Raw genomic sequence first — 72,089 nt, 5'->3', positions numbered from 1 at the left:
GACATTTACTCCTGATGGACAGTATTCATGTCCACCATATGTAACAGAAGTTTTCAGAGGGAAATTTTAGCTGATTATCTCTGTTGTACAATATGGAGGCTAAAATGCTTGTATGGAATAGTATGAGAGAATAAAAAATGACCCCTACACTTCACTAGCTCCTTGCTCCAATAAAGGTTGTCTGATACACCACAGCAAACTTCATGTGCAGCATTATGAAATGCAGTACTGCCACCTCTAAGCACTTTGTGTTAGTTACCATAGTACACAGGACCTGTGCTGAGCTAATGCTTTTGGGATTGCCATGTGAAATGTTCATGAAATCTGTCTGCTATCAGATTCTTCACGGGACAGCAACTTTTTTGTACATCCCCATAATCTCAGAAACAATGAGCTTTGCTTTTTGTCTAAAAATCATCAATACAAAGAGTGTAATCTTATGGTTTTAAATCAGAAGCATCACATGTGACTGGGAAAATGTCATATTAACAAGGTACAAAGTAACTGCAAAAGGTATTTTGTCAGTGGAAAATTTTTCTTTGCTATTTACACATCAAAAAAATGATGTTTCAAGCTTCAGCATAAATATATGGAAATCTAAAAAGAACAAAATATCAGCCAACATCGAGAAAACACAGATTATAATAAAAGTAATACAGATGAGGAGATGAGTGGTAGGACTGGAGACACTAATGCAAAACTTTGCCAAAACAAATGTTAGTTATATGAGGATATGGCATTTCAGACTAAGAAAAGCCAAAGTTAAAATGTATTATGCAAACATGTTTCTGAACTTTGTGGGGATGTTGTTGAAAGACATACATCTGTTTTCCTCATAGGAAAGAGAAACAATGTACAGCTATTCTTCAAATCCTTATAGATCTCTGTGATGGCTGCTATTGTGAACAGCATGCCTCTTTTCCTCCCTGGCAGCTTTTAATCCAGCAATTCTACGTCCCAGGCAGACTCTGAGTCTCTAGGGATACCTCTGAAACAGGAATGGCAGACTTTTGTAAGTTTGCAAATTCTCTGCCTTCAGCTCACTGATCTTCCAAATAGCAGTTTGGGATATCTCTTTCTTTTACAGTTGTCACACAAGGCCTTGGCTCACACAATGCACCTATCCACAATCCTCTCTTTCAAAAACAAACTTTTAAGAACATATCTAACTTGCAAACTTCTTGCATCGTCATGAGGAACTGGACATGCAGAAGAAGTTTTTGGATAGCATTTTCTTTTAAAAGTTTCTGTAAAACTCTGTGCAACACATAAGGGAATCTAGCATATATTTTTAAATAAATTAAAAAGATAAAAGAACTGCTACCTAAGTGAAATGTATGGGGCATTTATTTCATTTTGTATAGCAGACAGAATCCTGCAAATCAGTCAAAAAATATTTCTATTACACATGCCTCTAAATTTCCTTCAGGATTAAAAAACCACACTTTCATTTTCTTTTTAATTTTACCTTGTCAATAGTCATAGAGTTCCATTAGTACTATCTCTACACAACAGATTTAAATAGATTTACATAGGCTGAATGATAAAAAAGTCCAGAAGTATATTAAAATTATATTTGTATGTAACAAGGTAAAAAACATGAGTAAATATCTTTAAATCATCCCAATATTCATCATCTCAGCCATTTTCTTTGGAAGCCTCAAAGTAGAATACTGAGAGGCATGATGCTACTGTTACTCACTTGAAGTATGGTCATTTAATTATTTTAAAGGATACATACACTATACAGTCCGACAGAACACAAGGGACTTTTCACATGATTGAAGGTTAGTACATGTTTACACATTTTGCTAAACCAAGATTACAGTCAGCCAATCTTGGTATCTAAACCACTGGTGAATTTTCTCCATGAACTCTGGTACATTATTCTAACCAGTAATATAATATATAATTTACACAATGCTTCCTGTTTAGTTCTACCTTCTAGGTGGAACATTAAACTTGAGTAATTATAAGGCTTCCATGTTTTATTGACCTGCAGAACATGTATTACTGATATTGTTCCATTCTTATATAATGGGAACAAATCTCCTAGTATGATGAACGTTTAACAGTAAATGTCAATATAATACAAAGGCAAAAAGTAAGTGCTTGTACATGAAAATGTAATAGTTGAGTCTGTGTCTTTTTCCATGTGGTGGTCACCTTTGCCCTACTTCAGTTATCAGGCAAAAGGACAATCCAGATAACTGGAAATCCAGTACCAACCAAACAACCCTAAAAAGGAAAGTTTGTGCTTTTGAAATATATTCCTGCAACAAAGGATTTGAGAGAGGAGTTATCAGTAAAAATAGGTATGTAGATGGAGGATAACCATAACCTGGAAGGGAGTGAAGGCACAGGGAGTGTGAGAAAGCTGGGGGGATAGGGATGAGGAAAATCTCTGAAACCTTCCATGCAAAAGCAGTATAAAGGGTTCTATCTCAAGTGTCTGAACACAAATACTTGTAACTTGGGAATCAACCAGCAGCACCAAAGTCCATGCACAGGTACAGAGCTGTGATTTCACTGTGACTCCAGAGATGCAAAGGGTAGCATACACAACTGAAGGGGTACAATAAAAGGTTCCAGAACATTTAGGAACAACTGCACAAAAAGGTGAGGATGGGCTGTACTCTATGCAAAGTATTGCTTGAATGAATGGAGCTTTGCATTGGAATAGGTGACAAGTCAATCAAGAGCTTATTTGTAATGATTATAAGCTAGACCTATGAGTATTACATTGTGGTAGGTATCTGCTGCAGACTGCTTGATCTGCTCAGTCAAGAAGAGATGGTGGGTGAAACCTTTGGGCAGCTGAAGGAAGCCTTACTCTTGCCTATCTTGGTTACTCATGAGAGACTTTAGTCACTTATATCTGCTGCCAGAAAATATGGCTGGGCATGAACAATCCCGGAGACTTCTAGAGAATGTTGAAGACAATTTCTTGATCCAGCTGACTGACAAGTGGTCTCGGGAATGTGTTCTTCAACATGTCAAGGAATGTGAACTTGAGTGAATGTGAACTTGAATGAACTTGAGTGGCTTTGGTTACTGCAGCCATGAAAATGAGAAGTTCAAAATCCATACAGAAGAAAATTGGACAAACGGTAGAAGAAAAAACCCTGAACTTGCTAGCAGATTTTGACTAGTTAAGAGATCTGTTTAATAGGATCTCGTGGTAGGCAGCCCTGGAGGGCAAAGGGGCCCAGGAAAAGTGGTTAATCTTCAAGGACAAGCTACTCAATTACTTTTTTCCATCAGTTTTTACAGCTGAGGCTTGTCTAAAGGCTTCTCAGGTGCCTGGCTGGAGCCTGTGAGCAGAGTCTGTGAGAGTGAAGCAATACCCCCATCGCAGAAGAAGTTAATGTCAGGGAGCACCTGAGGAAATGGGATGAGACAGGGTGCATCCAAGAAGAAGAAAGCTGTCTCTTGTCATTGAGAGGCTTCACTCATTTTTGAAAGGTCATGACGGTCAGAGGAGATTTCTAATGACTGGAAGATGGGAAATACCACATCCATTTTCAGGAAATGGAAGAAGATCTGAGAAACTACAGGCCAGTCAGCTTCATCTGAGTCCCTGGGAAGGTTATGTAGCAAATCCTCTGTGAAGCCCTGTCCAAGCACACAAAGGATGAAAAAGTGACAGCAAACAGCCAGCATGAGCCTATCAAGGGCAAAGCATTCCTCACTAATTTGATAGTTTGCTATGATAAAATTACTAGATCTATTGATAAAGGGAAAAAACCAGCCCTTGCACCACTGGTTTGGCTATCCCAAATCATTTTTGTTTGAAGTTCTTAAGCTGCATTTTACCTATGGTAATTTTTAAAAGCTTGTGTGTAAATATTGGTGTGTTTCTGGGCTAGAACATCGGATTAACACTTCACTACAAAGTGACTACAAATGACACCAAATTTTTTTTTTATATGCTTAACATTAGAAATAGCCCATAAATGGATGAATCTATTAAGAAACATAATTTCTGAACAAAATATTAATGTTATTCTTTGATTTATTGTAAGAAAAATTTGCATATAACATTGCCTTTTCTAAGAAATTATTAATTAAAGCAAATTCAAACACTGTTTTTCCATCAAGGAAGAGCGATGAAAAAGCATTAATTAATGGAAGCGAGATAAAACTAAAAATGTTAAACTGAGAAAAAAATGGACAAATATATAATGGTGACTGCATTCTTAGACACCTTTCAAATTAAAGCTCTTAAAAACACCAAGAAATTTAGTGAGACACTTTTAGAGCCCAAGTGGGCTACTGAAGGAATAAATGAAGTTGTAAACAATACAGGATTAAAATGTATTGTTGTTGACAACTCCAAGCTCACAATAACAACAAAACCCTCCTCCCAGACTGGTGAAGTTTTGAAGCCTGTTTATCAAATTTAATTGAGACTGAATATATCATTTTGCTCTGGTACTGGAGAAAACCAATGACAACTTCATGGTTCCTTCATTGAATCCTACTAAACTCCATTTTCAAAGTACTTAAGAACACAAGTCTCTACTTTTTTATCAGAAAGATTTGCTGCCCAAATAACCACAGAATTTGAAAAAATTTTTGTTCCTGGTATAAATTAGAATTAATACAAAAAGTTTGTAGTTCATATATTTAATCCCTGGCATTCACAGATAAAATTAAGTCTTGCAAGTTTTTTAATTCACCTAAAAAAAACCAAAACCAAACAACAAACTCCACACCCAAAACAAAACGAAATACCCCAACCAAATTCAAAAACCTATCACATTAAAGGTGAACAGTTGAAATTCTCAGTGTATGACATAAATGTAAGAATTCCTCATACAGGTTCAGTCCGTCTGGGCCAATATCCTGAACCCATGGTCACAGCAGATTACTGAGATGAAAGCACAAAATCCCAAAAACTGGGGTGAACAGTCCTGAGAAAATGACTTGAAAACAAGCCCACCCTTGAGGGCAAATTAAAACTGGGAGTTTGATGGACACTGGATGGCTTTCCCCAGTCTGACTGTGTATGTGTTCCTGTTGTTCAGCACTCAAGAAGTAGGAAAAGACCAGCTTCAAACTCCTCATCTGAGCTCAGCTTCCAAGATTAACTTAAATACTAAAAGGTCCAGCCTGATGCTGTTTTCCTGAACACATGAGAATCTCCTAACAAATATTAGTGAGAAATTGTCCATATAGTTTCCCATGTTTAATCAAAACAAAAAACAGTAGACCAGAGTCAATAAAAACTAACAAACAAACAAATAAAAAGAGATAGGACCTTAAATCTTCAAAGTATTTGTGAAGTTCCAAGTAGTGTGATGACTGAGTACTTGACTGCATATTATATACAAGCCTCCATGAAAATTCCCATTTCATCTGTTCTAATCTTTTACTTTTCTTCCAACACAGGGATCCCACACACTGCAGCTGTGCCTCCTCAGACCTGTACAACACTGATTTTGACTATCGAAAAATTTCAACTGTTCCAGCTGTCACAGAAAATAACTGGGGCCAGCTGAATGTCAGGATGCAAGTAGTTACTATTATATTACTACTTCTTCTTTGTAATACATCTGACTGTAGGAGGACAAGGAATAGGAGTTTGAGAAACAATGAAAGGGAAAACATCTTAAGGAGAGCATCTAGCACTGTTAAGCGCAATGCCCGAGGCCTAACATGTGATATTTACACTTACCTTCATGAGAAATACCTAGATTGTCAGGAAAGAAAATTGGTTTTTGTGGCACCTGATTGGCCAGAGGATACAAAACATATGCTGCTAGCAAGAAACAGGATACGTAAGTTGAAGAATAATATGTTCTCCAAGTACAAAGTATTGAAAACGCTGGATTTACAACAGAATGACATATCAAAAATTGAGAGCGAGGCTTTTTATGGTTTGGATAAACTTACCACACTCTTACTTCAGCATAACCAAATTAAGATTTTATCTGAGGAGATTTTTATTTATACGCCCAGTTTAAACTACCTACGTCTTTATGATAATCCCTGGCATTGCAGCTGTGAACTAGAAACCCTTGTTACAATGCTACAGGTTCCAACAAACAGGAATTTGGGAAATTATGCCAAATGTGTGCACCCAATAGAACTGAAAAATCAAAAGCTAAAGCAGATAAAAGCTGATCAGCTATGCAGTGAAGAGGACAGGCAGGACCCCAAAAACATAAAACGGGAGAAGCCTGAACCTGTCAAACCAGAATTTGATTCCTCTTTGTGCCACATGTATGTGTTTCCCATGCCAACTCTGAACTGCAAAAGAAAAGGTTTGTATCTGTCATTATAACTGAATTAATGATTTTAATATTCTATTTATTTAATCCTTACTACATTTATTCACACATTATTTACTGCAAATGAATGTAGTACTAGTACTTGCTTTACTTAAACTGATACTGTTAATTGGTTTTCTCTTGTAACTACCAGCAATAAGTAGGAATACTTTCTGCATTTTATCTCTGCTCTGCAGCCCAAATTCCACAGATAATCCTTAGTGCTCTAATGTAAGTATCTAACAGAAATCAACAGGAATAAAAACTAAGCATATTACTTAAGTTACTAGTCTGATTGTACAACTGTAAACATATGAATCAGTCAAATTACAGCTGTGCTGAAACTGTTGAACTGATAAAGAAAAGCACAGAGTGTCTTTTCTTTCTTCCATTGTACAAACACAAAGATAGCAATAACTTTGTCAGAAGCGAGTTGTGAAGCAGAACTGGAGCAGCCAGCTCTGTTTTCAATGCCCAAAGGAACCCGACTGCAAAGGAAAGCCTCTGCATTTTCACATTTGCTGTGCAAGATTTCTTCTAATAAGGAAAGAAATTGTATGTTTGTGTTCATGAAGAAATACCTCCTCTGTGTTCTTCCTCCCAGCACCCAGCAAACAATTCAAAGTTGAAGGGACTTCAAGAAATGTTTTTCAGACACTTGGATCCATTCCATCCCTAAATCTTTCTCAGGCCCCTAAGAGCCACAGTTAAGCCTTAAGGGTAAACCAGATGGGGCATATATCAACACAAAAGTGCACATTTATTTGTGCTTTATATTTCCCATATTTTATCCCACGATGAAACAAAGCAAACAACAAAACAATTCAGAAGAGAATCATTCTTTAACATAACAATTCTGAAACAAGAAGCATTGCTTGAAGCAGCCAACATTTTGAGACCTTTTCCCAATTTTAGTGGAGTTTAGCCTGCAATACCAGATCACAGCAGTATGTTTTTTCAGCTGAACTTTTATTTGATTTAAGAGTAACTTGATTTTGAATAAAAACCTCACTATGCCCCTACTCTTGCACTTTTATGCCAGAGACAAGCTCAAAATTCAGTATAAGGAGATAATATCTAAATATCAAGGATTCATTATTTCAGTATTTGATTACATAGTTTATCTATGTATGTCATAAAAATGGTCTATGTTCTTTACTTTTAAAGTTAAATTCCTTTCCTGTCCCTCTGGCTCAATTTTCTCTTTCTTTTACCATGCAACTACTACATCTTTTTTATTAATTATTTATGCTGCTTTACCTGCTAACATTTACTATTTTTTAAATATTGACCTATCTTACCTTTCCTTGTACATAGGATCTTAATTATTAGATTATATGTTATGATCTTAATTATCCTTCATCGGGTCTTAATTATATCACTATTACTTTATGTCTCCAGTAAACTGTTATTGAACAAAACCCAGCCATAAATTATAATCCTTATATAAGCAAAGACTGACTTTACAGCTCTCCCCACTCAGTGGTATCAAATAGATGAGCTGAATACAGAAACACACTCATATATTTTTCTGGCAAGAAAAATGTTACTTTTTTCTCTAAGTTCATAGAAACATTCAGTGTCGTCTGATCTTCATGGGAGTTTCAAAGGAGTTTATGGTATTTAAAAATATGGTTTATTGTCTTTAATACTAATAATGGAGGAATAAAGTTATTTCAATCTCTACACGAGCACACTAGAGAGTACAGGGACTCCCTCCTTCAGGTCAAGAACTAAGTATTATCAAACCAGAACTTCCTGCATGCCTAGCATGGACACTTGAGTACGCTTCAATACTTTTTTGGAAGTACCAGATCTACTGTGCATATGCTTGACAGCTGGATGCAGCTATCCCATTGATATTTGGTATTTCTGAACATATGGTAATCTTTGATGAAAGCATCGTACTTACTGTCTTTGTATATGAATATTGTACAGCGGATGCACAATTTCACTGGAATTTTCATCAGAAATAGGAATGTAATGCACACAAAATCCAGGGAAAACACAAACATTGCTCTAAATCTGTGTGGACAAGAAATCAGAGTAGAAAAAAAAGTGCATCAGTTGCTAAACCAGTAAGATGACATGAAAAGCTGCAATCCATTATTCCTTTACAATGGAGGGAACAGAATGACAAGCACTCTACCACTACTAAGTATGTCTAAAGAGGTATGACAACAGGTCAGGAGCCTTCAGTTTATGTCAGAAAGGTCAGGAAAGAAACATCTTAAAAATACATTTATCCATGTGTATGTTCTCTTTTTTTTTAATAATTTACTTACTTCTCATCAGACCAGCCAGACCTTGTAGTACTCCAGAATGAAATACTCTATGCCCTTGATTCTGTTTTACAAAAAAAAAAGGCAAAAAAAAAATGGAAACAAAAGGAGTTTGTTTGCTTTTCTGCAAAGAACTTGTATTTTCAAGGACAGTTGAAAAAAAATCTGCTTTCTAGTACTGCCAAACATCTCTAAATTCAAGCATTATTTGCATTCATTTGGTAATAAATAGGCCCTGAAACTTTGACATCTGCAGAAGCAGGAAGCAATCCAACCACAGCAGGCTGGAGTAGTTACAATATTGATGTTTTTGTAATATCAAAGCTGTGCTCATAATCAGATATAAGGCAGGAAGACTCTTATATGTTGCTCTAGTCTCAAAAATCCCTGATTCACTAGACATCTTCAGAACTTCAGAAGTACAATGACCACAGAGATTCCAGCTCAGATCCAGAAACTACTTGCTTTCATTCAAAGACAGTCAAACAAGAGATACTGCTCATTTTCTTGGAATGACAGTGCAGGATTAGAACACTCATTCTACAAATATAATAACCCTGGAGATTAGGTTTATTAACATTACTCTGACTGGGTTCAAACCACAGTCTGCACTTCTCAAGCATGGGCCCTTGCTACTGTTCTTTCTGAAGCTCTTTTGCAGGGAACACTGTAAGGATACGAACACTGATGACTGAGAGGTCCTTGGCTACTTTGGAAATCCCAGTGATACATGTAGGAGAGAGAAGCAGACAGAATGCCACTCTGCTGCCTGGATGGTTTTTTATATAGTTACTCTGGTTTCTTTTCTTTACACAGTCAGGCCCTTCACACACATTCTTTATTAGTATAGTATCTTCACTACTTACCCTATCCCTGTGAGAACAAATGGTCTAGTTCTACTAAAATAAAAACATAAAACACTGAAAGAAGCTTTACTATAAGCACTAATGAAGAGAAAATTTCCACATGAACTGTAAAGGTACAAGTAAAGAAACAATGAAATTCAGAAATTAAAAAAACATGGTGGCACTAGTAGAAGGGATAAAAGGGAAAGAAAACAAGAAACATTGTTAGACTGACAATACTCTGTCTGGCATGTAACTGTGATACCTAAACAGTAAGAATAATCTAAAGCTGATACAAGTTATGTCTTTTTCATTTTCTAAGATTTAAAGAAGGTTCCAGGTAACATACCTCCAGATATAGCTAAACTTGATTTGTCCAACAACAAAATTAGACAGCTACGAGCCAAGGAGTTTGAAGATGTCAGTGAACTGAAGATATTAAATCTAAACAGTAATGGAATAGCATACATTGATCCTGGTAAGATTAATTTTAAATATCCATTAAAAATTCTCTTTTATTAATTATAAACTTTGATACTGTCTCTATCAGATATAAATGGGGGGGGGGGGGGGGCACGATTTAAAAATCTAGAAGTTGGTCCAAATTTTACCTTTCATGCCATACAATTAATTCATAGAAGTTTGCACTGAAATATATTCATCATGAAAATCAGTAGAGAAAGACACATTTCAGCTGCCCTTTCTTAACACTAAACTAACCAAGTACAAAAGCTAATTCTGGAACCTGAAGGCTAACAGTTTTCCAAAATGCTAAGTAGTTAAATGATTTTTTAAGTATCTTTGATACATCTAAGAAAATATGTCACATGATGAGGCTACTTTTCAATTGTATTGGACAATAAAATAACAGACAAACCAAAAGGATTTAAACTCTTTTTGGTTAAAAATCACTACATATAATTGCTTTGAAGTTATATTTTATTAGAACTCAAGTATCCTTATTGGCAATTTGCTTATAGCCTATATGTATTTGGGTTTTAATTATAAAAGCAGACATAAGCTGGGGGAAGAGAGAGAGAGGGAAAGTGTATCAAGCATAAGAAGCCTTATCTAGTACCGTCTTGGCAATTAAACAGCATCAGAAAGTGGTAATATTAGTAAAATGGTACTTAAGAGGTTTAACATTACAGAGTTGAATTATTTAAATTAAGACTTCTGCCATTAAATGAAATAGTATCCTTGCAAAAAGTAGGAACTGCCCTCTGAAATGAAACTCACAAGCATTATTATGCATCTCCATGTGTACTGTGTTCCAAATCTTAAAATATTAATTTAAATTTAAAGGTTCTATACATGCACATAAACACATATATGCATAAAAAAACAACTGGCCCTGCACATTGTCTAATATTAAGTTTCCATATTCCTACTTCTGTACCATGACAATAACAGTAGGATTCAATAAGCAAATCAGGCATTCATCCATCTCCATTGTCTCTGTTCTACACTCAGGCAGACCCATGAAGTGTTTTACAGCTTTACCAGCACTACCACTCCCCTAATATTTCTCACTTCTGAAGGAACATGCCATATTTCAAAGTTCGGTGTTTGAGAAGTCCTTCTGTAGCCTTTAGACAAAAAAAAAAAAAAAAAAAAAAGCAGCAATAGCTGTATAATTATAAAGATGTTTTTCCTGTTGTAGATATGCATATTTTTCCTGTCACAGATATGAATGTTTTTTTTCCAAGTTATCTTTATAAGGTACCAGTAACTATTTTTCTATTGACCAGCTGCTTTTTCAGGCCTCAATAACTTAGAGGAGCTGGATCTATCAAACAACAGCTTGCAGAATTTTGAATATGGAGTACTGGAAGATCTTTACTTTCTGAAAATACTGTGGCTGAGAGAGAATCCTTGGAGATGTGATTACAACATTCATTATCTTTTCTACTGGCTGAAGCATCACTACAACGTTCACTACAATGGCCTAGAATGCAAAATGCCTGAGGAATACAAAGGATGGTCTGTTGGAAAATATGTTCGAAGCTATTATGAGGAATGCCCAAAAGACAAGCTTCCCATTTATCCAGAAACTTTTGATCTGGACAAAGATGATGAGGAATGGGAAAGACACAAAGAGCAAACGGTTCAAACAGTAAAGAAGCATGGTGTAATTGTCACTGTGATAGGCTAATAAGGGAACTCTTTTCCTTAGTACATTTAAATATTTGATACTTTGAAAAAGAAAAACATGCTGTTTACATTTTTTCTAATTATACTGTTGGTTTGTAGGACTATCTGCCTACAAAGATGTCTGTTTATTGCAGATAATAACTACAGAATGACATTAGTTCTACAGCATCCTTCATCAAGCAATTGTTTTTGACAATTTGTTCTGGACGCTCTTGTGAAATATTTTGGCAAATATTTGAAACTATACAGTAGAAATCGATAGACACAAATGTACATAATATGGTGGGGAGGAGCCGTCTTATGTATGAACACAGTTTATGTGTTCACACAGAAATAGCTGCAGGATTGTGACCAAGACACATTTTTCTTGAATGTATTGACAGTTCTTTGTATCTATCAGTTTCTTGAAATATTCCCAGAAAACATTTCTAAGATTTTTGTATTGACTTCCTGTTGTTTTATTGTAGACCAAAAAAAAACCACCTTAAGACTAACCTTAAATACAATTCTAGAAAAAGAGGAATGGCAGTTGTTATACTAACTAGGATTCAAACACAGAAGGTGGGTTCTACTTGTTGATTTACCAGTGTTCCTGCTATGTCTTGAATGAATAACTCAGCCTCTGCCTCTTCCTTACCTGATCTGCCTTAAAATGATAAGTAGCCAAGACATGGTTGGTTCCAGATCCAGCTCCACATGTTTATAATTGCCTTGTTTGGTTTCTGAGGCAGGCAGAGCTGAAATCTTTCTAGGAAGAATTTTATGTTGTTGTATCAGTTTGACACAGATTACATGCCATCACTTCTAGATGACAAGGATCATGTGAAGGATGCTGTAGTCTGCATCCAGCACATCAGTGCCCACCCAAACTGAAGTAAGTATGCTTCTGAGAGCTCAGAAGCACGGGACATTCTCTAAGTTCACTCTTCTCTCAGCTCGTTTGTGAAATGCACGTTACAGCACCTCCTTATCAAACAACTATGTGTTTGATATGTGAATATGCATTGATTAAAACCTGTGATCGTACTAATATTACAGAAACAGAGCAATACAAATGCCTCAGCTAAGTACATGATATCTCTAAAGATAAAATTCCTTGCTACATAATATACTTAGATCACTATGAAATCCCTAAGTGTGGGGTAGAAATTCAGGGCCAAATCTTTAAATTTCTCTTGGCTATCATGGAATAAGTTCTGGAAAACTCCAGGGAGAAAGTTTGATCCTTTAAAGATCTGGAGACAATTATGGTGTTTGTGCATTCCTCTGGTGCTTTAACCACCCGTCCCAAAGATCATGCTTTTTGTTTTACAAGACAAAGCACTCAGTGCTTTAGTGCTAACATGAAATAAAAGAACAACATAAAGGAAAAAATCAGGAGATATTAAGGGTGGTAGGAATGCCAAAGAATCTCAAAGCAAACACATCCTTTTATTAATTGCCTTCCTTCATGTCCTCCATTATTCATGTGCTTTCCTAACAAACTGGATAATTTAGCCATTTCTTCCACAATATCCTTCAAAAACTTTATAGCAAAAATATAATGGTATCTGACTCATCCCTGTTCCTGGAAGTATCTTAAGCACTATCTTAACTATTAAAGGTTAATCCTGATAAGATGGAACAGAGAGGAAAATCCCATTTGCCAGTAGCATTCACTAAATAGGGCACATCTGGAAACTTAAAAGTGCTGAAAGTAAAAAAAAAAAAGCCTGTCACAAATAGTAGCCAGTATAAAGTGAAGTTGTCCTCCTTCTCTCAAATTGTGGAGGATTATTTCAACACAGAACCACTGGGTATGATTGAAAAGGACAGACAACAAAACCGCAGCAGAACATCTGTTATTGGCAGCACAGACAATGGTGAAAATCTGAGTAAGAAAAAATGCATTTATAAACCATGTTATAATAATTTCTGCAAAGAGTCAGTGTTAGGAAAAAAAATGCTATCTTGAGTCAGGCTAAATCTGGGTGGAAAAGATAATCCAGAAGAATATAAGACAAAATCTGTGTGAGAGGTCTCTGATCTCTCTGGTCAGCAAAAAGTACCAGCTGGAAAAGCAGTGGGATAAGATTGAGGACCACAAGCAGTGGCTTAATTGCTCTCATTCAAAGGCCCCGGGGATTCCCAAACAGATCATGAACATACTTCTTAGGACCAAGGCTAAAACCTGTGGTACACAGTGATAAATAGGATGATTGTTCAGCAGCAGCAAGAGTTAAGGGAGGGGTGCGATCATTCAGGGTTTCAAACAGTGGCACCAGAACGTGCTGCACCTGCTGAAGGTCCAAGAGGGATAATGAGCTAAATATCCTACCTTGTGTTTAACAGCATGAGATGTTTGGCCACAGTTATTAAGTGAAATCTGTATGTGAGGGAGGGACATATTAACAAGAAACATGGTTTAACAACTGTCCTCCAAATAAAGGCTTCTGTGAGACCCTGTAAAATCAGTGTCAGCACAGAAGCTCCATGAAAGAAACACTTGTGCAATAAAATAAAATTAAATTCAGTACTTAAGAGCAGGACTGATTAGACACCTGGAATCAACAAATGAAAAGACTTCTAGCAATGAAGAATGGTCTGAAGTTTTGAATGCTGGAATTGTCCTTGATACTATTTTCCTTGGATGGCCTTTGGAGCTTTCAGAGAGTAGCTGGAAATTCTATTATTTTAACTACAATGCACTATAATTTTATTCCTTGCTGCTTAAAGTTATCACACATTTCATTTTTTATAATAATACTAGAGAATTGTGTCAAAATAGACACAAATATTCAAGTGGTGGTTTAGTTTTCTATAATTAAAATAAAAGTGGATCTGTGCCTGGGGGAAACTCTCATTGAAAATGTAGCTGAAATACATTAGGGTTTTCTGTATGTTGGCATTTGCAGACACCCCCCCACTGAGGATGTGGTAGAATGGACAGTAATTGCAACTACAAATAATGTAAGAACACAACACTAGAAATAGGAGGTTGGTGCAAGGATAATACAGGTTAGCATGATCTGACAGTGATTAGTAGCAAATGTATTGAGAAAAGACTGCATGAACAGAAAAAGCATACAGGAGTTATGAAGGTAGTGCACAAGGAGGCAGCACAAGGAAAAAGACAATACTATATCTGAAAAACATACATATGGGGGAAATTACTAACAATTGATAAAAACTTCAGCATTACAGGGTTAATTGCTATTTCTCTGAGCTTCTCAAAAATGTACTGTAAAGTACACCCTCCATCAAACACCACAGCCACAAAACACAATTTAATGTTTACATCTCTATGTTTCTGTACTATTTAATCAAAAAGGCCCCAGAAGAACTTCCATGTCTAAAAGACAATCATAAGCCTTCCTCTTCCTTTATAAGCTCTTTAAGTCTCTTTTTTTCACTAACTTCTCCCTTGATTCCCCTTCTTTCTCTGTCCAGAGCCAGGAAATAATTAAGTGTTACAATTGCATGAAGACAATTGCCCTGCCTTCCTGACATGCAGCGCATGTCCTAGGAGTGCTGCCTTAAGGAATGAACTACAGTGCTCTACAGAGGCAGTGCCCCTCTCTCTACAGAGCCACATGAAACACAGAAAAGATTATTTTGTGCCATGTTTTCCATGACAGAATACAGGAAAAATGGATATGTCTGTCAATACTATGACCACTACTGGAAATAAAACACTTCAAAAGCTTCTAGGGAAATTCTAGCTCCTGCACTATGAATATGAATCGCAGCATTTAAAGGCAGTTCCCAGTCACACATGGAAGACAAATGATTCTCCAAGATCACTGAGTAGGTGGAGGAATACCACAAACAGCTGAGCTATAACCCATGCATCTCATACACTCATTTTCTCCAGCACAATAACACACTGATTTGCCAAAGACAGTCTGAGCTGGAATCATATTAATATTCACATGCAGATATTAGTCAAAGACTACTATTTAATGAATGCACCACAGTCCAAAGTTAGAGTACACAAACGCAATTTTTTTAAAATTGCAGATAATTAATTCATCAAAAAAACCCGGCAAACATTTAGCCAGCTGAACAGACCTAACCCACAGTTAACATAATTGCTGTTTTAACACTAACAATAAAAGCATGTTGCCAAAATCTATGTAATCTTGGATTTACTTGGAAAGATGAGGTCAGAATTGTAGCTCGGGTAAGTTCGAATGGAAAGGTTCATCACATCTGTAGCCTATAATTGAACAGACAGTTCAACTCAGTTTGCCAGCTGAAAAAATGTCAAAGGAAAAGAATCTCAGAATTATTTTCAATCTCTAAAAGAAGATAGAAAAATAGTTTTGCAGCAACATTAAACCATCCACAAGAGCTTCAAAAGAATGGCACAAGTAGGCTATATGATACATATCAACATAAAAACGCATGTAGCTAATCTAAATATCAATAGCACACTGATTTAAATGTTTCATGCTTAAAAAGAACTACTGTGTATCTTCAGAGCTAGAAGAAACAGCTTAATAAATCAATGTTTTCTAAAAGCCCTTGTAGACTGTCATACATGATTCATCACAACTAGTTTAAAATAGCACTGAGTAGATGTAATTAGACATAATGTTTGATTTCGAGCCTACAGAAAACATTAATCATCAACAAAAATGGAAAATAAAAAGTTTATAGAGACACAAATTGTATTTAGTGTCTTTGATATGTAAGATAAAGGCAAATGGATGGCAATCAACATACTGATATCCCAGCCGATATAATCAACACTAGATAGGAATCAGTTAAATAACATGACAGGAAAGGCAGTTTGTATACAAGACGTAATTCTATCACAACTGTTCTTTACATATTTTTAGCTCCAAACACAAGAAACATTATGATGATTTTAGTTTTATACTCAAATACATAAGGAAAACAAAATCATAGAAGGATTTAACATATCTAAGTACAACACCCATAAAGGAGGTGACGTGACTGTGTATGATTTATTTTGGCTTTCTTTCTTTATTAGCTGCCAAAGTTCATTATGATACTGGACTAAATTCTGTCACTAAACAATTTGCATGCTGGTATCATTGAGAATGTTATTTTATCCTGTGATATAAAAGCCAAAACCATGACCAGAATACTTTTTATTCTTGGCCAGTTGTTCTTTTCCATCACCAATCTAGAAAGTAAATTGTTCTCACTCATAATTACACAGTCATTTTCTAAACCAAAAGAAATCACTCTGAAATTGTTATAGGCTGCATCAACAATTTCAATCATGTATTATCCTATTAAATAATAAATGCATTGTAGTCTCAAAACATCAAAATACAACTTTTTTTTTGAAAATAAAAACATTTTCCTTTTCTTATTATGCATTTGAATTCGATTAAAGTGTAGGCTAGAAAAGAGTCAATCAGTAACATTCTCCTGCTTCAGAAATACTGTGCCAGGAATCAAAAACATTTCTTGGGATCTTGCCTAGTTGTAGCAGAGGAGTTTTTTTCTCATGAGAACACTTCCGAGCTGTTTTCAGACTCTTCATGACAAAACAGACGAGTAATAGTTGGGATGCAGGTGATTCCTAATGAATCAAGTACACTTTCACACTAGCACTAAACCTCTCACATGGATCATAAAGGCTTTTAGTTTTCCTGCCCCACTTCTCTGCTTAGAGGAGCATAGAGTCATATTGAGAAATGTATTACTGACCTGAAACTATTGCAAAATGCTGCCACAAAGGGAATTAACCTCCAAACGCTCAGTCACATGTACTTCCATGCGTAGAATCGGGAAGAACTAAGATGCTTTTTTTACATCCAGAAGGACTCTGATTTGGCAGTAGAATCAAGTACCAATTACTTGTGAACACCACATTAGTATCTTGGACCACACTTAGTTTTTGGGGGCTTTTTGATTGGTTTGTTGCTGTTGTTTGGTTTTGTTGGTTGTTTTTTTTTTTTTGTCAGTGAGCCTCTTGTTGGAGGCCAGTAACTAGCAGTTTAGTCTAGGGGTCAGTACTGGGTCGAGTCATGTTTAACATCTTCACTAATGACCTGGACAATGAGACAGAGTGTACTCTCAGCAAGTGTGCAGATGACACTGAACTGGGAGCACAGTGTCTGATACACCAGAGGGTCATGCTGCCATCCAGAGGGACCTTGACAGGCTGGAGAAAGGGGGTCCATGAATTTCAACAAGCAAAATCCTACATCTGGGGAGGAACAACTCAAGGCACCAGTACATGTTGGGGGCACCCATCTTGAAAACAGGCTGTCAGAAAATGACCTGGAGGTCCTGGTAAACACCAGGTTGAACCTGAGCCTGTGATGTGCGCTTGTCACAAAGAAGACGGATGGTATCCTGGGCTGCATTAGGAGGAGTGTTGCCAAGAGATCCAGAGAGGTGATCTTTCCCCTCAGCACTAGTGAAGCCACACCTGGAGGACTGTGTCCAGTTCTGGGCTTCCCAGTACATGAGAGACATGGACATATTGGAGAGAATCCAACAATGAGCAAAAAGATGGCTAAAGATTGGAGCGTATTCCTTATAAGTGAAGGCTGAGAGCTGTGACTGTTCATTTGGAGAAGGCTCAGGGGGCTCCTAGCAAGGTATACAAATACATGATGGGTGCAGGGGCAAAGACGGAGCCGAGTTCTTTCAGTGGTGCCCAGTGACAGAGAAGACAAAAGGCAACACCCTGAAACACAGGAGGTGCCATCTGAACACCAGAGAACCCTTTTATACCATGGGGGTGACTGAGCACAGGTGGCCCAGGGAGATTGTGGAGTCTCTGTCCTTGGGAGATATTTATTCAAAAGCCATCTGGCCACTGTTCTGGGCAAACAGCTCTAAGTGGCCCTACTTGAGCTGGAGGTCAGACCAGGTAACTCCAGGGATCCCTGCCAATCTCAACCAGCCTGTGACTCTGTGATAATTATCTCAGTGGAGTTGGATTCTGTCATTCTATATATCTAACCTCATTTGAATTCCAAACTCATTGGCTATATTATGGCATTTCACACACAATATAAACCATTCTATGGCATTATAGCAATGCTCAGTCATATGGGTATCGCTGGGCCTGGAGAGCGGAATGAAGGAAGGAAGGCTGCATTTGCAGTAATTTCACAGATCTCATATTCACATTTCTTCATTATAGCTGAACATACAGAGGAGAACATAGGTGACAAAATGGGACAACAGCAAAGCATAGAATGAAGATCAGTTTGAAGAGAGAATTACAATTAAGAAAAAGAAGTAGTACTTACTGATACTTTAACGCTAGGCCAGTGAAAAGAACAGCAGCCTCAAAGATTCGAACATAACACACATGGATGTCACTTCTGCATAATAGTTACCACATGCTTACATTCTAAACTGTCCCATATCCATAACCATTTTCAGTACTGGATTACTACATCATATGCTGAAATATCTGATAAGCAACACTTAAAATGTGCAATTCTAAGTATGAAGAAGAAACCAGAAAGGAACACAGTTAATAACATCCCTCGTCACTTTTCCTAAAGCAAATTTTATATAAGAAAACATTCATGCTTGTAATGTAATTTCTGTTATAACTGCACAGTAATACACTAAAGCAATAGTTTAAACTTGATACGGTAATTGGCTGATAGCAAAAATACAAAACCACTTTCTAATTTTATCCCGTGTCCTGTCACTGAAGAGAATTTTTTCTTACACATTTGCAAAGAACTTTGCACTTAAGATATGTACGTTAATAGTAAGATGTCAGCATGAAAACACAGCAAAGATGCCACTGGGGTTTACAGAAGAGTATGTCCCCATTAGCTACACAACTTTCCATACGCTGTAATTTCATTAGCTACAGAGGGAAAAATCAGTTAGGAAAATTGCTAATAATGTGTCTGCTGAGATGCTGTGCCAGCTAGCACGCTGTCCCGAGCACCAGGCAATCTTCTGCCTGCTCCGAATGGGGGTGGATGGAGCCAACCCCAGTGCAGGAGGGCAGGCGAAGCTTCGGGTCAGGTTCACCTTGCCCAACGATGGCAAGGGTGCGAGAAGGAGGTAGGAAAGAAGAGCAGGAACTTCTTTGTGAGGGGCAAGGATTCACCGGAAAGCAAAACCCACAGAGAAAAGCCGAAGAAACATGGCTTGCAGGGAGTTTTGTACTCTCACGATCAGGGCGTGGAAAACACACAGTAACCAATGGAACATCAGCCAGAGGGTGTTACCGAGGTGGGGAGAAGGAATTACAGCACATGGGAGAAGGGGTAGGCAGGGAGGAAACAAGGACCAATTAACAACCAAAGAACATAGAACTCTCTGGAAATACAACCAAAAATGAGAAATAAGGGGAGGGGAGGGCTGTGGCCAATGGTAAGGCACGGATTTATGTATTTTTCACAGCCTTTTGAATGCTCAGGGCTTTTGGGCTGGGGCAGCATCAAACCAACGGACCTTTGGGTCCACTTGATCCAGCTGTTCCTGGCTTTGGCCATCGTTCACCGCAACATGTGTCTCTTCCCACTGGCGTTATTTGCATAGGTAATACCTTCAGGGAATTTTCCTGCTCCTCAAAGTATGCTGCTGTTCAACAAGCTATCTCTGTTCACTGCATGTAAACTTCTTAAAACAGCTTTAAAAAGTCAGGTTTTCTGGCTTTATGTTCTTACCATAGAATTTTTGAAACTTGCTACAGCCATGATAATTTTAAAGATATTTAGGTGTTTCAGAATGCAATTGGAGTTTACAAAGATTTTTTAAGGTACAGAAATGTGTAGGCCCTTTTCAATACCAAGTTCTTCTTGTACATCTCTTCAAAGACCTGCATCCATGACAAATATAGTTGGCTCCACCATGGGCTTCTCTAACCAAAAATCTGTTTAATTTGGACATGTGGATCATTTCCTTAACTTCAAACTCCACCTAATTTAAAACTCTGTGTCAAGACCACAGCAGCCACCTTTAAAACACAGCAATCATTTTCTGTCGATAACTCAACATCAGGGTACTGTGGTACCACTGACCTTTTTTAGGAAACTGTAATTTACAAAGCAAATGGTTTCCATCTGGCCCTGAGGACAGATCTTGTCCAGCCATAAGTATAAGCTGACTTTTTTTTTTGCACAGGAGCAGAACAGAAAGATGCAATAAATGATAGTGTGCTAATAATGATATTTACTAAATACCCAGTAATTTTGAAATGATCCACCAGCAAACATCATCTACAGTGCCAGAGACAATCAAGTTTGCTAACCATAAGTTCTAGAACTTGGAAAAGTCCAGGCATGCTTTATTTTCCAAGTCTGTGAATGCTCAGAGCAAACACAGATTTGGCCTGGAGGAGACAACAGCCAGTAACAACCCCCTGTTGAAGGAGACGGTATCTACATACTGGATCCACCAAAAAGAGAACATGAGGATTCAGAGGGAGAGAAAGGAAAAGAGAAAAGAGCTCTGCCTTTCTGCAGCAAATGGTTAGGCACTCAGCTAGAAAAAACCTCTGCTCTGTCTTCTAAACAGAAGAGCTCGTTCTGCATTTCCCATACTGAATAAAACAGTGACAGCTCAAGAAAAAAATCAGGTGACAGCCACACTGTCTTGGGGTGACTTTATGATACGTATCCCATATCGCTGCCCTATGCCCAGAAATTAATTTTTGTGCCTTTCTATGCCTTTAAACTGGGCCTGAGAGGGGGAAGGAAAAACTGAGCAAAACCTTTTCAAAGCAGTTTGCAGCTTGTTCAAGGTCACACAGAGATAGTGACTTTTTTTTTCCCAGCTGCAGCAGGGGAGCGAGGAAGCGCCCGGCTTGCGGCTGCCCGGTCAGCTTTTGGCCAGTTGTTCAGCTTCTTTTTCTCCAGAGAGAGACTGAGAGTTCAACTTTTTTCCTTCCCTGGAATTTCAGATTTTCTCCCTTTTCTACTGGACCGCTCCAATATCAGAGCACATCGGGAGGACTTTCCACAGGGCACAGAGGGCCTGGCCCTGGGCCAAGCCCCAGCTCCGAGGAGACCAAAGGGAGGACTCTAACGCTTTCCCAGGATTTTTCTCCACAGTGAGATTTTATTATTTAGCATTATTATAATATATATAATATATAATATATATAATATATATATATTATATTATATTATATATATATATATAAAGTAGATATATATAAAATATAATATATATAATATATATCCTTTTCCTGTGTGTTTGTTAAATAAATAGTTTTTATCTCTTTCACTTTCCTTTGAGGAAAATTTATTTTCCCCGAACCTGGTGGGGGAGGGGTGGTGGTGACCTGCCTTCTCTCAGACGATATATTCCTACATTTGGCCAAACCAGAACACACACAGATTTGCAATTCTCTCTGGATCAAGGGAGATGCAATTTTTAAAATACAAAATGGATGCATTTCAGCAGGCTTCCTGCTTTTCTGTAATAATTTTTGTTCCCTCTGCACTTTACACATAAATAAAGCCATTATTTTGAAGCTTGTCCCAAAGTTCCACAGTCCTAGCTGCCAGCACACATCCCAGGGCATGGCAAATTACACCAGAAATGTATGTTTAGGTGACTTATTTGTGCCCAAAATGTCTACAAAAGTATATACAATTTAAAAGTACAATTTAAAAATGACTCAGTTATATGCATTCTAATCAAATTATGGAAGTCAAACCAATCAGTGCAACTGCTATTAAGAATGTACAGAATTTGAGACTGTGAGACTATTATTCCCTGAGAATGCCCTGGTAAGTTCCAGAAGCAAGACATCTTTAGCCAGCCCAGTCTAGTCAGACTAAAATTTTAAGTATTTTAAGATACCAGTTTTTCTTCTTTCTTAGTTTGATTTTCACTCTATCCTCACCTCTCATCATGCATTCCATCTAATTGAAGCCAACAAGTCTGTGATCCCTCCTGTTTTATCCCTATCACTGCACTCTTCACCTCCCAGAAAAGCATCCCAACTCTTTCCACCCCGTTCTTCTGACATACACTCCATTGCCCTAACACCTCCCAACCAGCATCACTGTTCAGTGTTGAGAGAAGAGTACCAGCACCATCTGTCCTAGCAAAGAATACAGGGACCTGTCTCTCCGGGCACTCATGGCATCAAGCTGTCACAGCTCAACCAGTGGATGGAATCCTGCAAAAAGACAGCTGGATAAATGGTTGGACCAAGAACATTTAATTTATACAGCATAGCTTTCTATTATATACTGTGCATTTTTTGTCTCATACAGAGCAGCTACCTAGACTTACATGGTTTTTTTCCTTGTCAGTCTACACCCCCATGTTCCACTTCTGTATTGTAGGAACCCAGAGTGCCGAGAATATTTATCTGCCTGTTTTAAAGGGTTCTTGGCCCCCTGAACAGCACTGTTTTAGCCTCCAACCTTGGAAAAAATTACCAGTGATCAAACAAGAACTAGAAAATACAGTGGTGTGAATTAGGTGATAGACTACTATGTAAGATTGTCACAGGGTGAAAAATTTAGAGGTTTTGGGCTTCTCTTTGTAGTAAATAGATAAGAGTAAAAAATATCAAAATGGAGGATTGTTGTTGTTCTGTAAACCTTCTTCTCCCTCTTCTACTACTCCATGCAGTAAAAGTAGTTTGGAATGATTGGATAGAGAATTCTGCAGTTCCTGCCCATGTTACTGAATAATTGGTAGGAAAGTGAAAATAATATACGTTTTTAGTAACTATTGGTTAAATTATCTTTAAAAGGCTGTGTAAATCTTGATAATTAGAGACTTCTCTCCTGCTTTCTGTGCTCCATGCTGTATCTGGGTCATGCTAGTGGCTCTGTTCCTCTGATAAGACTTAATAAACAACTATCCGGCAGCATTGAAACTCAAGGAAAAGTCTTGGTTTATCTTTGAAAACTCCTTGCAAGGACTTGTAGAAAATTCTCTCCCATCAGGAGGGATTTGATTTATGGCATGGGTCAGTGTCATGTATAATAACTCTTAATATTTGGACATTTAATGGACTTATCCTATAGCCATTTTCTGTTACAGTGGGGATTCTGTAACACACGTGTACCAAACCAGGAGTCCTGTGGAAAGGAAATATATATGGACAGTTTCTTGGTAGATGTTTCAGAGATGTTTATTTCTCCAGCCGCATGGCCGGGGCTCTGCCGAGGAACTGAGGCAATCATGGGACCCGAGGGTCCTTGCCCACACAGGGGAACACAAAACAACCCATGGGGAATGAGGCTGAGCAGGGGCAGGGAAAACCCCGTGTCTCCCCCCCAGGGCCCCTCTCCCAGGGCTACATGGCGGGGGGAGGAGACCCCGACAATCTTCCACTGGCTTTTTTCTCATCCCTTTTCAGCAAATTATATTTTATCCATCCTCTGACTTGTAAAATAGAATGAGTACTTTAATACAGTTTCTGACCTGAAGTAAAATCCACAAAATTCTGCAATTTGCTGTAACACACAAAGCAGTCAAGCTCAACAATATAAACTTCTGAATACAACTGATGTTTATTATGTATAATTTAAATAAAGTACACATTGATAATATTTTTCAGTAGCAATTCATTCACACATTTTAATAAAATTTCTACCTGGTTGTAATTTTCTGAAGTATCAAGCAATAAAAATTTTCTTGCTTCCACCGCCATAGAGTCCTGCTGATGTCATCTGTACTTTATTACAGTACAGACCTGCACTTACAGGAGGACGTTTGAGTGTTTGTAGAAAATAATTTAAAAGTGCCAGATACATTCATATACTTAAGTGGTATTCATATTTCCTTGGCAATACAAAACCCCCCAATGTAACAGAATGCAAATTCAATTTGTATCTTACCAATTTTAACCTTTGGTAAAAGTCCCATTTTCCTTCCAGGCTAAGCAATAAGAAATAATTAGATTCAGAACAAAAATGTATTTCAAATGAGTCATATATTGCTGATATATTAAAATACACTGTCTCTCTGTATCTGACTTGCTGAATGAATTAGACTTTCCATGGCTACTTTCATTTGCCAAAATCTCCCGTGTTTCATATAAAAAAAAATCATATACTCAGGAGAAATTATAAATGGAACATGCCATTGTTTCAGTCCAACTTCTGTGATAATTAAACAAAACTCTTAGCTGAGACAATCTTAGAAAGGCTGCACTGAAGTAAAAATGAATAATCTTCCATGTCCCTGTTGTATAAGACAATAAGATTAAAAAAAGGTGGTGGGTTTGCATTTTTTTTGCAGGAGGGGCTACTGTATTAGGAAAGTATTTGTCGTAGAAAGGATTAAGAAGTACTGGAATAAACTGCCTGCTGAGATTCATGTGTGTCCAGCACCTGTGATTTTTAAAATGACTAAAAACACCCTGGACAAATGTGCACCAAGGTTAACCACAGCACAGCTTGAAAATATTCAGCTCCTTTCCAGTTCTGTGATTCATAGTAAGGATTTACACCAGTGTTCCTAACAGAGTTGTACCTCCTATGTAATAAGCACGGTATGCTTTTCAAAACAAAATAGCCCAGCTTACCTAATTCTAAATGGACGGTCATCAAATTTTATACACATCACAAAGAAATCAGTGGACGTGTTTATTTATTGTGATTATCCTATTTTAAAACATATTTATGTAAAATACCCATTTTTCAAAGGAAAATTTGGATTACATAAAGTATGATCTTCCTAATTCCAAGCACAGAAGAACAAAGAAAGAGCATAAGAGAACACAGATTGTTTACTTTCAGACCTAAATGAAAATTGTCCTTTTATTTCTGGGTATACCACCATATTCCTCACAAACAGAGCTGATTAAAGTACAGAAATGACAGGTCTGGAACAGGCAGAAACTCAGAACTGACTGGTTTTAGTATATAATAACATTAGAGAAAATTAATACCAAATCTAAGTTTCTCTCTTTATGTTGTTGTGTTAAAAACAACCTTTTCCTCCCACAAAGAACAATAAATATTGCTTTGGTAAAAGATTTTTCCTGAGGTATGTGAAAAATACATATCATTACCCCAAATAAGGCTTAATTAAGTTTCTGCTGTAAAAGTCCCATTCTTTGGCACATAATTCTTTAGTCATCTAAAAAGATAATTTATGGCAGTACACAAAGTAGTGCTGTTTTATAAATGTTTTTAGTCACACAAAAAAATTAAATCTTGTCCTTTCCATGTTGACTATTGCCAATTAGAGGATCTAATTTAAAGTGATGAACATTCAAGCATAACTTTGTTTGTATAGTTAGAAGTACTTCACTACCAAATGGCACTTCTGTTTTTACACAGAGAAGTTAAAGCAAAAGTTAAATTAGCATACAAACCAGAACTAGTTTGTGTGCTTGAAGGAAAGCTCAAAACTGAAATTCAAGCTTTCATCCCTCATATCCATTCTTTTATTGATCAGCTGTATTCAGCTATTTAACATAAATACTTTAGTTACTCTTTGCAAAAATTGTTTCAAGACTCATTGTTATGTCAGCCATTTACCATATGATTCTAACTGGTATTTTAATAAACCTGTCTGAACTTCTACAGAACCAAAACTTTGTAACACTATGGGCTAAGAATATCACTGTGAAAGAAAATATGATCCTTTGAAAGCACAAATAGCAATTGGCCTCAGAAAATACTGGGGATTATCTCACATATTGCTCTCATATTTCCTGAGAAAATCTATGAGAGGATTTGACTGCAACAAGTTTGTATATGTATACATGTACTGTGTAAATCAACCATTCCACTCTTGCACTGATCTGAATACTAATTGAATAGTTTGCAAAAGAGGAAACAGCTGAAATGCAACTGCTGTGAACTCAGGACAGCTGTACTAGCAGAAGATAAAATTGAGTACAGTTACAAAGAGGTAATTAAGAGAAAAATCCAGTCACTTTGCATGCCAACTTACTGACTCAATTGTTTAGTGAGTGGATCCAAAGATTAAGGATTTATTATTCACATCCTATTGAAAATTTCAACCACAAAATTGCACAGAATATTAAAGCAAGAAATACTACATTATTTTCTAAAATTCCAGTGTAAACAAAACTAAATCCTTGGTTTTTTTTAAATCTCATGTTATGCTCTCTTCATTTACAAGGGTGAAAGAACACACAGAGAACAGAAAGCATGAGAAATATCTCACTTAATGATGCAGTGCTTGAGGGCCATATCCCTGGTTCATATAGGTAAATATACTGTGGACAACAATGAAGTTAAAACAATTAACATCACCTCAGTTTTGATTACCGCAAAAGTAAGCATTTAATATATCAACTAAACAAAAAGGAGCACTAAGTGGAGGTTATATTCATTAAATATTCTGTAGATAGAAAAACCCACAAACAAACAAACAAAAACCCAACCCCCTCCAAACCCAAAGATATAAAAATAAAATACTTTCTATGTTTTTAGAGCTACTGTCTTACACTATTTGCAATATCATATGCCATTAATATTTGCAAAAAAAACAGTATCATCATTTAAGTTGCAGTGTACATAGTAGATGCTGTACCATTAGCATGTTTTAAAAGTCCAAGTGCAATACTATAAACCACATAGCACACACACTGGGAATAATTTAGTATGTATCATAAGGAAGCATCTAATCCCTTTGCCATTATTTCTCTGAGCTTTTCCTCTAAAAATGTGAGTGGATCTTCTGGATGAGCAATAAATACGCCACAAAGCAGCACCCGCGAAAAGAAACTGCAAATTAACTCCTTGTATTAACAGCAAAGTAGCACCTAGTTATGAAGCTGCTTAAATAAACAACAGTTTACCAGAATCTTTTAAAGTACTGAAAAACAGAGGCATTTCTTTTTATCATTTCCCTTTCATTCAATTTTTAAAGGTAATATTGCATGTCTCAGCATGTTTCCATTGCTAGACTTCTAATTACTGGGTATAGCATAGTAAAATATGTGGCATTTCCTTAGCAATTCCTACTAAGAATGGCATTGCTTTTAGTGTGCATTTAAAAAAGAATATATATAAGATTGGATAATTTTATTTACTTAATGAGAAACAGAATTTAAAACAAGTTTAATATTGTGAGGTAAAGAGTATGTTGAATGGTACGTTGGGCAAAAATTGATCTTGTAACCAATACTGAAAACAAAATGCAGCTTAAAAAATATTTGCTTTTCAAGATTGTTTTATCATACAATTTTACATTATCTTTTAGTAACAATGCACAATAACCAATGAACCATTTTTCTCATTTGTCCTTTAGCTATCGTCAGCCAAAGGATGCGGATCATTTACTTTTGGAGTTTGAGCTCGCATACAGCAAGAACATTCCAAGTATATTAAAGTATATGGGCAAATTGCAGTTATTTAAGTGAATATTTAATGGAAACTATAAACAAAAAGTTCTTGTGCCTGGTAAAAATGTCAAAATGTGGCGTGCAATACTACTTTCCTTTCAAGACATGGCCTCTTGCTGTTATTAAATAATTGTGGAGCTTGTGCTTGAATCCTTTTCAGGAAGTATGGTGGAATGACAAAGTAAAAGAGGAAGGCTTTAAATCAAACCCATGTTGTGGGTAAAGAGCAAAATTCACGCACAACATAGGGGCAAGAAAAGGCACCCTGTCAAGTGGGCCCTTGCCCCGCAGAGGCAGGGAGCAGGGCAGATAGGTAGAGGGAACAGCTCTAGAGGCCCTCCACACTTTAATCAGAATACTGTGTAGAAAGAGAATCAGACAATAATGAAAATGGGAGGGATCTCCGAAGGGTGTTGAACAGAAGTTGCTGGGATGCCCCATTACTGGAAGTGTTCAGAGTCAGGCTAGACAGGATTTTGAGCAGGCTGATCCAAGTGAAAGAAAGGTGTCCCTGCCCATGGCAGGGTGGTTACACTAAATGTTCTTTGAAGGTTCCTTCCAACCCAAACTGTTCTGTATTTCCATGAATCTAAGTCAAGACCAATATGAAAAGGTGAAGACAAAATAAAAGTCCATTGTCTTCACTTTAGACATCAGAATATTTACAACACTAAAATCAACACACCAATTCCAACCTTAGCATATTTTTATTCTTCTTAACAGAAATGTAATTTGCAAGGTGTGGCTGACGGTTGACTATGTTAAAAAAATATAAATGCATCACTTATCATTGTAATTCATGACATGCAATATTTTAAATAATAAACAGCTACATTGTTTTCATCACAAATTTTCCTATGAGCAGATTCCCAAAGCCATTCCCAACGTTGGCCAGCTACTCCCTCTGCTGGATTAACCCAGTACATGACTGCCATATTTTATTTCCAGTATTGTTTGCCTTTCTCCCCTGCTTTTTCAAACAAACAGGGAACTTCTTCTGCTTTGGGTGTTATAAAAGTTCTCCAACACAAGAAATCCAGAATATCCAGTGATATACTGGAACGCAATGCCTCGGTTTAACATTTGAGAATGTTACTTACTTAAATAAGGAAGGAATTGTAACACCCGGTCTTGCAATCCTCATTCAAGTACTCTTCAGTGATGCTTGGACTAGGTGTAAAACTGGAAACAATCATGTCAACTATGCCAAGCAATTAGATCTGTACAAGTCTGGATATTTCTATTAGACTTCTACAAGTCTCTCAGCAATCTGTAAACATCCATCAACAATGTTGTCACCCATTCCTCTTAAAACCACTTTAGCCATTTACCCTTCATGGCAAAATTAATTTGGGTCACAGGGCAGAAAAAGGCCAACTCTTCATCCATATTTAATTCTAACATTGTAAGAATACACCTACTAACTACAGTGAAGTTGTCACACATGAGTGTTTGCAGGATTACAGTTTACCTGACTTTTGATGAATATTGTTTAAAAGTAAATCTGGATCAGAACAGATAGAAATTAGACAGGAAGGAAATTCTCAGATGCAGCAGGAAATCTGAAATTATTTGGACAAGATTCCTTGGACTCCAACTGGTTTGGACCATGTCCATAAAAAGACTTAAGCAAATGGCCATTTTAGAACTCTATATCCTTAATTTTGAGACTATGTGTTTAAGTGTTCAAAGGTCTCATGTTAGCTTTGATGTTCCTTAATAAAAGGACCAGTATCATCTCATTTATCTCCACACCAAGCACACTGTAACTTCATAAAGAAATTAAAATATAAGAACATTAAATAAGAAATATGGCTAGATATCAGCAAGCAACAACCTCTAAGAAACAAGAAAAAAAAAGGATAAGATCTTACAGAGGATAATTTTTAACTGGTTCTTTTAAAAAGAATCTTCCTTTAATCTTACCCTTAATTCTTTATTTTTTAGTTCATTAACTTAATGGCATTGCTGCTATAATGCTGTTATAGCTATAATGCTATAACTTTTGCTTGGAAATGTAGATATGAGCTGGTTTTTAAGTGCTGAATCAAGGAATACACCTCATTCAGACACATCTTATATTTTGGTTTTCTGTGCTCAGAAAGCAAAGAATGATCTAGAGACAGACTCCCAGGAGAAGTACTCAGTCAACATGGCAGCAACGCTCTGTAATTATTCTAACTGGCTCAAGATTTCTTTATTAGTATTTCCATGGAAATCCTGGCTGTAATAGCTGATTGCAAATGGGATCTATTTTGGTAGCTTAAATATATCAGGATATCTCTTAAACTTGCATTTATGCATTGTGCCTTTTTTTGTTTGAAGGAAACTGAAAAACAGCTGCTGCAGATTTGGTAACAAGCAGAGGTGAACGTGACAAACAAGGAGGAAACGACAGAAACACAGAGAATCACCTTACAAATTCTAAGGGCAAACCTATCAACCGTATTTCCCCCACAGTCCTTCATGCTGTGCCAGTTCTACTCTCTGATATTTTATGTGTACTCCTGTGCCAACAAGAATACCTAATCCACCAGTATCTGAAGCATGATCCGGTATCATCTTTACGACAGGCCATTAGAAAACATGGATTGCACCCACTGCACTCATGTGGAAGGAATTACCCGTCTGGAATACAGAGGTGCTTCTGTAATTAACACTGAATAACTTAAACGTACCAGGGAAAGAGCCAGTGCAGTTTCTCGGGTTCACCTTCATTTCAATCTTCATTTTGACACAGATTATAAAGCAGAATTGCTTTGTTCTGTCTTGTTTCTGTACTTAAAGTTTTCATAAATCATTTGAAGCATGCTAGTGACAAAACGAGCAAAACAAAATCATGTCCCAGGCGAGCAGAGAGCAGTGTGAGGGGTGTGAGATGCCGCGGCCAGCGCTGAGGGGCACAACGAGCCGGGACCAGGGCTCTGCTGAGGGGCGAGGGGGGGACCCTTCGTGGGGAAGGGTGGCGCATGGCTCCCTGCCACAGATGTTACCGGGGCAGTTTGTGGTCCCACCGGCTGCAGTGGGACCAGGCGGCCGAGCACCTGGACACGCAGCGGGCGGCGGAGGGCCAGGGGCGGCGGAGACGACTGTCCCCCAATCTCGGGATGCCCCCCACTGCCCGCCAGGGGCTGCCATGGCGCAGGACCGCCCTTCCCGTCAGCGGGCCGCCTCCCCGAGCGGGAAGCCTGTTTCGGTACGCGCTGCGGGGTCGGCCCGGCCCGGGAGCACGGGTGATCCTTCATGTAAAACAGAAACCGCATCGCATCGTCGAAACGCAGCGGCGGGGCCTCTCCCGCGCCCCGCACACGGAGCTGTGGGCTCAGCATCCCTGCGGCACCTACGGAGGGAAGGGCAGAGCCGCGGCCGAGCCGCGCCGGATGGGGCGGTGGCTTCTGCGGGCGACGCAGCCGCGGCCGGGGCGATGTGGGAGCCGCGGGGCGCGGCAGTGAGGGCGGCGGCGGCGGCCCTGGTGCTCGGGACTGGCGCCTGCTACTGCCTGTGGCGGTTGTCGGCGAGCGGGCGGCGGGGGCGGCGGGCAGCGGCTGCCCGGGGCCCGCCGGCAGGTGAGGGGCAGGGCAGGGCAGGGCCCCTCCGGTGTGCGGCGGGGCCGGGGGAGGCTCCGCGGGACCCGGGGAGTTCCCAGCCCGCGGCCCTGCAGCGCGGCTCGGGGCCCGCTGGCGGCTTTGCGCCCTGCGAGAGGCGGTGCCACAGTCCTGCGCACCGGCCCTCCACAGCCATGCGGAGGTTTGGAGCACTCTGGAGCGTGGTTTATTTTTAGGAGAGCCTAATTTTCTTTTTTTTTTTTTTTTTTTAAGTGCCCCAAAGCGTACGTCAGATCAGTGTGTTTACTTATGTTATTGCAGCTGTGTCCCCCCTATAATCCAAAGCTAAACTAAGTGTTTAGACGAGGATGAAAAACAATTTTGTTTTTGAAGTGAGCTCTTGGATTATCATAATTAACTTTGACCTCTTTTTTTTCTTTACCTCCAAAGAACACTGTTGTTTGCCTGGTGTGATGTTGGCAGTAAAGCTGGGTAACTTAAAGCACTGGTTAGCTTCTCAGGAGTCATCTTCAGTCAGCTATGACTAGTCCAGCAGTCATAGATCGGGTCTCATGGCTCTTCAGCTGGCTAAATAGTTCTGCCTCCAACCTAGCCGAAATGGCCTTTGATGGCATTTGTTGCCCTTTTATAAAGGCCAGGTATTCCATCACATCATCCTGACTCAGAAGCAGCCCTCCTCTGTTGTTTGAGTGATGCCATGATCAGCAGTGTTCCCCTAACATTGTGGTTGTTACTTTGTCAAAGGACCTCAGGGTACTAGCACAGTGTCATTCTGGAAGTAGTAGTCTGTAAACTGGAAGTTTTATTTCCTACAGTGCCCGGACAGATTTCCACATTTCATTTCAGGGACACAGAACCACGCCCGGGGCCCCCCCCCCCCCCCAAACCATGTTTGGTGAATATTCCTAATAATTTTGAATAGCAAATTTGCTATTGGTTAAGCAGGAGGTAACACACCTCAATCTCTTAATTGTGTGTTCCTTTTATTCTCCACTTTGAGAAGAAGTAATTAGAGGACTCTGGAAAAGAATGAGAATCTTAGTATTGTAAAACAGTCTTTTTACCATGACATGATGGTCCTACAACTGAGAGCTAAATTTCAGCTTTGTAAAAAACATTAAGTAGCAACTAAGTGAAAGGTTTAAAACTTGATATCAAGTATTTAATTTCTAAACATTGACAGACAGTAGTCCTCCAGTGTCAACCCATACCATGGATGTGGATGCTCTGCAGAAACTTATTCATTTGCTCCAGGCCACAGATGATCCATTAATTCAAGAGCAAGCTTTAATCACTCTCAGCAACAGTGCTGCCTTCTCTGTAAATCAAGTGAGTATTGTTCTGTAGAAAACAACGTCCAGTGCCAGCCAGTCTGACAGAGGAGAGCTGCTGTTTTGCTAAAGAGTGACACAGGACTGAACACTAGGATAGCTTGTGGTCTAAAATCCATTTAATGTCTTGCCTTAATTTCTGCTGGCCCAAATAATATAATTCACCAGCTTCACAGAATTTGTAGGGAGCTTTGGTGGGTTCAGTCTGGACCGGGCATAGACGGAGACGAGAGATCTCTGAAGTCAGATCTTGGAACATGCGGTTTATTGCAAAGGGCGTGGGTACAGGGGCACTGCTTAGAGCTGCCAGCTGCAGCTCGGAGCAGGCCCAAGAGAGCAAGATAGTAAGTAAAGAGAGAGAGAGAGAGCGAGAGAGGAATGAGAGTGAAGAAGTGAGAGAGAGTGTAGTAAGAGTGTCTGAAGTCCTGGTTACAATACAATAAATCATCTTCTGTACTGAATATTCTAATTGTCACTAACCAATCTAATACAAGATACAAATCCTATAGCATTTACATACAGCCTATAAGAGTTCTTATATTACCATAGAGTGTTACATCTTAACTTCTAAAAACTACTCTTTGGACCCCTTCTGCTGAGCTAGTAGGGTCTGCTCTGACCCTTGGACCTGCCTGCAAGCAGAGGGTATTGTTCAATCAAGAGGGGATTACCTTCAGTCGGCCATACCATTGTTTTCCAGTTGTTCAGTAACTAAGACTTGGTAATTCAAAGGTGGCTTTCATTTCGATGTCGCTTATAGTTTTCATATTCCCAAAATCTTTTGTCAGGCAATCATATTTATAAGGCTTTCCTGTTTCATCTTCCCCAACAGAATTTATTGAATCATAATATTTGGACCACTTAAAGTCCATACAGAGCCCTGTACTTTCAAAGTGCTGTAAATATATCTTTTGTTGCTTATAATTAATGAAAGGGTTGAACTGGAGGTTAAATACTACCTGGTCCAGATCTAAAATTTAGTGAGATAAACTGTTTTTTTAATCCCTCACGAAGTTATGTGCTGTTTGCACATTAGCAATTTTACAACTATCCAGGCATCATATCTCCAAATCATTTGGACATAGAATGCAGAAAAACTTTTGAGCTGGATGCAGATTTTCATGCCTTTTTAACAGTTTAACCTCCAAGGTCCTACCCTTTTTATTTTGTCCTTTCTGTTACTTATGACAGCCGTCTATTCTGGCTTCTCAAAACTGCTTTCTTAATATAAATCTCATAGAACAGAATGGAACTGGAGCCCAAAGTCCATTGGTCCATTTTTAATTGTTTTGAAAACAGTATTTTTTTTTTCAAAGACAGTTACAGTCTGAGTGAGAAAGATTAAAACACTAATAAAACCAAGTGTAATGGAAAAAGTTTCAGAACCTCTACTATAATAATATGAAGCTGAATCTTGAAGTTCTGTCCTGTTCAGTCAGGGCTTTTAGTTACTGTGATCTGGCTCGGCTGTTCTATAAACTCATTATGCAGTAATTTCCTTTTATTCTTTATAATCCAAAGTGTTTTTAAGCATGCTTTGCAGTTGAGATTTTAAAAGCAAAGGTGGTGGGCTGTTGTCAAATAACAGCAACTAATACTTTGTTTCTAAGCAGGACCCTTCTTAGTTTCAGTGGAAGCAATAAAGTAATATCTGCTAATACTCTCTTTAAACAGAGCAGTCAATTCTTGAATTCTTCATTCATATATTTCATTTTTGTTAAAATTGAGACTTTGAGGGAATGCTTCAGCATTTAAATTGAATTTTTAAAAATTTTATTAAATATCTTCTATATTTCAGGATATAATCTGGAATCTGGATGGTGTCTCTGTTATTGGAGGGATGCTCTCCAACTGCATTCCCAAAATTAAAGAAAAAGCACTAAATGCACTTAATAATTTGAGTATGAATATGAAAAATCAGGAGGAGATACAGGTAAGTTTCTTAATGGGAAAAATCAAAGTAACCAAGGCAAAGAGATAGTACAGGACCTTCAGCATATTTGTTAAATACAAGCCACTATGCCAAAATGCTTTGATGATAGACATACAAGTCAGCAGATCTGGATGATTGAAAGGATAACTTAGAAATACATTGCTTCACTGGCACTTACTTTTAAAATAAAAGACAGGAACCTATGCAGTTTGTGTTCAGATTCAGAGAATACTATTAAACAGAGACTGTGCTGCTAAAATTATAGCAAAATTATGTGAGGTAAGATGATTTCCAAATGTGCCTAGAACATCAACAGTGGCTGTTTAATAGAATGGATTGCACACTGAACTTGCCAGGACTCCTTAGATGAGGGAGAAGAAAAGAGGAATTGAGCCCTTGGGTTTGTATGAGACCAATTTTGCAGGTGATACTTCCATCTTAAAAGAATAGTGTGTATAAATTATAACAAGTTCCACTGGTAAATACAGTACCTGCTATGGGTATGAAAGGATTAAGCATCAAGAAAAAAACCCAACCTGTCCCAACCTATCTGATTAATCAATAGACCAAAAAATGTCCAAGCGGTGAGCTGAGGCAGATTTGAAGACTCTTACTAGTTTGTTTCAGTAGCTTGATAAAAAGGTAGTGTGACTGTATGTGGTGGTTTGTAGCATCTTTAGCAATGGGCAATTTTTATTAAGTAGTGCTTGCCAATATTTGTATAGGTGTACATAAGTAGAAAATAACTCCTTTGGTAAGGGCAAAATAATTTTCTCATTTAGGACTCTAAGATTCATTATAGACTGTCATCCAGAAGAAAACTTGGTAAAAATAGTTGTTAATGTCAGTTGTCATTGCTGTTCCTACAGAGTGTTCCAGTAAATGGGCCACATCGTTGGGAGAAAGGATTTCATTTCAAGGCTTGTCCTTAGATTGTTTTCAATATTTAAGATGTTAGTTATTTGTAAGTGATTTTTAAAATAACTCCTTAAAGCAGCTGGGTCACTTCTGAAATGGAGTCAAAGCACTTTAAGTTTTCAGACCAAGTTATACTTCAGGAAGGTCAGTGAGCATAATGCTGTGTGGTCTGCTTCTGTCATGCCAATAGAACGTTTGAAATATTCAAAACAAAAAAGTACTTGTTTCCAAGACCCTTTGCCATTCAGCCAGCAATGTTCAGGAAGTATTTATGTTACTGTAGCTAGGCCATTGATACTATTTGTTACAGAAAATATTCTTTTATCAAAAATTGTTCTCTCTTTATTTCCTTCCCCATTTCCCCAGGTATTTATTATACAAGTTTGTAGGACTGTTGAGTCAGCTCCCCTGAACTCTGATGTGCAGCTAGCTGGACTCAGGCTGTTGACAAATATGTCTGTTACCAGTGACTACCACCAAAAGATGATAAACTCAATTCCATGCTTTCTTCATTTGCTTTCAGAAGGAACTGAAAGGACACAGGTACTGGGTAGTGTTATTTTTACAAGCCATTTATGAAGCTACTTCACTTGTCTTGTTTCTTACTGGTTTTGTAAAATGGTTAAGACTGTGCTAAGAAAAACTAAATATTCATTAATGATACAGATTTTATGCACTAAAATATGGATCTGTATTAGCTTCACAATATAAATTCAAAAAGGGGGGAGGGAAGGAAACCATGGTAGTGGAACCATTGGGCTGCAGCTCTACCAAAGCAGTGCAGGGTGCACTGTGATTGCCCTGTGCCTTTGCTGTAGCAACTCTAGAATTCTCTTCTGCTCTCAGCATTGCTACTGTATCACAGAGCAAGAACCTGCATGGGAATGGCTTCACTGATGCATGAATCTCTGTAGGGAAAGATGCTGAGCAGGGATCCTAAGTTATGGACTTTTGTTCGCTTATGACACCTCTTGCAACCTTAGTGATTGCAACTGGAAATTGTGCTTATTTGTGAATTATTGTGATATTGAAACAAGCTTCAGTTAGGGACCAAACTCAGCTTTTATTCAAGATGTTGTGGTACTGTCAGTATATGTGGTTGCTCTATCAGATCAAAACCAGTTTTCCAAAACACACATTTCCATTAAACAAAACACACCTATTGTACTTCAGTACAGTCAGTAATATGACCTCTTCCTAGTGTTTAAAGACTAGCACCACAAGGTCCAAGAAAGCATAAAGGTGTATTTGTATATGATTTAGATAATTTTAAATGTAGTACTTAACCACCCTCTTTGTATTTAAAAAAATACTCTGCATTTGGCCTACTGGGATTTGTTTATAGATCTTGCCTTATTTTGATGTTTAAGTCACTCTGAACTTGCTCCTAACATGTCTATACCTTAGTTTTCCCTATGCCAAAATACTCAAGGTGTTAGTTAACCCATTCTACCTTTTCCTTCCCAAGTCAACATTGGCATTACTGATGCCCATTACAGCTGTACTTACTGTTTTAGAGCTTTTAATGAACTTGTACATTCCTCACTTCAGATTCAAGTTTTGAAAGTACTTGTGAACTTATCTGCAAACCCAGCCATGACAAGACATCTTCTCAGACCTCAAGTAAGATTCTTGCTGCTTCATTTTATTTTTAGCATATATATATATGTGTACCTGTTCAGATATTGCATGCACTAGAAGAATTGTAATATATTAGAAATATATATGCAATTCCAGAGCAAATTCTAGACACTACCTGGTTAAAATCAGTAGCTAAGTGCACATTCTTTCGTGGGCTGGCTTTATTTCACAGGGTAGTGTAATATGGATCCTGTACTTGTAGAGGAGGAGGCACAGGGCCTGTGCACTTGAAGAGGGTTGTATGTCCTGTGTACCATTCCAAATAATCAATAACAACTTGCAGAAGCCTGTTCTAACCTTCCCTTTCCACCAAAGGGGTAATGAACTTCAGTTTGTAGTATGTATAAGGAACCCAAAACTTCATTTCCAGACACACAGTCAGTATATAGATTGAAAATTATCAAATAGAAGCAGTAAGTGATCCTTCTCAATAGCTGTTTCTATAGCCAACATACTGTACCAAACCCAACCAAATTCCACTGAAATTCCCACTCCTTTACTCAAATAAAGACATAAAACTGTTGTCTCTAAGTGAACTTTCCCTGTGCATTTACTTATTTCTTCATGGAGAACTTTGTGTGACATTTGCTGTGCTGGCCTTGGCACACAGGTTTTTTTCAGTTTCATATTCTCACACCAAAACAGTCAGGGGCTGGAATGGTGCTGCATCCTTGTCCCCCTCCCCAAAGTAACTTTCTTAAAACATGCAGTGGCTTTTATTTGTGAGCTATCTGCCATGAGCAAAGCTGGTCCTAGATAATGCTGTCTTTTCATTATTAAAACAAGGTTAGGGTAGCTAAATATTCAGTTCATTTTTTCATTCATCAGATACGCTAACGTAAAAACATTCAGGGCAAAATAAATATCACTGAGAAGGAAAGGAGACCTTCTCTTCCAAATGGGAATTTTCCAGACAGACACATTTCGGAGATTGAAAATACAAACCATTTATTAGCCTGTTGATGCACAGGCCAGTCTTTTCTAAAAAGAACACATGCATACTGTGCAACTTTCTGACAGGAGTTCACAGCATACGAAGTTCTGGGATTTCATACATCTCTGGTTTAGGTGCACATTTTTTTCCATTTTCTAAAGTTAGATTTAGTTACACGTACTTACTGCTGGTGATTAAGTATGAATATATCCTTCAATATCCTAGGTGCCAGCATTGGTGTTACTTTTTGACAACTGTATAAACAGAGATATTCTGGTTCGAGCCCTGGCATTTGCAGCAAACTTGAAAAAGAACATGAATGATGAAGAAGGCACCATGATTGAGGAGTACAGCGAAGCCTCAGTTTTCTTCATGCTCTGCAGGGACTCTGCCCCGTTCACTCAGAGACTGGTGTCTTTGCTGCATCACCCTGACGCGGAAGTGAAAGAACAAGTTGTGAGAATATTAACACAATAGTGTTGTTTTCTTAAAACAGACTGACCTGATGAAAATATCTAATCTTGGCAATGCTATGCTAAAAAAGCCTGCAACAAGCAAACAATACAACAATGATGGAAAAAACCCTCTCTAAATACTAGCATTTTACTAGGCATGAATTAATTACTACAGAAGAGAATGCAGTGTTTTTAATACAGAGAGCATAACAGATAATTTTTTTACAAGCAAGAGAAAAGCAAAAGCTTAATTATTACTGATAAACCACTGCACAGTTGCTACATTTATGCAATGGGGACAAATAGTTTAAATTTAAAACATGAAAACATTCATATGTAAAATTAACATTTTAAATGGATGAGTGAAGTGAATTAAAATATTCTTCACAATGTCAAAGACTTTTTTTTTACTTTTAAGTATTTCCAGCTGTTGAATAAATACCTCTTTAGAACTGTGCATTAAAGATTTAGCAATTGGAGATTAGGCATTTGTATTTATCTATTAAATGGGTAAAGGCAAATCTTACAAAATATTAAATAAAAACAACACCAAACTATCATTGCCTTCCTACAGAATTAGTGTTTTCAATGAAAACTGCATACTAAAGTCACCCAGACTAGGTTTTTTATCTTACCTGCATGGAATTTATTCTAAAACTCCATTCTTGTATGCTTAGTATATCCATTCAATTTAGCCAAACTGCACTGCAATTAACCACAACTGTGAAAGATTTCTACACTTGAACAAAAATTAAAAGGATTTTATATTGCTTTAAAATTGCTACTTTAGGGAAAGCAGACATATTTTAAAAAACATTTTATTAGGAGTCAAGGATTATCTGCAACTGCTATTCAGTATTTTCATTCTTATAAAAAAATGTCTACAACAGCAGTATCACACATTTTTACAAAAGCTTCCTATTCTGTAGCAGCCCTTGATCTTCCTTTCCTTGGACATCTTTACTCCTTTTTTTTCCTGCTACTGGAGCATCACCCCCCTAAAGTTTTAGTCATCAATCCAGCATTTATTCAAAATGAAGTGGAATCCATACAAACATCACTGTAAAAGAACCTGAACAGTTTTATTGATTAACAGAAAACATACTGGAAAATACTTCCAAAACCAAATTACTAAAAACTTCCACTACAGAGAAACTAAAAAAGGTGTCAGATGTAAAGGCTAGGAAAGTTTTCTATTTTGTACCATTTTTAAGAGAACTGTATCACCTAAACTGTTACCAAGTGCTTCATCTTTCTAATTTAGTATACTCACTCTGCTCTTAAGAAAACATTACTTTCTTCTCTTTCTGTAATGCAATAGATACTTATTTTCAGAAGGTCACTTTGCATATAGCTAAAACTGCAAGAAAAGTATGACCTTGAAACTGTGACGCACCCATGCCCTGATCAATACACGGGTAAAGAAAGCTACATGTATCTAATTTATCCACATAGGTAGTTTTAGCTCACCAGGAATACAGTTAAGGCAGAAATAGAAGTTGGCAAAACCTTGAGAATTGCTGCATTGACAGTGAACTTCCCTTTCTCCTTTCCACTGCTCCTAAAACACTGTACAGTTTGTAATAAGCAAGTTGCATTACAATCACTTGATGTTTTTCAACTTTTTGTAGATTTAATGTTTTTTTGCTACTGAATTTGACTAAAAAAAATAAAGACTAGGCCAGACACTAAGAATTTACCCCCTCTCCTCTCCTGACGAGACATTAGGACCAGTCTGTTCTAGGTATAGCTCATGCATGGTTTCTTAAGATCAGCAGCAGAGATGTCTAAATGTCCCTTTCCATGCTCTCCAACCTAAAAGTAAGTTTTTCAAATACCATCTTTTTGATAGAGCTGATCTCTTATCCTTTGCTTTGACAGCTGACAGAAAAAAGTGACTTTTTCTAAAAATACATGAGAATATGTTACAGTGTTGTCTCAGTTTTCTTTTTCTGGTATAGAAAGACCTATTTTTAAATGCTTTCTTCACAGAACAATGCTGTTGGGATGTTCTGGAATCATGCAAGGCTTTAAAATTTGTCTTTATGCAAAGATGTCTCATTTTTTTATCACCTACCCCACAACCTTGGTGGAAATCTTATCAGCACCAAGCAAAACGTAACAGTCACCGTTCTAGGTACAAATGTGAATTAATAGATCCAAACCAAAACGTCATTACCGACATTTAGTTTCTGATTCATGTAACTCCGTACTTCTCTGTTCTGTGGCTGCTTATCTAGGTATTCTGTATTTTAGTTTCACTTTAAAGTACATAATTTTACAGAATAATCTATTGATGATTAGAAAAACAGGAAAAGAAAACAACCCACAACAAAACCAACCTTAATTTTAAACTTGACCTTCAAGGTACTCAAAACTTCTTGCAGCTTAGAGTTCTCCACAGAATTACACGTGTAAAATACATTGTATCACCCAAGTCTGTGGTTGAAGCTGTTGTGTAAATACAAGAGACTTCATCTGAAATACCCTCAACACTGAATAACAGGGTAGTTTTAACCCAGTTTTGAACAAACTCTGGTGAACACATCTAGATGATACTAGAATTAAGTTTTCAAACGAAAAAATCTTGATGTTTGTCAAACATGAACCCCACCAAAGGAAAGTAAGTAGCTTTTTCTTACGTATAATCTCTGTTCCAGAACCCTTCCTCAGAAGGAATTTTGACTAACTTTGCCTCTTTGTGTTGTTCTTTGTTGATATGAAGATCTTTAACATTTAAAATATTTATATTCAGAAGGCTTAAAAGTGATAACTGTCTACAGTTAAAAGATTACGTAGTTGTTCCTACCATGAAATCTCATTAACTGGCTTTAATTAGTTGCCAGAAGTTCAGGTCTTTAAATAATATATTTTTAAAAATATATTTATCTTTGTGGGATATGAAAATAAAATGTAGAGCAAGAGCAAAAAAAACCCCCAAACCAACCCACATATCCCACAGACCAAAAGAAATCATAAACAAAACATGATTTGCCAATGAATTATGAAGGAGAATAACAACCCTTTTTATTGGCAACAATAGGCTTTAATTCTGTAAATTAGCAAGACAATTTGATACAGATACATTTGGCTAAGTTTTATAACACTGAATAATGTTGTAATCTCTCATTCAACTTTAAAATTATAAGGAAGCTATAATAAAAAATACCAAAGCTCTTGCTTAAGACTTTCCACTTTAAAAAAAACAAACAAAACCAAACAAAAAACAAACTTAGGAAACGGCTGAGTTAATGCAAGGACAAGCAACATGAAGGGATTTTTCCTTCATGTGCTGCAATTGACACATTCAGGCCTAACTTAAAAACATAGACAAAACAATGAAAGTGTGCAGATGCTCTGGCCAGCAGTTAGTTTTACACATCCATGGTGCAATATTAAATTCTCTCTCTTTAAAAGGCACATTTCTTTGATCATTGCAAAATTCAGCTTTTGTGGTTCATTAATACATGAAAATGAAGAGTAAACCAATTTTACCACACTTGTGCTTTAACAACACAGCTGTATTGGATGACTTCACCCCCCAAAACATACATAGTGAAGCTATCAAGGTACAAGGCATAGCCTGAAGACTAACAAGTGGGAGATGACAGTCTAACAATGAATAATTCAAGTTAGCCATTAATCCTAAGAATATGTTCTGTGCTGAAGTTATTATTGCTGATGCAGGTAAGATGAAAGTTTAAAAATATTTTTTTTTATTGGTGGTGTACATCAGAGTTGAAACCACAAGTTGTTCCCAGACAACACTTAGTATATAAACCACTTTTAGATTACCTCTCTAAATTCATAAACAATATAACTAGCAAAATTTGTCATGACATTGGTATGCAAGCTTTAGTTCTGAAACTGACAAACCTGGCATCTACAAATCCAATTCAATCTAAAAAATCCATAGTGTAAGTACATCATGTTAGTATTGTAGCATTCATTTTTAGTTCGAATCAAACAGGGCTGACAAGGAACTGACACTGTTTCAGTTTTCAAACCGGTCATTTGTGTTCAAGTTCCGTGATTCTCCGTGGCGTAAGAGAAAGAAGTCATCTTTTTTCAAGCCATATCTTTCAAGAGCTTCATTCAATTTAACCGGAGGATCCAAGTAATACTGGAAAAAATGAGAATAATATGAGGGAAAAGATACCACTGCAACATTTTTTGAGGGGGGGAAAAAAAAATTCACTGCTCTAAAAAACGGGGGGAGGAAAAGGTTATTTGTCAAACTAAAATGTTTGGGTTCATTTTAAGTTTTTAAACGATACGAACGCTGATATACAGCTGCAGAGTAACAACTAGCAAGGCTCAACTTGTCAGCCTGAACTCGGTCGTCTTCAATGCAGTAATAGATCCCTTCGGAGGAAGCGCTGCCCGCCAGCAGCCGGCGCTTTCCCTCGCTCTGTAAACCCAAGCTGTCAGCGGTCCTGTCTGAACACTCGGCTCTGTCAGGGCGGCCCCCCTCAAGTTACCGCGGTGTATTTGTTACATTTCAGAAAAGGCATCATCAGCGAGTAATCTCTTTTTTTTGTGCTGCTAAATACACAGTAACATTTGTACCGCGGGCACTAGTAACACAGTTTATTGGAAACACTGGGGACAGGAAACGTTCTATTCAAGGGTCCTATGTTCCCTCCATACTCTGCCAAGGAGGTGCACGATGAGCTGGGAGGGAGGACAGCCGGGACAGAACATTTGACAGATCAGGTGATTACACTATCAGGTGTGAATTAGGAGATAAAGTGGTGCAACTGATGCAAAGACAAAGTTGAAAAACAGCTACCAGACAGTATCAAAGCAAATGTAGACACTTCCTATTTCACTACATTTTTAGTTGCTGTGAAGGTGTCTGGGTAACCTTCTTATTAGATTTGTGGACTTGAGGGGGTAGAGGGGAATAAAAACATTTTAAAAGATCAAAACCTCAGACTAAATCAATTTTTTTCATATCCTTTCTGGTTCTAACTTTGAATCAACTATTAAAAATAATGTTCATATATTTACTAGATAGATGTAATTAATAAATACTGTATTGACCTACAGGCATGCAGTGCTTACTATCTCCAAGTGATGCACCACTGAGTTTGTTTTTATTACTGCATAATGTAATGCATAATACTGCATGTGTCCTCATCTGTTATGCTCCTCAGCATCTGCATATCAGAAATCCCCCACATTTGTTTCAATAACTCTGTATTTTCTTAACCATGGAAATATTTGATGTAATTGGTTATGAAAAGCTAATCATTGTTTTGAACAGCAGTACATAGAGCAGTAACTTTTCACTCTATACAAAGTCCACATTTTAAGTTTACATTTACAGATATGTAGGTTAAACTGCACAAGCAAAGCTTCACTAATGACTGTCTTGTCCTTGGAAATCTGAATTCATGTTTAGCGTTGCAATTTACCTCATTTGCTAAAGCAAAGGTCCCCCAATGAATTGCTACAGACTTCTTTGCTTGAACATCAATATGGATTCTTACTGCTTCTTCAGGGTCCACGTGCTGGTATTTCATAAACCACCTACCAAAACAAAGCATGACATTTTTGTGTCACCTAATTCAGTGCAAGATTTCTCCTTTACTTCCATTGCAAAGAACAAAAAGAAACATATGCTCACCTAATCAAAAAAATCGTAAGCATGTACACCTGGACAACATACAGAACACTGAAAATCAGGAAACTAACATACACCAACATATCCATGAAACAGCAGTTCATGTACTGTACTCTCTTTTTGAAAGATTTTTTCTTATCTCTGTTTTCAATAGTATAAGGACATATTACTGGGGCCTTAAGGCATTAAGGCTGAAACTTTAAATCTGTCCCTGAAAAAATTTCATGCTAGCAGGACACACCAAAAAGTGTGTGCTTCGGAGATAGCCCAAGGAAACAGGGAAAACAGAAGAGAGAACTTGACAATTCTTGAAAGATACTGTATTTTTACCATGCTGTTTGGATTCCTATCTTTCTTTCCCAGTCCATACATGCTTTCCTTCCAGCATTACATGAGTGCTATTGTCTAAGTGTTTTCTCCAAAAGGAGCAAAGTTTGCTCTCCTGAGCAAACAGATCTTTCATACTTGATAACCAAGTCATCTTTGTCTCCAGGTGAGTTGCAAAACCAGGGTAAAGACTGAAGCAAGAGAAAAATGCAGCAAATGACATACACTGGAATGGGCTGGATTAAATGATGCTGGTTTCAGAAAAAAAGGCAGAATAATTCCAGATTTTTACTCAACATTTTTAAGGGAAGAAGGACTGCTGATTCATCCTTGCTGTCCTTAAGTCTGAAGAAAAAACTCTCCAAAAACATCACACATACACATACTTTTTAATAAAGTACACCTTTTTAATACAGTATAGTTTTAAATTCTGGGTGTATTTTTTGTCATCAGTATATAATTTCATTTACGTATTTTGCTCAAACTCTGATTTTCCTACCTTGGCTCATAAGCTCCAATGGGGATGGCTGCAAGATCAAAAGGTCCAAACCTTTTACCTATTTGTTCAAAAGCAAAACAATATCCAGTATCTCCTGCAAAGAAAAACCTATTCCAAGGTCCCAAGACAGACCAGCTGCCCCAGAGAACCTTGTTATCATCTGTCACAGTCCTTTTGCACCAGTGTTGGGAAGGGGTGAAGACAAAAGTTACCGCATCATGACCAGGGACACAGTTCTCTTCCCACCAATCCAGTTCAATCACATTCTCACACCCACATCTCTGCATCCACTGCAGGAGCCCCAGAGGCACAAACCAGCGCAGCTCGCTGCCGAAGCGTTCGTTCAGACTTGCCACAGTGTTGTAGTCCAGATGATCGTAGTGGGTGTGGCTGATCAACACCGCATCTATCTTGGGGAGCTGCGCTACTGTGCACGGAGGCCCTCGGAAGCGCTTGGGACCCAACAGCTGAATAGGGGAAGCTCTCTGGCTGAAGACTGGGTCAGTAAGAAATACAAGTTCATCCATTTCCACCATAACTGTGGCATGTCCCAGCCATGTGACTCTCATACCAGCTCCTGTCTTCCCAGCCTCTTCTGGCATTTGAACAAAGTAAGGTTGTAACACTGGAAGTTCTTTATCGAGTTCCTGGCAAAAAAGAACACAGTATGCATGAGAGATTTCAGAATGTTCTTGGCCATGGAACAAAAACTGCATACAAGGCACAAATCAATACAGTCAAGATGATTTGTACTTTGTTTATATTTTTATGCAGAGAACTGCAGCACGCACCAGATGCCTTTTTAATGTTCATTTTCCCAGCTACTTCCTCCTAATTTCATTTTAGGTTTTTGCAACATTTACACTTCTCTGTCAAGAAAGAGAAGAGAGTATCCCATCAGGCAAGGAGACCTGATAGAGTCTGGGGGCATTGCAATGAGAGCACTGCAAGGCATTAACAGCATCCCAGGAAGGGATACCTCCACCTGAAAAAGAATATGCATACACATGCACACACAGAGTGTTACTTAACAAATACTCAAGTTTAGCTTATGCAACTAAATGAGGCATCCTCTTAAGTCCTAACAGGAGTAAGTCACAGCTGAAAGAAAATGCCACGTTCCCCAGTCACACTCCACAAAAGCCCCTTAAGCCTTTATCAGGCCCTCTCTCTCTCCTCATTACATCTAGAAGCAGCACACAGAGGTTAACCTTACCTGGCTAATGTTAGCTATTACAATTCTGCCTTCCCATCCTGCCAATAATTTAATGAACATTCATAAAACAAAAGATCATTTTTAATATAAACCTTAAGGTACTTAGATATGCTTCTTCTGGTGTTTTATTGAAGCCTTTAGGGTAATTAAAGTTTAATTTTTACTGAATAAATCACTGTACTGCTCTCCATGTATGTGCAGGATGCAGTCCCATGAATGACTGGAAATCAACCTAAATCCATTCTTCTGTGTAACAAAGTTATGAAAAGGTTCTCCCATCTCCTCTCTTATTCCAGCTTGACTAGTTATGCAGTCCCTACTCGAGCATGACAGGTCAGAGAACTGATCTGGCTGAACATCAATTCAGAGGTGAAAAATATACAGATCTCATTTTGACTGGCTCAAATTTGACTCTATGTGTATCCTCAAGCTGGCACAAAGGAGGCCATGGCTGTACATTACCTACTGAAGCTCACCGCCCAACCACCATTCATTCTCTCATTTTGAACCAGAGTTACGCTCTTCACTGCAGTTTGGCGGAGGTGCTTACGCAGAAATTTTATGTTTAATAAATAAGGAACTTTCCTATTGAAAAAACCAACCAACCAAAGAGTCTTCTCAGAATCCCTGATCATGTCCAGCTTGGCCACAACACAGCTAATGCTCTCCTCCCAAACAATTCTGGTCTGAACTCCTCATGTTGCTTTAGAGGAATTTTCATGTGCTAGGGCAAATTCTAGACTCCTGACATTCCTCTCCCTGGTTATCACAAATGTCCCAGCATTTCTGGTTCAAGTCAAGTTCTCCCTGCCATGGTTGCTGCTCTCATTCTCTCAGCCTAGCACAGATTAGCACTATCAGTGAATTTATACAGAGCTGACCATGTGCTCCTTTAAAAGTCCAGCTGATGCTGTGACAGTTTAGGACTAGAGAAGTTGCCTTGCTAAATAAGTCCTGACAGCTTCAGGGAAGTTACTTTCTCCACAATATTTTATTGATTTGGAAAGCATATGTTGGGAAAAACAAAGCACACACATCTCCATCCCCCTGCAATTCTACTGTAAATAATAAAATATTCATGAAATTGCTTTTTCTGAGAGCTAATGGATAAGACACATCCACTGAAAAAGTTTCATTACTGTCTCCAGCAACAAGAAATAGATAACCTTCTATAAAGCTGAATATAAGCTTAGTACAATACAACCCCTTAGTTCATACAAGAAAAGTAGCAGTCTTAGACTGAGATAAATGGCTGCTTCTCTAAGAAAGAAGCATCATTTTCTTATCTCTATTTCATTCCAAGTACATGGGAACAACAGAAATCTGAACTACAGAAGTGTTATACTGTGACACTTCAATTAAAAAAAAAAGGTGCATAAAACTAACATAATACTCAAAAACAGAAATTAGGACATACTGACAAATTACACATTGTTAAGTCAAAAAATCAGATAATATCAAAGAAATACAACTCAGATGTGGAATTCAATAACTAACTGTCATAATGCAATTCAGGTCAGTTAGTACATTTTTTATGGAAAATATTCTTTTTGAGTAGATAGTTTTAGAGTTAGACTACAAATTTTCTCAGAACTAAATTTATTAACTAAACTTATTTTTGCTATTTTTGCTGACATTTGGGACAAGTTAGTTTTTAAAATCAGTATCATGCAATATTAATAAACAATACTAAATGGATGAGGAACTGGCCAATTGGCAGATGTGAACAATTAGTTAAGTGGGACTCAGATATATTCTACCAAGTGCTGACAGCAGACTGATGTTTCAGCTTTGCTGAACAGTGCTTAAATCGCATCACAGCCAGTTGACTGGGGGCACACAAGAAGCTGGGAGGGACACAGTTGGGAGAGGTGACCTCAACTCATCAGAGAGATATCTCATACCTTACAACATTGCACTCAGCAGTAAAATCTGGGGTGAGAAGGAGGAGGTGGGGGACATTCAGAAAGAATGGCGTTTATCTTCCCAAGTAGCTGTTACATGGAATGCAGCCCTGCTTTCCTGGGGATGGCTGAACACCTGCCTGCCCATGTGAAAATAAATTTCTTAGTTGGCTTGTGCATGCAGTTTTTGCTTTACCTATTCAACTGTCTTTAGCTCAACCCAGAAGTTATCTGATTTTTGCCCTTTCAATTCCACTGGGATGCAAGCATTGGGGGGTGGAAGTGAGCAGCTGACTGGGACTTGGCTGGCTAAAGCCACAACACATCTGCACTACTAATAAAGGCTTTACAGGGATGTCATTGGGATTGTCACTATTAAGTATTTCAAGCAGTTGATTTAAAGGTAGAACTAATCACTATAAAAGGCATTTGTAAAAGTTACATAGACAGGAAGATTGATAAATAGAGAGGAGCACAGTTCGAACAACTGCCATCCTGACCTATTTAAACAAAATTCCGTGACCAACAGTTCAAGACAAACCAAGAGCACAAAGGCAATGTAACTTGTAGATCTCATACAGAGCTTGTGCTTTCCAGGTTTGTGATACACAGGCCTCTGATCCAAATCAATGATTGCTCAGAAGATGAGATCAGAAATCAGGCATGTTGAACTAATCACAGTACATCACACCAAAATATTATTTCTCAGTGCATGGGATTTGTGTTTGGGTTTTTTTTTTAGTATTTTACAAAAACACACCAAAATCACCTGTTAAAGCAATGAGCAACACTCAGCTCATAAGATTTCAAAGTAAAACACAAGTTCTAGTAGCAGTTTACTTCACAAGAAATACTTAAAACTCACATAACAGGATAAAGCAACATAATGAATAAAATACATATCATATGGAATTTTTATCCTGCTATATTTTGCTCTGTCAGACTAACCAGAGACACATTTAAACCAGAAGAATTATAATAGATTTTTGAAATATGGCAATTATGTCAAATCAGCTACCAAGAGAAGCAAAATGCACTTAATACTGTCTTGTCTTCATTACTGAAGTAATACAAAAATTTCTCCTGCTGTGTCCCTTCCCCCCGCCCTGTTCTTCTTTCCCTCCTAATGCAAAGCAAGAAGAAACACATGACAAGCTTTGGTAAGACCAGCTGATTAGCTTAGGATTTTTGGCGCTTAGTGCATACTAGAATACCACAGGATTTTACAGAAATGAGAACAATCTAAACTGCTGATCCAACAACTAATAATTAAAGATCCTTCAACAGCCCCAAACAAAGTTATTAATAAAGCCTGTAATGAAAATACAAGAAGTCCATGCATTCTGGATAATGATATAGGCTCATTATGAAGGCATGATTATAATACATATAGCTTTTCCACAGTGAAGCACAAGCACTTATCCTGGATAATATGCTTGTTTTTACATATGCAAAGCACTTGGTACAGATAAAGTGAACCTGACCAGGATAGCAGGGCATCACCAGCCACACTCAGTGCAGAAACTGAAGTAGGAGTCTGTTCAAAGGACATGCCATCTAGCAGTGATAAATAAAGTATAGAGCCCTGAGTTTGAATTTTAAACAAGCTCAGATGCACTTCACAGGCTGATTTAAGGGTGGAACAAAACTGGGTGGAACAAGCATCAAAATGGCTGAGGACTCCACAAGTACATTTCATTGATCCCTATCTAGGTTTTTCTGTTTCTGATTTACTTCACTGAACTCCTGAATTAAGGCACTTAATTAAAAGATTTATCATGCAAACAGTAAGATTAGCCCAAAATGAATCCCAGCTGGGTCAGAGAGACAGCTTTTCAACTGCTGCCTTGTAGATTTCTTTGTGATCATCCTTTATTGTAGGGACAAACTGTAAATTAAAGGGGAATGCTGCAGTTCTGCACTCCATCAGTGCTATATGTTCTGCACTCCATAGTACACCTCAGCATTGCCTTCGAGGGACTTCAGTCACTACCCGGGTTTCTGATTGGCACTGGGAAGATACAAAGACTGTTCCACACATACCAAGAAGGGCAGAGGTCAAAAGCAACTGAAAACGTCCAGGTGTGAATTTCATGAAAATGTGGCCAGCACGCTGTCTAGAAAGCTGTACACACTGAGGCAACGGTTGTCACCACAAGGAAGACACCAAAATTTTAAAACAGAAGCGATCCCAAGACCAACAAAAGTTTGCTGTGCTTCTAAGTCAGATTTTATTATTATTATTCAATACAGCCAAGATTATTTGTCCCTTAAATATCCCCAAACCTCCGACCATCATGCGTTAATGTGTAACATGGCTTTCCTGTCCATAAAACTGATAGAATTCCTTCCTTCAAAGGTAATTCAGGTAAGACAAAATTGAAAGCTCTTTACTAAAAACTGGCTGTGAGATCTGTAAGTTGTGCATACCCTCCTGAATGCTTAAAAGCATTATTAACACCTGCTTGTTAACAAATGCTGTCCTTGGTTGTGCACCCTTCAGCACAGCTTTTCTGAAGTACAGTCAACACATCAGAAGTACACTGAGAAGTAATTCTGTCAAAACTTAGTCATCTTCATTCTTCCTGTGACCATAAACATAACCCATGACTTTCCAGTATCCATTACTCTTCATGGAAAAGAAGCTTCACCTGTCTCCTTCTTTACACATAATACCTGACGATAGCATTTCACCAAGAACAAATAACAGTGTTACCCCGTAAACTGGCACTGTACTTTAAGTGTTTCAGTACAAATGTAACTAGATCAGGTTAGTTTTAACATATGCATTTTTTTCTCCTGGTGTACTGAAACAGAAAAAACAGATTTGTAAATATTTTCATAAGTAGGTGACAGAAACCTTCATGAAAAAGATGCAACATATGCATTAAATTGCAGTCTGGAAAAAAAGGGAAAATTTTAAAAATTAGATATGTCATGAAATCAGCTATTTCATGCGAGACAAATTAAGTTAATAGCATGCTTCATAAAACAACAACTGTTAAAAAGGAATGGCTGTAACTGGTTTATGACTGAGCTAGGGGGCCATTTTTGTTGTTTTTATAAATATAAACTTAGCTGTATAAAATCAAAAGGTGTGGACCTAACAGAGACAAAAATTAAAGAGGTAGAAAGTATTAATCCACCTTTTGAAAAGAATAAAATGATACTAAAATCAGAAAAGTAAGACTTAGAAAAGTCTCCAGAAGACGCCTAATGCATATTAGTTAGAAACTGTCCTATTTTATTGATTAGAGCAGATGTAAAAGCAGTCTAAATCACAAAAGGAAAACATGGAAGTATTTACCTGCTTTGAGCGTGGCACGTTGCTGTTGTCTTTCTCCATGAGGGACCATTTCAAAATGTTTGATAAGGTTGGTGATTTCCACGTTGGCCATGGGTTGACAAATCTTCCATCTTTGCCTCTCTTTGATTTAGTTACATCCTCTTCTAATCTGTAGTCCAGCCTGAAGCTTTTTCTGAAGGTCCTGGAAGAATCATTCCTCCCGGAACCTCGATCTGAATTCTGACGTTTCTTCACTGCTTCTTTAGGGTACTGGTTACATGCAGTTGAAGGCTGCTCTTCATCTGTGTTCTTATCCATAACTTTTTCAGGGGAACTAAATCAAATTTTAAATTAATCAATATTTTCTTGGACTAGCATCAACATTCATAAGACTAAATGTTCTCACGCACATTAGAAACAAGCCTGCCTTTCTTGTTTTATGATCTACTGTATTTTTTTTATCAACAAAATATGCTTTTAAAGCAGTCACTATTACACAAAAGGCTTCAAAAACATGCTGTGACTAGCAGACATGAGGGCTCTTTGTAGTTCAGGCTGAATTTTACTCCCTGGAATGCACAGCTTCAGATACTAACACTATTATCTACCAACTGCAAAAGTGAGGGGGAAGGGTTCCTTAATTTACATTTTGGAAGAATACTCATTTCTCCTGAAACTTATGACATTTAGTGCCTCATGTAATACGATCCTGCAAGTCCGTCCAAGAGACACTGGAAATATACCATACCTTAGGATTTGCCTATATAGTGACTTAGTTTTGTAGTAAAAGCAGCAGTCTCGTGTAGCATTACTAACACTTTACTTATACCAACACACATGCAGGAAACTCAGAACACAAAAGATATTTGGCACTGTTTCCTATTTTGTCTAAAACATAAGTTTATTACAATCAAGGTAAATGTAACTGTTCCAAATATAATTTTGATACACATTTAACTGAACCAACTGGTGAAAGGCCACAGGAAATTGAAATATTTCAAATCAGAGCTGCAATGTTTGCTCTTAATTCCATCATGAAACATAAAAAAAGTGAGAAAATAACTGAGAAAAACTTATTTCTATGAAGTCATGATTCTGGTATATTTCTTAGAAAACTATGAACTCAGTACTCAGAGTCTCTTATTCCAAACTGCACCTAAGTGTTGCAGAGTTTACGAATATAATCTTATTATATCCAAGGTAGAAAAACCAAATACCCTGCCAAAGCAATTCAATTGAAGCTCAATGCTTCCACTTCTGTATTTACTTTTGACTGAAATGTTGAAAGTAAATACACTGTTCTGTCAGCTTTAAAAAAAGTTACTGTTTTAGTGAGTGCACAACTTTCTGGCATTTACAGACTCTATCTGATAATAACTAGAAGACAACTAGTAATGAACAGACAGCACTATTTACAGCTTAGGTGCAGGAATAATTTTTAATAACAAATTTTGAAGTTTTCCCTGTGGAAAACTCTCCACCACATGTTTTGGTCTAGCTACTGTTTCACTAATTCAAATACTCAGACTTCAGCTGTACACTCAGAAGCACTGGGCCAATGTAGCCAAGCCAGTCCCTGCAAACAACAGTGTCAGAGAACAGAATTAAAGCTCACAATTTTCTTAGAAATCACATAACTCACTGTGCCTCCCATAAGCTCATAATTACAGGGAAAATTAAATATATTGTTCACTGCAACATTTCAGCTAAGATATTACATACATGTAAGTGTCAGCAAACTGAACCCAAATGCATTTGCTGATGATGCTCCAATTTCAAATGCAGAGTCCATTTCTGCTATTTCAGCAGCAACTGACGACTAAACACTAAGTATGGTATCAGTTGCAAAGAATACGACAATTGATAAATATTGTGAAATTTTCTTAACAAAATAACCATTATTGTGCCATACAGGAGAGATAAAATACTAACACATCAAAATTCATTTCTAATAAAAAGGCACGAACGGCATTCAGAAGACACGGCTGACAGAACTTTTTTATACCCCGGTCACAATCTTATTTTATGTAATTGCTTTGTACTCCAGTTTCACTGCAGTTTACTGAAACCGCTCCACTTACGTATTTCCTATCTAGCACTAGGATACCATATCTGCATCATAATTTAAATTTAACTGTTGATATTTCTAGGCTTTTTTTCTCTATTCCACTAAACATTTACTGGAATCAGCCTTCAATGAAACACTCAACTTGCTCTGTAGCATTTTAAGCAGATGTAAATGGTAACACAAAGAATCAGTGCCACAAAAAGACAGACAGAATACCCAAAAAATGGTATTGGATATTTTAACTGTTACTTTAACTTAATGATTGGGTTTGGGGTTTTTTTTTTTTGCATTCCTCAAAGAGCATTTTCAATGCCAAGTCAGCTTATTAATTTAGCAAAGCACACAGACACAGCATAAAACAGCTACTCTTTCAGAAAGCATAATGAAAACAAATCACAAAAGTTTAATCAGATAGGTACTTAATTCCAGGAAATTCTTCTCTTAACATCTCAGATGTCTGATTTCTTAAATATATATAACTACTGTAATTATTGCTCCTACAAGACATTTTATATTAGAGACTGGGGTGCCTGAAGTTTTATTTTTAAGCTTCTGTTTATCTATTCATTCATCTCTAAAATAGGTGAATTCTACTTTTGCTTAAACCTTCATATAAACCTTTGATCTTATCCTGGAAGTATAAACCTCTAGGGGAAGCAGGGATCAACTATGCCGATTAAACAAAGACAATGCCAAAGCATTTAAGGCACTGCAGGTATCTATCTGTCTGCCAACATATTTTCCACATGATGCACATACATTACTTTCATTAGTATTCCATAAGCAACTGAAAGGATAAAAGAGCTCAGTGCTCACAGAATACTTTAAACCTTTTACATGCATAAGAAAGGGACACGTTTACAAACAACTTAAAGTATTCCTGATGAACTGTAGATTCCTTTGAAGTATCAATCTTGCCAGATCATTTCTGTTTCATTTAAACTGATTAAACATATCCTACAATATTAATGACATAGTTGTCTTATATAGAAGAGGAAGATGATAATTTCTTGAAAGCCAGGAATCATTAGCTTAAAATAAAACTCAACCAATTACTAGTCCAAAGAGATTCTTACACTTTTGCAAAAGAAAGCATCTACAGATAAGGAGATTGGGCAGGTGTATTTTAAATAACAGAAAATACCCAATCACAAATCAGTTGATTTTTCTGCCAGCTTTCCTAAATTCTTCCCATGCAAAAATTATAGTTTGGCACTTGAAAAACTAATTTAAGCACTCAAGTGGCAGAAAAATTATGAGCTATAAAGATATGAAAATCCAACTGGAGTAGAATTGTGTTCACTTAGGAGGGGGCAGAGGGAAAGGATCACATCCCTGGTGAAAATTCATTGTTATGAAAAGTTATACAAGGAATCTTTTTCTACTTTTAAACATAAAGAAAAACTACAATTTTACTTAAAACATTAAACTGCTTTCCTGGCAAATGGAACCATCCTTCAGGATGAGATGAGTTACCTCCAGCAGAGGGCAAGTGGATTGACACTATTTGTAAGAGGGGCTCAGGAGAGAAACAAGGCAACCACCCTCTCTCTCTGTCCTTAGAGGTTCTTTGCTCTTCCAGCTGAATTCAGAAGAGGAAATGGACCAAGACATACAAACTCCTAAAGAAGACCATTGGTCATGAGAAATCCACAAGGCCAGAAAGTGTTCTGGACAGAGGGGAAGAACACCACTGGCTGATGAATAAGACAAAGTCTAACATGAATCAAAATGCAGAGCTCACATAACTGGTTTTCCAACATCAAATACTAAGGCACCCCTAGTAATCCACAAAGGAAGAGAGAAGTTGTAGGTCTGGCAAGACATGGCATGGAAAATCCATGGGATGTCTTACATCCCACTAAACTGGCTTACACCTGTAAACAGGATATAGCCCTTAGGACAACAGGTTTTGGGCAAATGGTTTATTTTAGCATTGCTTACATAACTGAAAACTTGGATATAAATATTTTGGCTGTGAGCCTTCTGTTTATTTAGGAAAATAACAAAAATTTAACTAAACATTTTAATACTCTCTGTTCCAAAAGAAGGTTGGAAAAGTATACAATACCATTACAAGAAACACTCTGTCATAATTTTTCTTTTTATATGGTCTTCTAAACATAGCAGAGCTTCAAGCCAAATTACTTTAACATAGGCTTAAAATCTATTGTCTTCACCCTTTCCACCCAGTCTCCTCTAACATCTGCTGCTCCATAAATGAAATGGATGTAGTTCCCCCTACTAATCACAGAGCCATGGTACTAAGCATCAAGTCTGCCAAAACAGACTTATCCTTCTTTGCTACACAGAAATGTGGTCCTTATTTAACAAATCCATAGGCCTGAAAGTTTAAGTGTTATTATGAAGCTATGGTTTACTAGAACAGAACAACTTTTCCAAAACTTTACAATTGCCTGGTAAACGTTTCATAGTTTCCCAAATACCTTTAATTTCTCTGCTTTTTTTGAAGTAAAGGGTTTGGTTCATTTTTAATCACTGTCTCTATATGTAAACTACATCCAGAGCTAGGCTGCGCTAATGATCATCTAGGAGGGACAGCACACAATTCCCAGCAAACTCACACCACTGTGGCCTGACCAAAACAAGACTCTGAAGTTTCTCCATATACAGCTACACAACTCTGAAGTTTTCTTTCATTATAGATATTTTTAATGACTGCAAAAACCATGCATTTTAGCTTGAAATAGAACAAAAAATTGTTTCAGTTAGAAGGAAAGGTATTTGCAAACGCTAGGGAGCATGTAAGTAATTGGCTCCTACAAGCTTTACTATCAAATGACTGCCAGCTAAGTTTTGGCTCTGCTTTTATTTTTCCTTCAGGTCTGAAATTGGCTGCTTTAATTAATGAACAGTTTGAGACTGGAAAATTCTGAATATATTTAAATTTTTATTGTGCAGTACTTCAAGCTGTTCCATCTTACCATTGTAGACTTACCAGAGCAAGAACCTGAGCCTTCTGTGAACTGTATACTGCTACGCATCTTGAAGTTTTCTTTCACTATACATATTTTTTTATCACTGCACAGCAGTTGCACCAGCAATTATTCCAGATGCTCTTGGTATTAGGATTTCACACAAAGATCTCTCAAGCTTGCATTAGCTGATCCATGAATACTTCTATTATTTGAATCACATTAAAAATCCCTAGCAACAACAAACGTTGCCAAAATTTTCATTCAACAGATCTGTAAGTATCCTGATTCTACACTGCCCTTGTGTACTAGTCAAGAAAGATTAATAATAGAGTTGATAACAGAAAAAGGAACAGCTCTCTTCATAAACAGCCTCGTAAAATCAGAATAAATCCCTTATCATTCTTACCTAGCTTTGAGGATCAATAGTAAAACAAAGTAAAGTTTTATTTAGACATCATGGAGAAAAACAAAATTAATTACAAATAAAAAAAGAGGTGAAGCATATACCCACGGTCATCTGTTGTTAGGCTTATTCTTAAGCATCTGTATTACTTAAGCAGCCACTACCATGAGCCAATCCATTTCTGCCCTCACTACTCCCCCAGGCTTGCCAAAACAGACACTTTTGTCCACATGGTGAATTTGTTTAAGAAACTAATCTGGCTGATAGTCATTTCTTACCTTACCATCCCTAGAGCAGCACTTAATTATCACCTGCATCACTGTGCAAACATGCAATTGTTTATACCAACAAACTGGTTAGGACAGGGAAGGGTGAGAAGAGGAATATAGTGTTGTAAACAAAAACTACTTATGCCAGCAATGGCTCAAAAAAATAACGAATTAAATACCCTCAATTTAGAATTCACTGTGTAGCTCAGTTACACATACCGCCAAGTTAGGTCCAACAATTCCTCCTACCTTTTCATTTTCAATCTACTCCCTTCCAAGGTTTCATTCACACTTAGTACTGATGATGCTGAAACTCTCCATTTACGTCCTCAGACAGTAATGTTTCATATTATAACGAAGCACATTCAATAGCTACCTACCACCCACAAGGCAGCCCACTCCCATTACTACACATTCCACCTCTATTTTGCTGGTATTCATCAGGGGAACCAAACCAACAGAAAGTTATTCATGCCTATCAGCTACACCTTTGCATGCCTCTGGATACAAATGCAAATAGGCTTTAGAGTCAGGCCCATCAGTAGTCCCTGGAGCCAATTATTTCTCAGCGCTGGGTTAAATCTTACCAGCTATGGGCACTGTATCAACTGAATAAAGACGCCTCTTCTTGGATCTGGGATAATACATAACTATTTTTCATTTGTTTCCAGGTGCTCCAGATGATTCTCCCTGTCCAATATAAGCATTCTCTAGTCCCCAAACATGTCTATGATCTGTATATAATATGATAGAAATTTTTTGTTACATGCATATTCTGTTTAGGTTGTGATCCCTAATACAACAGTAGCTGTCCATAGGGGACACGCAGTAGGAACAGAGATGACAGACCCAGGAGCCAATTTCTTTAGCAATACATGCCTTTAAAATAAATTATTTTCCTCTCTACCCTCATCTTTTATTGCAGTCTTGAATAAAAGAACACAAAAGTTGGCATATGGCCATCACATTTAAAAGAGCAGCTTAGACTATTACTATGATTAAGAACAAGAGCAGTGTAATTCTGTGCTATTGCTGAAGCAGTCAGCAAAGGGAAGCTGGAGTCAAATTTCCCTATACCAGAAAGGAAACTGCCTTCCTTTGCTCTCCCTAAACAACTAATTTCATATAACTACTTAATTTATAGGGAAGAATGCTGAAAGAACAAGAGCTGGAATCAAAGTTTTCTTACCTGCTCTGCAGGACTGAGGCTGACACACACAAAAGCAAGGCTTGTGCATTACAGCTGTGTTATGGTACACAAGACAATACCCGGGTCACAAATCAAATGCAGACAATTTTTAAATCAACAGAAAAATAAGTGCAGATAGCATATACACACAGCTGCACAGGTAAGTCATGGATTCCAACATGGATCGCCCTTCACACTTAGAATTTCAGTAAAGCTTTTCCAAAAGAGCAAACATGAAACTTGTACCAACGCAGCTACGGGATTCAGAGCCCAGCTCTGGCGTTCTGGCACGAGCGGCACTTGTGTAACTATTTATGCAAACGAGTAGTTCATTAGTTTCAGTTGGTTACTGATGTGACTCCAGTTAATGACAGAGGCACACCTTGCCAGGACGGGGTTTACTGTTGGAAAAAACTGCCAAACTTTGAAGTTGAACATTTAAAAACACACTTTAACCACTCCTGTGTGCTAACACACTCTACATCTTGGAGTTTGTATTTTAAGTTACTATGCCATTGAAGCTCTTAGCACACGTTTTTCTTAACTAAAATAAAGTTTTAAAATATTACAAGCTCACACTCCATCCTAAGGGTAAAGGTTTTCCATCTAACATCTTAATGTCAATTAGATATGACTAAACCCAAATACTATAACACGTAATGAAATTAAGGCTCCACCTGAACATGCTGTGGGACAAAACTGATTTCCTTTGTAGCATGTGGTTAGAGAGGCAATGTAAGAACTGTTTCCATAAAAATGCACAGAAATAATGTTAAAACTTTGATGTATAGGATCCACATGGCAAAGTACGATCTAAAGCTCATTTAACATCAACTCTGGCACTTTTATGTGTGCAATTGCTATCTCCACCTCATTTACTAAGCCTTTTAATTTTCTTTTTCCTCGTCTCCCCATGCCAGAAAGGAACAAACACCTATGCAAACTTCCTCTAGACTCACACCAAGAATAATCCTTTAAAACCCTATAAAACCTCAGTTGTCCAGGAAGTGCAGCAACACCCACAAACTCAATTTTATTTTTAATAGATAGTCATAAAATTTTGTTTATATTCATATTTTTTTGATTCCCTCTTTTTTTTTGATTCCCTCTTTTCAGTTCAAAGTCCAAGCACATAGGGTCCAATGTAATTTCTCTGCAACATGAAAATACTTCTCTAAATTCTTTCTAGTTCTACTTAATTTTCAGTATCAAATCAACTTCTGCTTGTCCTAACAACATTCTCTCTCTCCCTCTGTTTATGTATGTACATGCACCCTGTACATATGTGGATTTTACAGAACTATTTATAACATTTGAATTCAAATTTACTGAAATCCAAGCAAATAATTTCAAGGTCAGCTAAGTGACAAGTTTTTCTTCGTTGAACTATATGTTTTTCTTGAATGCACCTGTTCAAAAGCCATCTTTCACATGAGTTAAGCCAAAAGGTCACCAGCCTTTCCAAATAATAAAAGTTTAGAATATCCAAACTTCATACTGGAAAGCCAGAAAACACATCCAATACAGCACCCTTAAAGTTCTTTAACTGAAACACCCATTTAAGAAGAAATTCCATGGGACAGTACACCAGACACAGCAAAACATCAATACTCAAGGAAACTGGAAACATCATGATATGTAAATGTTTTTCATTACACCCTTTTTTCCTATATATAAAAGGCCTTTGATTCCATCCCCACAACTCTAGATTACGAAGTCTTCATGTACTCTAAATGAAATGCAAGGTGCTTTGGTTGTTAGTCAACAACAGAAGTGTTAATACTAGAAGTTGTGTGGTTTGGGTTTTTCTTCTTATGGAAGAGTCAAGGCATACTTCCAACACAAACATGAGCCATCTACTAATTTTCAAGGCACCATCCTAAACACATAGGTGTTTTAAGGAGACAAAGTATTTAATGTAAACACACAAACACCTTGCTATTGCCACACTCTTATTAACAGAAACAGTTGAACCTCACTGAAACCTTCCCTCAAAAACCAGTCCACAGCATGAGAAAACTATTTCCAAATATTTTAAGCAATAAAACCTGTTATCCTATCATAAGCCTTACTCACCAGGCAGTAGCACTAGCAGCTCTTACCACAGTAACAGGTCTTAGAGAAGAAGTAACTCTCGACATAAATTCTTTAACACCCAATTTTTCACTCACAAATCTTATCAAACTTTGTTTTTCACAGTTGGGGCACGATGGCAGCAGTGTTTTCACAGTGTCACTTGGCAATGCTCAGTTCTCTTTCCTGAACAGCTTTGTCAAGATTATCTGCTTGGGCACAGTTGTAGGCTATCCAAACTTGAATGATCCCTTCCTTGTACAGTTGCTAAACACCAAAATGTTACGTGCAAAGAGTATATATATATAATACGTAACTTTTTTCCTAGACTTTTTAAGAATATTGAAACTAAGTTGTTGGGGTTTTAGTTTAGTCTGTTTTTTTTTTTTTCCCTGTTAAAGGAATTTTCTCCCATATGCATGTTGCTAGGGGACAAATAGCTGTACTTAAGAAAGACAAAAGGGGAGTGGGGCGGACCTGGCTACTCTTTTGTCTACACCTGGGTGTGGGGTCAGTTCGCTCTGAGCGTCCAGAGAGAGAAGCTGCAGAGAAAGGAGCTGCTGCTTCTTTCTTTTTGGCCGTTCTTTCTTCCTGCTGGAAACAACGCCGGGACCCCAAAAGCCGCTTTCCCTGCCCTGCTGGAGACCGGGCTGTGGCTGCCCTGCCCCGCTGCTGCTTTGAGCTTCCGCTACGCTGTAGCTCTGCTCGCCCTGCCTGCCTGGGCCTCCGTGGGCTTTTCCCATCTGGATACATCTCGTCTGCCACCCGGGATTTGCGTCCGTCCCTGCCGCTTCAGCCGCTGTTCCTGAGAGTCCGGGATCGGCTGCCCAGGGGTTTGTGAAGCCTTTGTTCCATCCCTCCCCGGGATCCCAGGGCACCGGTGCCGCGTGTTTCCCGAGCTCGCTCCGGAGCGCCCCCTGCAGCCGCGGGGGAACCATCGCACCTGCCCTGCTCACCGGGAGCCGCCAGCGCCCCTGCCGGCTGCGAGCGGAACTGCACCCGAGGGGAAATAGCCTGACAGCCGAGAAGGCTGGCACTGGGTTTGTGACTGCTGTTACTGCCATAGTTGTTGTTGTTTTGTTTGACTGGTTATATACATATATATAGAGAGAGTAAAGAACTGTTATTCCTATTTCCCACATCTTTGCCTAAAGGCCCTTGATTTCAGAATATAATAACTTGGAGGGAAAAGGGGTTATATCTGCCACTTCAAGGGGGGCCTCTGCCTTCCTTAGCAGACACCTGTCTTTCAAAACCGAGACATAAGTGCAGCATCTAGTTTATAGAAAAATCCTTTTTACTCAAATCTGCATTTAGACACGAGGCAATCAAGTGATTTTCCATGGTTCTGGCTCTGAATGTATCAGAAATAGGACTCACACTGCAACCTATAAAGTTAAAGCAATAGACTGAAAAAAATTAAAGTAAGATTTAAAGTGAGGAAAGAAGTCAGATGTGACAAAAAGCAAAACTAATTTCACTGCAGGTGTTAAGTATAAAGACACTAATTAATATGGCAGTATTTCTGTTTTTCTCATCACAGACAAAATAATTGCCTTCCTTTTTGCTAAAAAGAACTTAAAAGCCATTTCTGAATGAAGAATTAACAGTTTTGGTTCAATCTTGAGCTTATAAAGGCTGAGAAAATAGTATATTTCTCCTGGTTATTCCTCAAATCTACTTAGTTAATGCAAGTGAATAAAAAGATAATAATGGATTGTTTCCTCTTAAAAAGGCTGCATATCTCTTTTGATTTGAGACCAATCTGAAGCTGAATAACTGTTATTTATATTTGAACAGTTTGACTGTCATCCCTTACTTCCTCCTCTCCATCATAACTGAATCAAACTGGGCTTTCCAACCTCCACATATTAAAAATTCCCATTACTTCTTATAATAAGACATTTCAATTTCAGATAATTTGGGGTATTTTGAAAGCAACTGTTGCAATAATTCTTGAATTAATAAGAAAAAAAATCTTATTCTTGTCTTCCTCAAAATCTTACCTACAAAATAAATCAAGCTTCCTACTTTCTTAACTGATACAGCTGCTACTATGAATAAAAAAACCCTTTTCAAGAGTTTTTTGCCCGAAAACTGAAGTGATTTTCCTGTCACTATCTTTCATTTTGATGCCACTTTAGCCGGTGCAGTTTAAAAAAAAAAAATTAAAGAAAAAATACTTACGTACAAATAGTACTTTCCTTTACAACTAAAAACTTGCTTCATAATCGCCATTTAGTAAATGGAAAAAATCATAATCGTCACTAGAAAAAACATTTCTGCACAAGTCAATAAATTTAACTGCATGCAGTCAACACCTTCCCCAAATCCTTGCTAGAGATAATTGACGATCATTGAGATTATTTGACTGCACTAATTACATTAAATGACTTCCTTAATATCTTCCACGTCTCACTAGACAATGCGAACACCCCCCCCAACTGCAATAAACATCTGTTCATGCCTCCTCTTCAAAGGAAAACATTCTCTAAGCCGCCGATACTATCAAGCGGATTTTTTTAAGCGATTATATAACTTGTTTCTTCCCGAGCGCTGCTGCAGCATGTTTTACTGTCAATTGGTGGGAACTAAAGCCTTGCGCTGGGAGGGCGGGGGGCGAACGCAGGACTTTTTCTTCCAGGGTTTCTTTTCAGCGGTGCGAAAGGATCCCCCCGGTCCCGTCCCCGCTGGTTTTGGAGCTGCCGCCCGTCGGGGTCTGTCCTCAGCCGGGGCGGCGGGCAGGAAGCGGGGCAGGGGCACACACTGAGCGCCGTGGGCAGCCGGGCTGTGCCGCTCCTGCCCGGCCGGGAGCAGGGCTCGCCAGCCCCAAACACCTCGCCCGCCCACCCGCAAACTTTTCCGGGCGGGTGCCTGCTCCCGCTCCACCCCGCTCCCACCGCCTCCTGCAGCGGCTGCACCCGGTCTCCCCCACACTCACCGGTGGGGCCCCGGTCCCGTGTGTGTGTCTAGCGAGCCCCGCTGCCGCTCTCGGAGCAGGTGCTCCGCTAGCCCGGCCGCCAGCCGGGCTCTGACGGCGGCAGCTCGGGCAGCGCCTCCCCTCCGGACGGGCACGGGGTGGGAGCTGCCGGTCTGCTCGGTCCGGTTCCCCTCTGCCCTCAGGAAGGCGCGGGGGCAGAGACCCCCAGCCCCGGAGTGCTGCTACCGCTGGAGCGCCGCTCACCTCCCGGGCTGCTGCTGCTGCCGCCCCTGAAGAGTCTCGTCCCCCTTCTCCTCCTCCTCCTCCATGGTGCCGCTCCACCCCTTCCACGGCGGCGGCTCTGCAGGTCTCCGGTAGGAGCTGTTGAACGGCTGCGGATTTCCACCTGACCAGCTCGCCGCCGAGGGCAGCACGGCGAGCTGCAGGGAGCAGCTCCACAGCGCCCGGCGCCCCACCATAGCGAGCAGGGCTTCCGCGGCACCTGGCCCTTCACCGTGGCGGGCACGGGCTCCCCACAGCCCGGCCCCTCACCATGGCGAGCAGAGAGCACCACAAAGTCCGGCCCCTCACCGTAGAGGGCAAGGGCTCCGCGGCGCCCGGCGCTTCACCGTGGAGCGGCGCCGTTAACAAGATGGCGGCGGGGGTCCGGGACTGAGGGCTCCGGGATGTCCCGGAGCCACCGCGGGACAGTGTCGGGGTTGCCGGCACGTTCTGCCCCTGGAGGCCGGGCTGCTCGTCCGCTCTGAGGAAAGGGAAGCACTCGGTTGTGCTCCTGGCCGCCTCCGATGGGAAGTAAACGCTCCCCGCAGTCCCCTTTGGGAGCACGAGCATGCTCCGACCGCCAGGTGCTGCGGTGAAAAGTTTCCTGGGCTCGGTTTTCTCAGCAGCCCGGGGTAGTGTCGCCATCCCCGGGGGTACCGGCACTCACGGGAGATGCGGTGTCCGGGCGAGGCCACCCTCTCTCAGTACAGCCCGCCTCGCAGGCACCTGTATCCCCACGGCCTTGGGAAGGTAAAACTCGCGTCCAAGTCGCTTCACGTGATGGGTTACAACCATCCCCTCACTCCCCGCTCACGTCTGTCAGAAGTTTGCAGGCAGCTCAAAACGATGGGCTGAGAAGTGAGGCATTTTGAGGCACCCAACCCAGAGGAATTGGGTTCTCAGAAATGTGTATTTTAAAAATATTTCTTTCCCTCCTTAGGGACAATGGATGGCAAAGAACAAAGCTATGTGTGATACGAAAAACGCCCCATATTATATAGCAGCCATATGAAATCTAAGACTATCTGGAGCTCTGATAACATGTTTATGTACATTTTATCTTGAAGCTTGGGACTGGATGTATCATTGGTGAAGAAATCATACCTATTTCAAGGCCAAAATTCTCAAGGCACGCCTTGGGAGACTAGAAATATGGGCCTTACTCTTTTGTTATCTGTCATTCTCTTAGTTTCCTTAAGGTAAGGGAATGATAAAACTATCAAGCTGCCTTGTTCTGTATGAGTTATCTGTTTTCTATGTTCTGTCCATACCGATACAGATATGTATTGGTTGCTTTTGGTCAGGCAGATTTGCTGACCTTTGCCAGTGGAAATTCCTAATTTATTTCTTACTTCTGGCCTTTCTCACCTGACATTTCCTGATCATTTCATCTACCACTATGTCTGATGCTAAGCCAGCCTTGTAGCAGCAATGACTTTTACTCATAATTATTAAACACAAATCTATATTGACTGAAGTTATTTCTACCATTATTTTATAGAGTCTAAGATCTACTAAATGACTTAGATAATAAAGCTATTCTGATCAATGACCATTAACAGTAATAATTAGTGCTTGTGTATAGAAACCTGTGTAAGCCACTAGTAAGTGCCTGCAGGCTAGTAGTAGCTGATTGCCAACAGTTGCAGATTTGGGGTGCTCATCCTACACTTCAATTGAGAATCTCCTAGTAGGCAGCCCTAGCTCTACATGTGGTGTGAAAATAGTTTGTATATCACCAGTGCTGCAAAAGCCAAAGCTTGGGAGGTTCTGCTTTAGTAGATGCATTTTGTCTATACTACAAATAGATATGTCAACTGTTGGAGGCTGGAAGTAATGACACCTGGTATCTGTGGTGCATGCAGCTTTCAATTTGAAAGGAAACATGACTGGTGAAGAATGATATGGTTGTTCAATTTCTGACACTGCTAGAAGTCTGTATCAGTGTATTACCAACTGTGCCACACCAGCATGCACAGCATGAGAAAATTCTATTCCAGAGGTGCTGTTCAACAGAACCAGGATTTTAAACTAGTTTCCTATTTTCAGTATTCCCAGGAGCCAACTGAGATGTCACACTACTCCTGCTTCTTTGGTGAGTTTTGATTTTTCAATGTCTTGTGCACACAAACACATCTAAACTGAGGAAAAGTCCCAAGGGAATATCTGTGCTCAACTAGTTGTGTAAACCCAGAATAGTGATCTTTCTGACTCTTAATACTCCCCAGACATGCTAAGAGGACTGATGTTAGGATCCTGCAGGAGTTGGAAGCCAGAAGTTATTAACAGATGGGAAGGTTCCAGCCATCTGTGCATGAGGTAAGAGTTTTTGCTTGGCACCTAGTCTTAGGAAGAGAAGATGTAATAATTTTATTTCCATCAGTGGCATGCAGTCCTGATTAGTCAGGCACTTTCACTACTCAGACTGACCCTATATGTTATCCTCTATATATGCAAGTAAAAAAGTTATGGGAGCTTCTTTTTACTCCATAGAGGCACAAATACTGAGGGATAGCAAAGTGGGATTATTTAGGAGTCAGTGTAATTTTTTTCCTCACAGTGAAATTTAACAGCTGAAACAGAACAATTTTTTATTGAAATTTTTGGGGTATACCATTTCATTAACTACTTGGAAGGATAATTTCCTTAAACTAGCTTAATTTGCTTCATGCAACAACCTGTATCTTAATTAGAAGCACATGGTTAGTGTTTCATGAATTGTATCTGCAGTGCTGTCTTTCTCTTGGAGATAGTGCATTAATCATGGGCAGGACAGCTTGACTAACTTGATTATAAAATTTCTCTTGATGAAAGGTTTAACCTTCTCCACAACTGAAGTTTATCAGTATTTTGTTTAGATCTCTCAAGTGTAGTGTTAATGTCTTTTTCACGAAGTCTAATTTAGTTGGTTGACATAAGCTGTGTCAAAGCAAGATACTCATTGTCTTGGCAAGTAACTGAAGCACAATGTAAAGCAAGAAAAAAATAGAAATTCTCATAGTTAAAATTTTATAGCTTTATAACTGAACTGTCTGAACTTGATTGAAAATCCTCCTAGATGACAAAGTAAAAATGTTGTACCATATCTCACTCCATACTAGAATAGCGAGTCATAGTCTGAAGTCCCTTTTGGCTGAGGTTGGCTATATACTAAGCAATGTTTATTGTTATAGTGCAGTTTATTGCAGAAAAAACTTACACTTGCTGGAACAGTTTGTGCTGGATAGCTGAGTGAAATAAACTATCCTGGAAAAAAAATTTCATCACTCTAATACTGGCAATACTGGAATTTTTACTGGCATAGAAATTTAGCACCAAAAGAAATTCTACTAGGCTAGTAAAAGCTTCTCTGGCAAAGCCGGCCCAGATTGGACATAACCAGAAAGCCTAACCTTGCCCTTCTAATTACAGTGTGCTGCAGTAACCACCCTTATGGTATCCACCCTCTTTAGGAGAGAACTTGAGGGAGAAAAGTTACTTGGCACCTGTTGCAGGCAGAGGCAAGCAGTTTCAAATCATGTAGGATGTTAAGTTAGCCAGTGAAAGAGGGTTACACAACCAGCTCATATATATACACATACATACACACACATATAGGTACAAAATGCTTCACAATAATGTTCAATCAAAACATTAAATTGATATATGTACAAAATTTATATATAATAGATATATAATAATTAAATTACTGTAAATACTATGTTTACCATTACAAATCCAAATCTCTTACATGATAAAGAATTTGACAATTTTGGGGACTATAGAGAAGGAACTTATGAGGTATAGTTAATGCTCAAAAGCACATTTTGCTTTGTTTTATGTGAAATACTCTCTGATGCCTTGCTAGCATATTTTAACTTCTACTTAGGCAACAAAACTAGGAAAGATAACAAACTGGAACTATAACAGAGACATTTACTCTGTGTTAAACCAGTAACGGGCCAAGAACATTCTCCAGCCCTGACACTAAATTCTCCAATGCCTGTATTTTCCTACAGATAAACCTTCCTAGGCCTGAAGAGCATGTGGTTGTATCAGAATTACTGTTGAAAGTCTTACCAGGTCTATGCTAATCCCTAAAGATGCTTGGGCACTATGTGGGAGAATGCTATTCAGCCAAACTCGGGTAGAAACCTTGCTAGTGATTTAATGCTTATTAAAGTGCAGTAATGTCCACCATATGTTGTAGTTTACTGGAATGCATCTAGCCTTAGACAACATCTGATTTTGAGATTTAACCTTGTATCTCAGAGGAAATTAAAGTTTTTAGGTTTGTTTCCAAAATTGGTAAAGCTTGGCAGTGTTATTGTGAACAAGCACTACCGTGAGATGATGCTGTTATAGCCAGTAGCTGATAATGTATTGTTATTGCATAGCATTTTGCAAAATTGCTATCATTAAAATTGACTTAGGAAGTTCAATCATAGTGTTTAAAAGGCTGCATCAGATCCAGATTCCTTTGTGAGTGGCACTGTTTAGAAAGAAAAATCCTTGCTTTTTTGCAATTGAATTTGTAATTGAGCACAAGGTAGGGTAACATGTTTAGTAAACAGGAAAAAATTCTGGATTTACAAAGGAGAAAAAAATAAGAATATGCAGGATAGCTCCTAACACAGGTTGATATGACTGTCTTGATTTTCAGTTGGGAATTAGAAATTATAGAACATTGTGCTGTTTTCATTGTTGGCAAGATGATGACAAACTGTTTCTTTGTGTCTAAATGCGTTCTGGAAAAGTGTACCTCTGTAATTTCAGACTGATACTAAAATGGATTGAGTTTGTGAACTATCCTTTGTTTAAGGGAGTGTTTCTCATGCATAGTGCCATGGCTTGAATGTTGGCAATTGTGAAGGTCTTAACTATACCCTGTAGTTTTAATTTTTTATATGACCAGGTCATTGTCTGAATATGTAATGATCCTTATTCTCATGCCATTTATATGTGTGGCTTCATTTTTTTTGTGGCTCTAAGAAGTATTTGGCTCTACCTCTGTGCTTTTATTCGCCACAGAGCAAATAGGTTACTCTGAGACAGAAACACATCATCTGGCAACCCTGGCACTGGGTCTCAATGGGTCTTAAAGATGGTCTGGCTGCCTTCATGGCTGTGAACAGTGCCTTTCGGCAGAGTCTCCTGCAATAGGGGGGTTGGGGGGAGGGTGGGAAATTCATCCTGTCAAGACAGCGCTTCCTTGTATATTTGGAGTACAGTTGGGATGAAAAGTGAGAGGGCTACTGGCACTGGCAGCACTACAAAGTCCTCTGAGACAGACAAGATGCAAATGTGTAGCAAGGGAAGGAGGCATGGTATTGAGAGTATGGAAGAATGTACTCTTAGGGACTTCATGGTGGACATACTGGAGCTGTCCCAGGCTCTGTACATCTGCAGGTGTATCTAGACTGCCTCAAGGGGATGCTCATAGGGTGCACAGGCCTGAATTCTCACCAGCAGTGTCCCAAATAGGTTGATCTCCAGATGATTTTGAAGGTGCATCAATACAGTGATGAACTGATCATGGAAGTGACAGGTCAGTTCAACCATTTATTCTATATGCTTACTCATATACTTTCAGAGTACATGTGGAAAGGCAAAGCCACATAGAAATCTAAAATCATATAGAAAGAATGAAATTAACCAAGCTTGGTGTCCTCTTCATTTCTATTTACTGCTCTCTAGTCTCACCCCCTCAGTGCAATAATCCAAGCCCACTTCTTCCCATGCCTTCCATCTGTTTTGGCAAGAGACAGCGAGTGCTGTGGTTAGTCCAGTTAGTCATATGTGCACGCAGACTGGCCAGCCAGTGCACCTGCCCACTGCCAATTGGCTTGTGCTCAGATAATACATGCTGCTGTGTTCTGCCTACTTTTCCCATACTCATGGAACTAATTTGAGTCTCCTTCCTATATCCAGATACTGGTGTTAAAGAAATTATAGGAACTTAATTACTTTGGGCTGTATTAGGCTTACTTCAGGTGTATACTATTACCCCTGCTCTTTCTATTATGAGTAAGTAAGGATTTACAATATTTAACCAATAGTAAGGAACTAGTACTATTAACATGCTCCATGGTCTTGGTCCCTTGACTGACCAGAACAGATGCCTTTGGAGCACCATTATATTCCACCAAATACAGATTTCTGATGTTTACTGTCTATGAAAACCAGGCCACAGGAAAAAAGACAAATGCACATCCAGGTTTCTTCACAGCATGAACTGGGATGCAGGTGAGTTGTCCACCTTTACTAAGAAAACTGGGAATTCTCTAAGATTTCATAATCCACCTAATCCATCCACCCATCCATCCATCCATCCATCCATCCATCCATCCTTATCTTTCTTTCCTTCTTTCATGTATTATTGAAATTGGCCAATAAGTTTGAGAGAAAGGCACAGAGCATGATTTCACAAGAAAAAGGGCTAAAATCAGATGGTGATGGTATTGTAACTGAGACATTATGGATAATTTAAAATGAATTAGGGTTTATATTACAATGAAAAATACATTGTGAAAGGGAAAAACAAGAAAAAATAATTACTTTTTAAGTCATATAAAGTTAAGGGAAATAATCATAAGTAAGGAAAAAATTGTGTAACAATGAGGTAAGTCAGCTTCCTTGTGATTGCTTGTAGATATTCAGAAATTATGACCATCCTTTTCCTTGTTTCCATAAAACATTTTTTTATCTTTATTGTACAAGCATCATACAAATACAGGACTAGAAGGGGCTTTAATAAATCCCATTGTCCAAACCATGACATTCAGTGAGGGCCTTTCTTAATTGGAGTATTATTGTAACTGTCAGCATCCCATGCAGGCATGCTCTGTGCCACATGGAGCTGCTTTCAGCTGCCAAGCTGCTGTTCTGGCACTAATGAAACTGCTGGTTTCCCGGGCTGAACTCAGTACCCTGTTACTGCCCTCCTGAAATATGTCTGAAACCTCTTCTTCATCCACAGCACCCAGGAGGGAGAGAGAAAGGAAATCCACTTTGGTTTTAACAGCTGGCACTGAATAGAGGAGAGAGTTATAAATAAATGGAAATAAAGAATGAGGGCATGTGACTGAAGCCATGACAGTCCCTTTTTGGTATGGCAACAGATAAGCAGTGCTCTGAGTGACAAAATGTCAGTCTGAATGTGTAGACACTATGATGATGTCAAAAGAGTCTCATTTGAACTGGGATTCAGGAGGATCCTCTATTTAAATCCTGTCTGAACTACTGACAGGCTGCATGACCTTTAACAATATACAGAGCTCCATGGGTCAAATTGGTCTTTGCTGCAACTAAAATGACTACAATGGAATTATTCTGTGACTGAACTTGATTTCTCAGACATCAATCAACGCAGCTGGTTCACTGAATAAATGAAAGAAAGCAATCATAGATATCCCTGGAAAACAGATGCATCTGAACTGAGTCTTTTAGTTTTGGCAAAACTAAAGCAGAAGTGCAAAACCATTACTTAAAATGCATAAGTAATTGCTGATAGTGGGTTATTGACAATGTAAACTCCCTGAAGGTAACAAAGGCGTGAAAGTGCTATTGTCTTTTTTAAAGGGAACGTAAATGTCACGTATCTTATTTAAAATTTGGAAAATGATGGATGCTTCTTTAAGTATTCTGGTATAGATTGCTTTTTCTTTAAAAAATTAATAATGACAAATGACTCAGGTATTTATGCTGAGTCATTTACATTACAATGCTGCACACTGGTAAGCTTCTTCCCTAGAAAATGCTTTTAGAGTCAGATTGTTATTTAATAAAAGATAAGTGTCATGGGCAGACATTATATTTTTATTTATTAGACAATAAAATATAAGTGTCATGGGCAGAATGGGAGCTTCAGACAAAGTTTATTGGGGAGGACCCCCCCTGCCTCAACTTGTTGAGTCCCAAGGTGCAGAAAGGATCCTTTTGCTTTCTAAATTCCTTCTCAGAAAGGAGTCTGGGTGGAGCTGGATCCAGTCCTAGTCCCAGACTTTCAATGGTTTATGTCTGAAGTATTATATAGGTGTAACTGAGCCTTTACACAACTCTGTCCCACAGGATTAAGGATGGCAAACCAAATATATTTATATGAATAAAGTAGATAAGAATTTAAATTGATTATGAGGATGAAAAGACTAAAAGGCCTTAATCAGAATTATTTACTACACAGTATAGGTAGCTGTAACTACTAGTATAGTGCACTATGTATTGAAGCAATATTGAAACAATGATATTAAAGCTAGCACAGTAATTATGGAAATTGATGTTACTCATTCATACAATGCCTGTGGGCAAATCTCTTGCTCAGCCTCGAGGATTAACCTTGAGGGGTGTCCCCACCCAAGGGAGGAATCGCCACACACACTCCAAGAAGGGGTATGTTAGAAAACTCTGCCATTAAAAAGTGGGACTGAGCTTTTATAGTACTAAGTGGTTGACGATCAGTCAAATGTCTCCAGGCTCAACAGCTTTAGATACATTATCAGTACTATCACTTGTTGGCTCCTTTATCAG

The 72,089-nt window shown here is 38.5% G+C and overlaps 3 protein-coding genes and 1 long non-coding RNA gene across 10 annotated transcripts in view; 2 read left to right on the top strand and 2 right to left on the bottom strand.

Moving 5' to 3' along the window:
• Positions 1 to 83, bottom strand: part of LOC121659838 — a 30,465-nt gene extending 30,382 nt beyond the window's left edge. Inside the window, exon 1 of the long non-coding RNA XR_006014473.1 lies at positions 1 to 83. This exon is cut by the window's left edge and continues 5 nt beyond it. This is a non-coding gene — a long non-coding RNA (uncharacterized LOC121659838).
• LRRC17 (leucine rich repeat containing 17) overlaps positions 1 to 12,079 on the top strand; it is a 15,128-nt gene extending 3,049 nt beyond the window's left edge. For 2 of the 3 annotated variants that reach the window (XM_042018425.1, XM_042018424.1), the window contains 3 exons: positions 5,395 to 6,269; positions 9,725 to 9,880; positions 11,154 to 12,079. In XM_042018425.1, coding sequence (XP_041874359.1) covers positions 5,513 to 6,269; positions 9,725 to 9,880; positions 11,154 to 11,557 — 1,317 coding nt within the window. In that variant the 5' untranslated portion in view covers positions 5,395 to 5,512 and the 3' untranslated portion in view covers positions 11,558 to 12,079. The remainder of the gene's footprint in view (positions 1 to 5,394; positions 6,270 to 9,724; positions 9,881 to 11,153) is intronic. The other variant, XM_042018426.1, reaches the window with a different exon arrangement.
• Positions 12,080 to 30,764: 18,685 nt separating this feature from the next.
• On the top strand, positions 30,765 to 40,510 carry ARMC10 (armadillo repeat containing 10). 3 transcript variants are annotated; one of them, XM_042018422.1, is made up of 6 exons: positions 30,871 to 30,998; positions 32,552 to 32,697; positions 34,498 to 34,632; positions 35,917 to 36,093; positions 37,102 to 37,173; positions 38,351 to 40,510. In XM_042018422.1, the coding sequence occupies exons 2-6, from the start codon at positions 32,581 to 32,583 to the stop codon at positions 38,600 to 38,602; spliced, it is 753 nt and encodes a 250-aa protein (XP_041874356.1). In that variant the 5' UTR covers positions 30,871 to 30,998; positions 32,552 to 32,580; the 3' UTR covers positions 38,603 to 40,510. The 3 variants fall into 3 exon arrangements, with proteins under 3 accessions (XP_041874355.1, XP_041874356.1, XP_041874354.1); XM_042018420.1 differs by lacking the exon at positions 30,871 to 30,998 and adding an exon at positions 31,005 to 31,368; XM_042018421.1 differs by lacking the exon at positions 32,552 to 32,697 and having other exon boundaries at positions 30,765 to 30,998.
• A 1,072-nt stretch (positions 40,511 to 41,582) lies between these two features.
• On the bottom strand, positions 41,583 to 63,870 carry NAPEPLD (N-acyl phosphatidylethanolamine phospholipase D). 3 transcript variants are annotated; one of them, XM_042018416.1, is made up of 5 exons: positions 63,567 to 63,870; positions 51,463 to 51,775; positions 45,036 to 45,682; positions 44,001 to 44,115; positions 41,583 to 42,703 (listed from the first exon to the last, which is right to left on the bottom strand). In XM_042018416.1, the coding sequence occupies exons 1-5, from the start codon at positions 63,779 to 63,781 to the stop codon at positions 42,575 to 42,577; spliced, it is 1,419 nt and encodes a 472-aa protein (XP_041874350.1). In that variant the 5' UTR covers positions 63,782 to 63,870; the 3' UTR covers positions 41,583 to 42,574. The 3 variants fall into 3 exon arrangements, with proteins under 3 accessions (XP_041874350.1, XP_041874352.1, XP_041874351.1); XM_042018418.1 differs by lacking the exon at positions 63,567 to 63,870 and adding an exon at positions 63,324 to 63,535; XM_042018417.1 differs by lacking the exon at positions 63,567 to 63,870 and adding an exon at positions 58,310 to 58,588.
• Positions 63,871 to 72,089: the final 8,219 nt, after the last annotated feature.

This window comes from Corvus kubaryi, unplaced genomic scaffold (assembly GCF_017639235.1).
Source record: "Corvus kubaryi isolate FWS band 111438036 unplaced genomic scaffold, C.kubaryi_AGA036_p1.0 137, whole genome shotgun sequence".
In the NCBI taxonomy this organism is placed as follows: Eukaryota; Metazoa; Chordata; class Aves; order Passeriformes; family Corvidae; genus Corvus; species Corvus kubaryi.
Note: the sequence above shows the minus strand (reverse complement) of the source record. Positions and strands in the feature narration are given on the sequence as shown.

Excerpts from the sequence above, each read along its gene's own strand:
- NAPEPLD (XM_042018416.1), bottom strand. The coding sequence starts at position 63,781 with ATGGTGGGGCGCCGGGCGCTGTGGAGCTGCTCCCTGCAGCTCGCCGTG. Across the intron at positions 51,776-63,566 it reads CAGCAGCAGCAGCCCGGGAG|TTCCCCTGAAAAAGTTATGG; the intron begins GTGAGCGGCGCT and ends AATTTGATTTAG. Across the intron at positions 45,683-51,462 it reads ACGTGCCACGCTCAAAGCAG|GAACTCGATAAAGAACTTCC; the intron begins GTAAATACTTCC and ends CTTTTTTGCCAG.
- ARMC10 (XM_042018420.1), top strand. The coding sequence starts at position 31,227 with ATGTGGGAGCCGCGGGGCGCGGCAGTGAGGGCGGCGGCGGCGGCCCTG. Across the intron at positions 32,698-34,497 it reads CTGCCTTCTCTGTAAATCAA|GATATAATCTGGAATCTGGA; the intron begins GTGAGTATTGTT and ends TCTATATTTCAG. Across the intron at positions 36,094-37,101 it reads AAGGAACTGAAAGGACACAG|ATTCAAGTTTTGAAAGTACT; the intron begins GTACTGGGTAGT and ends TCCTCACTTCAG.